The sequence below is a fragment of the Zingiber officinale genome, chromosome 9B (genome assembly GCF_018446385.1).
Source record: "Zingiber officinale cultivar Zhangliang chromosome 9B, Zo_v1.1, whole genome shotgun sequence".
NCBI classification, from domain to species: Eukaryota; Viridiplantae; Streptophyta; class Magnoliopsida; order Zingiberales; family Zingiberaceae; genus Zingiber; species Zingiber officinale.
Window position 1 is genome coordinate 91,493,436 of NC_056003.1, and position 72,089 is coordinate 91,565,524.

General features: G+C 37.2%; 3 protein-coding genes across 5 annotated transcripts; 2 read left to right on the plus strand and 1 right to left on the minus strand.

Annotated features, from left to right (window-relative positions):
- Nucleotides 1–20,427: 20,427 nt before the first annotated feature.
- LOC122024774 (phosphatidylinositol 4-kinase beta 1-like) lies at nt 20,428–36,090 on the plus strand. 3 transcript variants are annotated; one of them, XM_042583470.1, is made up of 17 exons: nt 20,428–20,575; nt 20,809–22,685; nt 23,611–23,802; nt 23,888–23,936; nt 25,733–25,865; nt 26,119–26,605; nt 26,921–27,001; nt 27,078–27,203; nt 28,188–28,257; nt 28,761–28,858; nt 28,953–29,057; nt 32,263–32,316; nt 32,431–32,574; nt 32,683–32,736; nt 32,811–32,885; nt 35,113–35,196; nt 35,280–36,090. In XM_042583470.1, exons 2-17 carry the CDS (start codon nt 20,907–20,909, stop codon nt 35,379–35,381), a joined length of 3,633 nt encoding a protein of 1,210 aa, XP_042439404.1. In that variant the 5' UTR covers nt 20,428–20,575; nt 20,809–20,906; the 3' UTR covers nt 35,382–36,090. The 3 variants fall into 3 exon arrangements, with proteins under 3 accessions (XP_042439404.1, XP_042439403.1, XP_042439405.1); XM_042583469.1 differs by lacking the exon at nt 20,428–20,575 and having other exon boundaries at nt 20,601–22,685; XM_042583471.1 differs by lacking the exon at nt 20,428–20,575 and having other exon boundaries at nt 20,601–22,685; nt 27,081–27,203.
- A 5,346-nt stretch (nt 36,091–41,436) lies between these two features.
- Nucleotides 41,437–43,538, plus strand: LOC122023717 (amino acid permease 4-like). The gene is made up of 6 exons (XM_042581998.1): nt 41,437–41,594; nt 41,678–41,795; nt 41,883–42,116; nt 42,189–42,282; nt 42,361–42,575; nt 42,668–43,538. Exons 2-6 carry the CDS (start codon nt 41,678–41,680, stop codon nt 43,450–43,452), a joined length of 1,446 nt encoding a protein of 481 aa, XP_042437932.1. The 5' UTR covers nt 41,437–41,594; the 3' UTR covers nt 43,453–43,538.
- On the minus strand, nt 43,232–45,799 carry LOC122023150 (beta-fructofuranosidase, insoluble isoenzyme 3-like). Its single transcript, XM_042581237.1, has 4 exons — nt 45,754–45,799; nt 44,536–45,404; nt 44,058–44,458; nt 43,232–43,972 (listed from the first exon to the last, which is right to left on the minus strand). The coding sequence occupies exons 1-4, from the start codon at nt 45,797–45,799 to the stop codon at nt 43,690–43,692; spliced, it is 1,599 nt and encodes a 532-aa protein (XP_042437171.1). The 3' UTR covers nt 43,232–43,689.
- Nucleotides 45,800–72,089: the final 26,290 nt, after the last annotated feature.

The following is a 72,089-nucleotide window of genomic DNA, read 5'->3' on the forward strand; positions in this document are numbered from 1 at the left end:
CTCTCCTTCGGTTGTAAGTCCAAGCAAGCGGTGAGTTGCTTCTCACCTGCAGTAGGAGTCGTTTCGCAACTTGGTTTTGGTTTTGAATTGGGTTTATGCTCGGTGGATTTTTGATTCTCCTCAAGGTTTCTTTGCGAGCTCTCCGATCGTTCTCTGTTTGCAAAAATACCTAGCCGAGTTGTTAGATGAATGTATAAGTTGCGTGCCAGATTCTACAGCCTTATAGTTAACATTGATCTAATCTATGAAGAGGTTTTGCTCTCTTGTTGAATTGTTGTAGGAATTGGTTAGTTAGTCATTCATGAATTAGGATTGGATGTTAGATGAAATTGGGTTATGTTATAAGTTTTTCTGTTGCTGTACACGAAATAGCAGATAAATGCTATAGCCATACCATGCAAAACATCATGTAAAGAGCCTATAGTTGCAAACTCATAGGCCTATGGACACATATTTCCTTCCACACAGTATTCTAGAATCTCAACAAAATTTTCATGCTTTAATCTGGATATCATTTGAGCCATCTTCAGAAGCATCAAGTTTTTCACAGCAACATGCTTTTCATTGTCTAGAATTGCAAAGTACACCCTTCCATATGACCCTATCCCAGCAGGTTTTAGCTTGAGTTGGAGCTTGCTGTGCAGGTTCGGTGGTGTTATTAATCCTTAACATGCTGCTAGACTTAGTGTTATAAATTCTTAACATGCTGCTAGACTTAGTGTTATTAACCCTTATCATGTTGCTAGACTTTGTGTTATTAATTCTTTGACACAGATTTAAATTCCTTCTAAGTGTAGTATTAGTTTCTTGGTTTTCTTGAATAACATGAACAACCTTAGGTTCGGTTTCTATTAGCTGAACACAGTAGCTTCCATTTGCTATTAGATATGCATAAGCAGATTTTCTAGCTTTCACTTGTTATTAGTTGGGCACGAACAGCCCTTAATCCAAGTACTTAGTGTGAGCTTTCTTGATATATATTAAGCGTGATCAAGTCTATTTAATACCATTGCAAACTTAGTTTCTTTGTTATTCTATAAGCATGAGCAATTTTCCATTTGCTATTAATTAAGCATGATCAGTTCCCTTTGCCATTAGATGTGCACGGTGATACTTTTTAGTCTCTTTTGCTATTAGAATATCTTGAGCATGCAGTTATTAGTTTCTTTGCTATTACATAAGCATGAGTTTCTATCTTTAAGAACTATAAGCAAGAAAGACTAAGGTTTAGACTTGATTTCAATTCCAGAATATTGAATATCAAAAGCGCACACAAGGTGTTTGCTTAAATGCCAAGTAAGGGCAAGTATAAAGAAGTTATAGTTAAAAAGAAAGTATTTTACTTTTAAAGGGCATGTACCGGACACAAGGTCTAAGGGATGGGCTCCAAGATGCCCCTAGGCACAAGGCCTAGAAGTATCTTAGTAGTTTCGGGATTAGCTACCTCGATTCTTATTAAGAATGCGCGCTAAGTGGTACAATGCCGGGCCCAAAAGAAGTTTATTATTATTTTGAAGTATTAAAGTATAAGTTTTGAAACAAATGAAACAAGCTTCAAATATGTTTAGAATTAGAAAGTTTAGTTTCTTGTTGTTTGAAGCATTCAGTAGTAGTTTTATTTGTTTCTTGCTATTAGATTATTCAGCATGTTTAGTTTTATTTGCTTTCAGCATGCTGTTATAGTTTTATTCTTATGAGCATGTTTAGTTTTACATGTTTAGTAGTTTTACATGTTTAGTAGCTTTACATGTTTAGTAGCTTTACATGTTTAGTATGCTTCTCTTATTGGTTTATGAGCATATTTAGCTATACAATGACTAGCATTTCAATTAGCATGATTTCCTTTGCTATATATGAGCATGAGTAGTTTTATATGTTAGCATTCAGATTTAGCATGTTTTTATTTATATACATGCATATCGAGTTTTTTGTGAGTAGATAGCGCTCACTAAGCTTTATGCTTATAGACTGCATTTCCTCCTACTGCAGATAAAGGGAAAGAAAAGATACAGTGAAGGAAGGCGACAAGGAGATGCAAGAGGAGTGTGTGATGTGTGGACTATGGAGGTCCTTGGGACTTAGCTAAAGAACTCATTTAGTTTAAGAATTTGTTTAATTTAATTTCTTATTAAGTTGATAAGAAAATTATGTAGTAAGAAGTTATGTTTTCGGTTTTTCATTATCTGCATGATTTGAATTATTAAACTGCGTGGTTGTGGTTAGTTTTCATTTCTTATTAAACTGCGTGGTTGATTGAAATATATTTCCAACCGCCTGTGGCTGAGTATATTATGCTTGTATTATGGAAAATGGTCACCGATACATGGTAGACTCTGCCGGAATTTTTCGGTAGGGTTTTCCTAGAGATTTTTAATAAACCGGTTAAGTAGAGTTAGTAGATAAGTAACGGTCACTTTTAGAGAGTAGTAGTAGTAGTAGTAGTAAGAAGGGTGGTCATTACAGTTGGTATCAGAGCAGTTCCCATTCTCTAGCATCACACACACATCAGCATCATTCTTGCCGTCTTCAAGTAAGAAAGTATTTAAATTCTTTCTTTATTCTGCTTTCCTTATTATTAACTGCAGTATAGAGTATTTGTTTTTGAATGCTTAAGTAAGATAGAAGATTTTGTTTCCCTTTTCTATATTCATATATAAGTATGATTAGAAGGGTTAGAGAAGCTATTTAGTCTTTTTCCTCTACATAATTAGATGTCAAGAAGATGACTTCCCCGTATCGTTTGTACTGAGGATCGAGTTCAGGAGAACGAAGAGCCCAGAACCCCTGGGGCCTATTCTCTCTTAAGTTGTTGCTCAACTTCAGAGACGAGTAGCGAGCAGCAGTAAGTGATTGCCAATCTAATGGCCAATCAGAAGCCAGCTCCTCCCACTCCCCCAACCATTAATGTGTAGACTCTAGTGGTGACTGAAGTTCCATCAGTTGTCCTGGAAGTCGCCACAACATTTAGAAGACAAGAAGCATACCTCATCCAGTGGCTGAAGCTGAAACCAGAAAGCTTCTCAGGCACGACTGAGCCCTGGGATGCCCAAGCTTGGTTCAAGACATTTGAGAGCACAATGGAACTTCTTGACTGACCAGAAGTCGAGAAGGTTGATACCATTAAGTGTGTCTCTTTCTGCCTATCTGGAGATGCTTGTATGTAGTGGGAGCGAGTTAAGAGTAAGAGAGCAGTCAACCAGATGAGCTGGGTTGACTTTGAGATAGAGTTTTACTAAGAGTTCTTCCGCCACCGGATCACCAATAAACATTATGAGCAGTTTATAGAATTTAGACCAGGTGACCTACCAGTAGAAAAAGCGGTTAAAAGATTTAACAGGCTAGCTCACCTTTGCCTAGAGTTAGTAAGTACAGTGAAAGAACGAGTCAGACTGATGCTCCTAATGCTGAGACCAGAAATAACACCTAATGTGAGTAGTGAAACTCACTGACCATAGATTGGTGAAGAGCTGGTCAGCAGGGCATTAGTGAGCACTATCTGAACAGCAATAAGACACAACAAACGCAACACAAGCCAGTCAAGATAGAAGACAAGACAGTGGGGAAACAGAGACCCCAGTCAAGTAATCAGAACTGGAAGGACAAAGATAACAAGAAGGACCCAAGTAGGAAGGTGTTCGGGTAGTCTGTGAGTATCCAAAGGTATTTCCAGAAGGACTACCTGGACTGCTTCCCAATAGAGAAGTGGAGTTGAGATTGAATTGGTTCCTGGTACTAGTCCAATTTCAAAAGCTCCATACCGCATGTCTCCAGCAGAGCTGAAAGAACTACAAGAACAACTTCAGGAGCTGCTTGACAAAGGCTTCATCCGCCCTAGTCATTCACCATAGGGAGCTCCCGTGTTGTTCGTCAAGAAAAAAAGACGGATCTATGCGGATGTGCATAGATTATAGGGCTCTGAATCAAGTGACCATCAAGAACAAGTATCTACTGCCCAGAATCGAAGACTTATTTGATCAGTTGAGAGGGGCAACAGTGTTCTCCAAGATAGACCTGTGCTCTGGGTACCATCAGCTAAAACTGAAGGAAAGAGACATACCCAGAACGGCTTTCAGGACCAGATACGGACACTACGAGTTCGTAGTCATGCTTTTTGGTGTGACTAATGCACCTGTAATTTTCATGGACCTGATGAACAGAGTGTTCAGAGAATACCTTGACAAATTTGTCATTGTGTTCATCGACGACATTCTAATCTATTCAAGGACCCCATAGGAGCATGACACGCACTTGAGAATAGTTCTGCAGACTCTTCAACAAAAGCAGCTCTATGCTAAATTTTCAAAGTTCGAATTCTGGTTGGAGCAGGTGGCGTTTCTAGGTCACATCGTTTCTAGAGAAGGTATTCAAGTGGATCCAGCCAAAGTAGAAGCGGTCAGCAAGTGGAAGAGACCCAAGAATGCTAGGGAGATCAGAAGCTTCCTTGGTTTAGCTGGGTACTACAGGAAATTCGTGGAAGACTTTTTCCAGAATAGCCTCTCCACTTACAGCCCTCACCAGAAAGAACAAGAAGTTTGAATGGTCAGATAAATATGAGCAAAGTTTCCAAAAGCTAAAGAAGAGACTGACTAGTGCTCCCATTCTGACAGTTCCAGAGAGTGACAAGAGTTTTGACATCTACAGTGATGCTTCCAAGATGGGCCTAGGAGCTGTACTCATGCAAGAAGGAAAAGTTATAGCTTATGCTTCCAGGCAACTCAAAGACTACGAGAAGAACTACCCTACTCATGATCTTGAGCTGGCAGCTGTGGTCTTTGCATTGAAACTCTGGCGACATTACCTGTATGGAGTCCAGTGCAGAATCTTCACAGACCATCAGAGTCTTAAGTATTTCTTCACTCAGAAGGACTTAAACATGAGACAGCATAGGTGGCTAGAGTTGGTCAAAGATTATGACTGTGAAATCCTCTACCATCCAGGCAAAGCTAATAAAGTGGCAGATGCACTAAGCAGGAAATCCAGTGCATCCCTGATGTCTTTGTCATCATTAGCCCTACCACTGCAGAAGGAGTTGTCAGATTTTGGTATGGAAATTATTTATGGGCAATTCTTTGCATTGACCTTAGAGTCAACCCTACTTGAGGATATACAGAGAAAGCAAAGTGAAGATCCTGATATCCAAAAGATCAAGCAAGGGATACAGGAAGAAGGAAATTCGGAGTTTCGAGTATCAGACAGTGGAATTCTTTATCAGGGGAGCCGCCTTTGTGTTCCCAATGACAAAGAGCTGAGAAAGAAAATTTTAGAAGAAGCTCATAGTACACCTTATTCCATGCATCCTGGTTCTACCAAGATGTATCAAGACGTGAAACAGAGATTCTAGTGGTCTGGACTCAAAAGAGATGTAGCTAAATATGTCAGTACCTGCTTGACATGTCAGAGGGTCAAAGCAGAACACCAGAGACCAGGAGGAGTTCTTCAGCCTCTTCCAATACCAGAATGGAAATGGGAAGATATATCCATGGACTTCATAATAGGTCTTCCAAGAACCACAAATGGATATGATGCGATATGGGTGATAGTGGACAGATTGACCAAGTCTGCTCATTTTCTAGCCATCAAGGTGTCTCACTCTATAGAGCAGTTGGCACAGCTGTATGTTAAAGAGGTGATCAGACTTCACGGAGTTCCTAAATCTATTGTTTCTGATAGAGATGGGCGCTTCTCCTCTCACTTCTGGGAGTGTGTTCAGACTGCACTAGGCACCAAACTCAAGTTCAGCATAGCCTTCCATCCTCAGACTGATGGACAGACAGAGCGAGTAAATCAGATTCTAGAAGATATGCTCAGAGCTTGTGCACTAGATTTCAAGGGAAGTTGGTGCAAGTACCTGTGCTTAGCTGAATTTGCCTACAACAACAGCTATCAGGTCACCATCAAGATGGCACCTTATGAGGCGTTGTATGGCAGGAAGTGCAGATCACCCATTTGCTGGCAAGAAGCAGGTGAGAGAAAAGAAATGGAAGTAGAACTGGGCATTCAGACAGAGCTGATAGATGAGACTACTCAGGCTATTCAGAAGATTAGACAGAGAATTGAGACTGCCAGAGTAGACAAAAGAGTTATGCTGACACACGCCGTAGGCCACTTGAATTCGAAGTAGGGGATTCAGTCTTTCTTAAGGTCGCTCCTATGAAGGGAGCGATGAGATTTGGCAAGAAGGGCAAATTAAGTCCTCGTTATGTAGGACCTTACCTGATCACAGAAAGGATTGGGAAAGTAGCTTACAAGCTGGATTTACCACAAGACATGTCAGCAATACACAATGTGTTTCATGTCTCCATGTTAAAGAAGTGCCTCCATGACCCTAGTCAAGTGATTGAGCCTCAGTCAGTGCAGATCCAAGAGGATCTTAGTTATGAGAGTAGACCTACACAGATAGTTGACAGAGCAGTCAAGAGACTAAGAAGCAAAGAAGTACCACTAGTGAAGGTCGTCTGGCAGAACCAGAAGCATGAGGAAGTCACTTGGGAGCGGGAGGACAGTATGAGACAGAAATATCCAGAACTATTCTAAGTTCGAGGACGAACTTTTTATAAGGTATGGGGAATTGTAACGACCCAATTTTCCCTATTTCAAGTTCTAAAAGTCCATAAAAATATTTGGAAATACTTTTAAAATATTCTAGAGATTTTTAAGAATTTTTAGAGTATTTTTATGTAATTTTTGGAGGTCGTTTAGTAGGGTTACAAAAAGAAAGAAGTTTAAAAAAAATGTTGAAGGTGAGATTCGAACCCACAACCTCGGGTCGGAGTGACCCAAGCAAAACCGGCCCTACCAACTGTGCTAGCGGGCGTTCCTTATTAAAGGAGGGGAAATATTCTAGTTAAGCAGTAGTTAATGATTAGGGAATAAATAGGAAGAAAAATGGTTGCAACCGAGATTCGAACCCGTGAGCTGCGCCTTAAGCAAAACGCAGCCAACCAACTGTGCCAGCGGCTGTTGTTAATTAAGGAAAGAACGGGTTATATTTAAGGTATAGTATTTAATAAAATAACCCTAGGTTATAAAAAGAGGTTAAGTTGAGAGAGGAAAACCTAAAAATTTTCTCTCGAAATTTCTCTCCTTTTCTCTCCCGACGGCGCGATTCTTCTCTCTCGGGCGAAAAGGGGCGACGGCGCTAGGGCTCGTCTCCGGCGGCCGGCGAGGACTTCTTTCCAGGAGTTGTTCACGGATTCGTGGTCTCCTCGTCAAGGAGAACACGCGGATAGGAAGGGATCGTCGAGACCTTCACCTCATCCGAACCCTAGATCTCCTTCCTCTCCTTCGGTTGTAAGTCCAAGCAAATCCCGGTGAGTTGCTTCTCACCTGCAGTAGGAGTCGTTTCGCAACTTGGTTTTGGTTTTGAATTGGGTTTATGCTTGGTGGATTTTTGATTCTCCTCAAGGTTTCTTTGCGAGCTCTCCGATCGTTCTCTGTTTGCAAAAATACCTAGCCGAGTTGTTAGATGAATGTATAAGTTGCGTGCCAGATTCTACAGCCTTATAGTTAACATTGATCTAATCTATGAAGAGGTTTTGCTCTCTTGTTGAATTGTTGTAGGAATTGGTTAGTTAGTCATTCATGAATTAGGATTGGATGTTAGATGAAATTGGGTTATGTTATAAGTTGTTCTGTTGCTGTACACGAAATAGCAGATAAATGCTATAGCCATACCATGCAAAACATCATGTAAAGAGCCTATAGTTGCAAACTCATAGGCCTATGGACACATATTTCCTTCCACACAGTATTCTAGAATCTCAACAAAATTTTCATGCTTTAATCTGGATATCATTTGAGCCATCTTCAGAAGCATCAAGTTTTTCACAGCAACATGCTTTTCATTGTCTAGAATTGCAAAGTACACCCTTCCATATGACCCTATCCCAGCAGGTTTTAGCTTGAGTTGGAGCTTGCTGTGCAAGTTCGGTGGTGTTATTAATCCTTAACATGCTGCTAGACTTAGTGTTATAAATTCTTAACATGCTGCTAGACTTAGTGTTATTAACCCTTATCATGTTGCTAGACTTTGTGTTATTAATTCTTTGACACAGATTTAAATTCCTTCTAAGTGTAGTATTAGTTTCTTGGTTTTCTTGAATAACATGAACAACCTTAGGTTCGGTTTCTATTAGCTGAACACAATAGCTTCCATTTGCTATTAGATATGCATAAGCAGATTTTCTAGCTTTCACTTGTTATTAGTTGGGCACGAACAGCCCTTAATCCAAGTACTTAGTGTGAGCTTTCTTGATATATATTAAGCGTGATCAAGTCTATTTAATACCATTGCAAACTTAGTTTCTTTGTTATTCTATAAGCATGAGCAATTTTCCATTTGCTATTAATTAAGCATGATCAATTCCCTTTGCCATTAGATGTGCACGGTGATACTTTTTAGTCTCTTTTGCTATTAGAATATCTTGAGCATGCAGTTATTAGTTTCTTTGCTATTACATAAGCATGAGTTTCTATCTTTAAGAACTATAAGCAAGAAAGACTAAGGTTTAGACTTGATTTCAATTCCAGAATATTGAATATCAAAAGCGCACACAAGGTGTTTGCTTAAATGCCAAGTAAGGGCAAGTATAAAGAAGTTATAGTTAAAAAGAAAGTATTTTACTTTTAAAGGGCATGTACCGGACACAAGGTCCAAGGGATGGGCTCCAAGATGCCCCTAGGCACAAGGCCTAGAAGTATCTTAGTAGTTTCGGGATTAGCTACCTCGATTCTTATTAAGAATGTGCGCTAAGTGGTACAATGCCGGGCCCAAAAGAAGTTTATTATTATTTTGAAGTATTAAAGTATAAGTTTTGAAACAAATGAAACAAGCTTCAAATATGTTTAGAATTAGAAAGTTTAGTTTCTTGTTGTTTGAAGCATTCAGTAGTAGTTTTATTTGTTTCTTGCTATTAGATTATTCAGCATGTTTAGTTTTATTTGCTTTCAGCGTGCTGTTATAGTTTTATTCTTATGAGCATGTTTAGCTTTACATGTTTAGTAGTTTTACATGTTTAGTAGCTTTACATGTTTAGTATGCTTCTCTTTTGGTTTATGAGCATATTTAGCTATACAATGACTAGCATTTCAGTTAGCATGATTTCCTTTGCTATATATGAGCATGAGTAGTTTTATATGTTAGCATTCAGATTTAGCATGTTTTTATTTATATACATGCATATTGAGTTTTTTGTGAGTAGATAGCGCTCACTAAGCTTTATGCTTATAGACTGCATTTCCTCCTACTGCAGATAAAGGGAAAGAAAAGATACAGTGAAGGAAGGCGACAAGGAGATGCAAGAGGAGTGTGTGATGTGTGGACTATGGAGGTCCTTGGGACTTAGCTAAAGAACTCATTTAGTTTATGAATTTGTTTAGTTTAATTTCTTATTAAGTTGATAAGAAAATTATGTAGTAAGAAGTTATGTTTTCGGTTTTTCATTATCTGCATGATTTGAATTATTAAACTGCGTGGTTGTGGTTAGTTTTCATTTCTTATTAAACTGCGTGGTTGATTGAAATATATTTCCAGCCGCCTGTGGCTGAGTATATTATGCTTGTATTATGGAAAATGGTCACCGGTACAGGGTAGATTCTGTCGGAATTTTTCGGTAGGGTTTTCCTAGAGATTTTTAATAAACCGGTTAAGTAGAGTTAGTAGATAAGTAACGGTCACTTTTAGAGAGTAATAGTAGTAGTAAGAAGGGTGGTCGTTACACTTTTGATTTAGATCAACCTTTAAGACAAGTAGGAAATTTGATCTTATAATAAATAACGATTCATAAGATTGTGTAAGTTGAGGGGAGTCCTGATTAAAAGATCAAATATAATTTTTAAAATTCTTTCAAAATTAGTTTTGTAAATCTTTAAAATTATGAAAACCTTGAGAATGTACTCTTTAAAAAATCTTTCAAAATTGTTAAAAAATATTTGAAAATTTATCTTTCCAAAACTTTAAAATATTTTTTTTAAAAATTCTTTAATAAATGTTGGTAGAAAATCTTTCAAAATACATTTTATCTAAATGTTTTGTAAAATCTTTAAAAATTCTTTGAAAAATTTTGAATACTTGTGAAAATAATGCATTTTCTTAAGAAATATTCAAGTGCTTAATATTTTTTTAAAAAAAACTTAAAGTATTTAAAATATTTTTGAAAATAATGCTTTACCTCAAATACTTTAAATATTTTTAAAAATTCATATGTACCTTAATTATGTTTTTCTAAAGTTATTGTTGATGCAATACCTAAAAGAGCGTGACCTTACGTTTATGTTTTTTTGTATGTGTGTTAAAGGGGAGAGTGATCTTAAGTTAGAAACTTTTCGAATCTCCCAAATTTTGGTATAAAACCCTTATACCCAAGCCTAACTTAAGAAAATTGTCAAACATCAAAAAGGAAGAAAATTGTTGATGTAATCGATCTCTAGGCTTTTGATATTTGACAATGTACCCAAGTATGGTCAAGTTGATTAAGGGTTAATCCAAACATGTGGCAAAAGATGATTCGATCACGCCCTAGTGCCTCCTCCAACCCGTCCCTATGCTAACAAGAAGGAGGTAAATCACGGGTGACTACTAGTCATTAGTACATTAGTACAGGTAGCCAACATATGGGGGAAGGCATGTTGGACACATCGAGTTTTGATCCCAAGACCTCATGTGACAACACCCCATGTCTTAACCATCACCGCCCTAAGGGGATAGGGGTTAATCCAAACATGATTTGATGTTTAAAAGAGAGAAGTCTAGTTAGAACTAAATTACTAGTAAGGGTAAGTCCTAACCGAAGGTTAGGCAGGTGAGAAGTCTACTAGTGACTAGTTCTAACTGAAAGTTAGACAAGGAGAAGTCCTGGTGAGTGAAGTTAGGCCCTAGTGAGTGAAGCTAGGTGGTTGAAGTCTTGATGAGTGAAGTTATACCCTAGTAAGTGAAGCCAGGTGGTGGAAGTTCTGGTGAGTGAAGTCGGACCCTAGTGAATGAAGCTAGTATTGTGTTGCAATGGTTGGAAACAAAGTCCCACATTGAAAGCACATGAAAAGAATCATGGACCTATAAGGGAAAGATATCTCTATTGGTATGAAGTCTTTTAGTAAAGTCCAAAAATAAAACTATGAGGGCTTAGACTCAAATTCGACAGACAATATCATACCATTGTTGATCTTAATTCTTTTGGTCCTAACAGCTAGGTGGTGGAAGTTTTAGTGAGTGAAGCCAGACCCTAGTGAATAAAGCTAGGTGGTGAAAGTCCTGATGAGTAAAGCTAGGTGGTAGAAGTCCTGGTGAGTAAAACTAGATAATGAAAGTTCTAGTGAATGAAACTAGACAACACTGTGGGAGGTAACCCTAGGTAATGAGAAGTCTTGGAGGAGTAAACTCTAAATATGTGTGACCGATTAATTTTCGGTAGACTGCGTATGGTTGACCGAACCATCAAATTCTTAATACTGCTAACATTATTTACTTTACTATTTTATATCTATTACGCTAACTCAGTGTTGCAGGTAAGTCTTAGTAGATCAAATTAATTAGACACTAAGCATGACCAGAGAAAGTCTAAACAGGTTTGAAGGACAAAATATTTGGTAGGTGAGTGAAGGTAAGCATTGGAGGAGAGTGATCCAATGAGGACGAGCACAATGGGGTTGTAAGTGCTAGTCTAGCTTCGATCCATTTTGGAAGTCTAGGCTGAGATTATGACTATATCCTAGTCTTGGTAAGACATGATCTAATTAATAATTTTATCTTATTGTGCGAACTCTATTTTGTAGGTTAGTTGTTGTTATCTGGACTAACGTGTCTTGTAGGAGTTAGTTTATAAAAAAGAGCTTCGAATGAATAATGTCCAAGTCACCTCGGAGGTGCGTAGAGGTGCCTTAAAACTCAAATGGAGGCACTCGGGATAGGTCGAAGGCACTCTTAAATTAGATAAAGTTTTGTGGCATGGAGGCACCCTCGAGTGCACTGGAGGCGCCCTAGAGTGTGATGGAGGCACCTCAGAGGAGCATTGGAGGCGCCTTAGAGTGCTTGGAGGTGCCTTAGAGCGCTTGGAGGCATCCTTGGATGGATAGAAACTACAAACTTCGAAGCAGATAGAGTCTGATTTCAACGAGATCAAAATTGAGGTTGGAGGTGCCTCAGATGAGGTTGGAGGTGCCTTCAGCACTCTTTAAAAGGTCTGTTAGACTAGAAGTTCATATTGTTGGAACCCCAGGGTTATTTTGATGTGATCAAACAAGTTAAGTTAGGTCCTGTGGTGTTTTAACCCTGTGTCTAAGTGTGCAGGAACTTAGGAGCACAGGAAGTCGAGCGGAAGATGTAGCTAGCGAGAAAGACTGCACGAGAGAGAGTCGACGGGTTTGATGTGTCTGAGGGACGAGGCGCTGTGGAAGAGTACACCGACGGATGAGAAGGAAGTGTGCGGTGTTTTTGAGGGAAGAGAAGTCGGAGCAGAAGATTGCTCGGGAAGCAAGAGACGCGGCTAGCGAGAAGGTCGGCATGGGAGAGAGCCGACGGGCTCAGTGCGTTCAAGGGATGAAGAGTTGCGGATGAGTACGCTGGTGGGCGAGAAGAAAGCACGCGACGATTCCGAGGGACGGGAAGCCAGAGCGGAAGTCTGCTCGAGAAGGCCGGAACTTGAGTTTGGGTGAACCCTATTCCGGATGGCTGAGATCACCCAAGTAAGCAGAGCCGGAGCGGAAGATCCGGACCGAGGCAAGTAGAACCGGAGAAGAGGGTCCGGATCAAAAAAGTCAACATTGTTGACTTTCTTGGTCTGGGAGCCCGGACCTGGATTTTATCCAGATCACAGTCAAACACGATTTATGCGAAAGGGATAATGTTTTATCCCCTTCTAGGCGTCTGGACCGCTTCTAGGCGCCCCACCCAAGAAGTTAATCAGAACAAGCAATTGTAAATTCTACACTTGTGCGCTTCTCTAGTCTAGTTTAGCTTCTCAATTCTTGTACGTTATTGCTGTAAGAGGCTTCTCCGCCTGAAGGAGATACTAGTGCGATTCACTCCTTGGATTAACAACATCCCCGGTTGTAACTAAGTAAAAATTCTTGTGCCTCTACTTTTTAGTTTTTTATTTAATCTTATGCAAGTGTTTATTTAAAAGTTCGAGAAGGGTTGTTTTGTTTTTAATTTTTGTAGGGCAATTCACCCCTCTCCTCTTGTCGGCCTCCAAAGGGACCAACACATATATCATCTTCTGTACGAGCTCAAATGATCCTTCTGTTGGGACCTTGACGCCCGCTAAAGGGGGGAGTTAATAGCCGATCACCCAAATCATCGCTTCCTACAATGGTTAATACACACAACGAAATAAAAAAATAAATACTAACAAGAGAAAGCAAACCTAACATGTTAATTTAACATGGTTCAGAGATAGAGCTCTTATTTCATGACAGTTTGTAAGGTGGACGATCCTGATCCGTTGATGGATGATTCCTCGGAGAACTTCTAGCTAGCTCACATAGCTCCTTGTAGGTGGAGAAACCTCACCACAACTCGCACATGACCACACTAGATCACTTAAGCACATGGAAACTCTAATTAAGGTTAAGCAACACTAATTTCGTCAACCATACCTAAGCACCCCAAGCTTTATTAAATAGAACTCGGGAGGAAAACACCAAGCTGTCACAAGTCGATTGGTTCTAAGTGGAATTTGACTGTTACAGGCCAACGACTCGATACTAGTGATTGCTATAGTGTATCAGTCACCTGCTATAGTGTACCAGTCAACTGCTACAGTAACTGCTACAATAATTGTTGGCTACTACAGTATGGTTGACTGCTACAGTACCAAACGACTATTTTCGCAACCATCGGGCATAGAAACATTTTGTGTCCTACCCCAGTCAACTGGTTAACTACCTCTGAGTACATTCACTCTGCACTCGTCCTCACCTAACCAACCTAGTCCTAGTCTTCTAGCCTCCTCCATCAACCTTGTGTCTCTTGGACACCTCCCCATCCTTCACGTCTTACCTTCTGGAGCTTCCTTCGGCCTTATTCTTATTGTCGGGTCTTTCTTTGCCAAGAGACTTCTCACCTCCAGGACTTCAACCATTGTCAAGTCACACTTGGACTTACATTGCAAGACTACATACTTGGACTTACAACGCCAAGACTCCTCTTGGACTTTTTCCCTTTGCCAATATCACACTTGGACTTTCCTTGTTGTTCCTGTATCCTACACACTCACAATGAATATCAAATACAATAATAAACCTAATTTAAACTTTTGCTCAAACATCAAAACCTAGGGCACGTAGATTACTCAAACACCTTCTACTGTTTCGACAGCGCTACTGCTCTACTATGATACTGCAACATCGACTCCAAGTCTCGACTTCCATTTACTACGAGTCGGTATATTTTAATTGAAGTTACAATTTTCTATTATTTATTATTGAATAGAGGAAGTGTAGGATCGTTACACTTTCTTCGATCATTTGTATTTGGATTACTCTTCCGGTGGTTCCGAAAGAGAATTTAATCGATTATCCATCAATAGATCTGAGAGACCTGGGTCTTGAAGTAGGAGTCACTGAATGCTCCAAACCAAGTAACTGAACGTGCCTTTGTTTTTCTCTAGTTCTTTTATTCTTTCGGCTATGCCCTCGTTTCAAAAATAAAAAAAATAAAAAAACAAGTGATTCACTACCCTCTCACGCAGTGGCGTAGCCAGGATTTTAGATCAGAAGGGGCGATTTTTAAAATTCTAAATATTAGTATAGATCAATTTTCACTCTCTAAAAGTTTAAATTTTGAATTCAATAAGTTAAAAATGAACTCAAATTTGAAAATTTTTTAGCTTAGCCCTTGATTTAGTTAAAACAATGATCTGTCAATCCTCTGACCTTATCTATAACTAAAGTCGAAGAATCATTTAGGTGGAAAAGGCAGAGGAGAAGGATGTAGTAGAGGGGAAGATGACCTATTTGAAATAGGTATATATCATATTTCTTAAAATACCTTGACATTCATATTTCACCTAATTTATCATTAGAATAATATTTTAAACACATAATTACTTAATTTAATGACTATCTTTTTTCCAACCATTCAAAAATAATAATAAATTTGATAGTAAACAAATAACATATTTGACTAGCAAATAAAAATATGAATATGAAAATTTGACACTATATATTTTTTTTAACACTGAAATCTGTAACGAAAAAAATCAAACAAGAAAATTTCACCATAATCAAAACGTGTTTGTTGTGGAGAATTGGTGTAGCGACGATGACGATACTCATAGCAAACAATGGCAGCACTGGCAATAATATCGTGTAGTGACAATAATGTGGGTGGTAGTGGTAGAGGAGAAAACACAAGGAAAAAAATAAAAATACGATATTGAAGACAAATAAAAAAAATGGGAGGGAGAGGGGAAAAAGAAATGAGGAGAGAGAGAAAAAATAAAACATGATTAATTTTTCATTAGATTTTTTTAATATAAAAGTCCATAACATTTTAAAATTTATAATTAAGTCTTTTTATTTTTTTCCCAATGTAAATTTTTTTTCTCAAATTTCAGGGGGTGCGGTCGCACCCCCAAAGCTCCACCTAGCTATGCCCCTGCTCTCACGTGCATCGATCCTACAAGACATACCTCTGGTGTACCAATCATTATGCTCACGATAAATGTTGGGTAGCTAAGTACTGAGTGAATAAGTTAAAAACATCTAAGTAGCAAGTCCACCTCAAGATGAGTATTATCTTATTCCGACTTCTTCAGAATCTGTAACTGGGTCAATGAAACGGGTTGTTTACCCGTTGACCCGATTGTCAGGTGAGGGTCGGGCGAGTTATGATCCAATGGTCCAATTAATCATGACTAGTGGTTCAACTTTTTTTATTATTATTTATAGATGAATACTATTAATAAATTAAAAATAATTTGGGGGATTGAACCGCTCTTAGAAGGTAAAATATCCTAATCAACTAGAGGACATCAAATTGATTTTCATATATATTAGTTAATTATTTAATAACTAACTCTAAGTTTTCTTTTACAAGAGTATGAAAGTAAATAATTTTATTTAATGGTTAAGATTATTTGAATTTTTTTATCAATATTTATAATTTTATATTTATTATTTTATAAATTTTATAAATAAGAAGTTCATTTCATTATTCTCATAACATCTTCATTAACACATTAATAAAGTCACTTAATAAAATAAAATAATAAAAACAGTAGAGAATTATGTCAGACTTAGATTCTCATATTTTCTATGGGATATGTAGAATAAATAAGTATACATTTTTTTTATAAATTTATAATTTTAATTTTTTAAATATAATAATCTTAAACTAGGACGAAGATAAACCGTGTACAAATCATAAACTGTGATAAACCATATCTGTCAAATATTACCATGTGGTATTTAAAGAATAATAATATTGAGAACAACAACTACAGTATTATATTTCAAATATTATGGTATTGATTTTGAAAATACAATATCGTAACAATGTTGATTTTAAGATTTGTACTATACAAAAGTGATGTTGACTTTAGAAGTCATGTAATATCAAAATGGTGTTAATTTTTTAAATGCAACACTAATATTTAAAATACAAGTCTCCTTATACCGGTCTAATGGTTAACGTATGAGATATTATCACAATGAGATTTACAGTTCGAATTTCAGTAACACTGAGATAAATACTTCTCTTATGTGCTAGTCACTATTTCAAAAACTAGTAACCGCTCGTGATTACCTCCTCCGTATTAATCTCGGGACAAATTGACAGGGATACTGGGACAAATATATTTATCTTTTTGCCACAACTAATGTTTAAAATACAACACCATAATAATATTATTTTTTAAAATTTAAAATAGTAGTATTGTTCTTAGAATGATAATAATGAGTGGGAAGCAACACTAATGTTTAAAATACATCACCATAATAATATTATTTTTTGAAATCTAATACTATAGTAATATTGTTCTTAGAATCATAATAATGAGTAGGGAAGCAACACTAATGTTTAAAATACAGCAGCATAATAATATTATTTTTTGAAATCTAATACTATAGTAATATTGTTCTTTGAATGAAGGTAAAATTGGAAATAAATGTGTTTGTTTTGGAAATCTGAAAATTAGATGAGAATTTCGAAACTTTAGTCAATTACCAAAAAAAACCTTTGGAGTGAAAATGATTATCCGGGTAATTTTTTTTTATAAATAAGTGTATTTTTTTATTTATAATTTTAATTTTTTAAATATAATAATATTGAACTATGATAAATAATGATGAATCGTACATGAACCGTGAATCGTCATAAACCGTGCACGAATCGTGAATCATGATAAACTATGTATGAACCATGAACTGTGATGAATCATGCACGAATCATGAATCAATAGTTCTAAACAGTAAATCGTAATCGTCTTAAACGGTTAAGAGTCGATCGCTATGAATTTGACGGTTTTAAACAGTAGAACTGTCCATTTCAAACAAAGTTTGGGTCTACATTAACAATGAAAGGCATATTTTTATTTTTATTTTTATTTTTTTCCATTTTATCACTCAGTCAAATACTGCCATATGGCATTTAAAGAATAACGATATTGAAATATTAAAGAACATTAATATCACTATAGTATTATATTTCAATTATTAATACTATTATGGTACTATTTTCAAAATATAATACCACAATGATCTTGATTCTAAGATATATACCACACCTAAGGCTGCGTTTGGTAACATGTAATCTACCATGTAATGTAATCCAGATTACATTACAAAGTCGATTATTTTGTTTGGTTTGATTTAAAACTTGTAATGTAATGTAATCTGGATTACAAAAGGTAGTGAAGATTTTTAATCTGGATTACAAAGCAAATGCTATGTAATCCGATTACATTACGAGGTCATTGTTTCACCAAAGTTTAAATGTTGAATATACCCTTAGTCTGTTGTCGACCTCTGCCCGCCACCGGTCGCCGACCTTCGTCGTCGGCCGCCGCCGCCGCCGGTCGCCGGCCGCCGCCGCCGCCGGTCGCCGCCGCCGCCGGTCGCCGGCCGCCGCCGCCGATCGCCGGCCGCCGCCGGTCGCCAGCCGCCGCCGCCGCCGGCCGCCGATTGGCGAAGACAGTGGCCTGCTGCGGCGATCGGCGGTGGCGGCGGCAGCTGGTTGCCGATGGCTGCCGCAAACTCTGGCAGAGGTGTGGCGACCGCCGATAGAGGTCACAGGATATTTTTGTCATTTTATAATAATATGAATTACATTCCTTATAAAAAATAATGGACACCAAACAAAAGAATGTAATCACCTTTGTAATCAAAGATTACATACGTTACATTACCAAACGTACTAATGTAATTAAGATTACATTACATTACATTACAAATTTGATTTCATTACAAGCTAGATTACATTACACCCAACCAAACGTAGCCTAAAAGTAATGTTGATTGTAGAATTCATTGTGGTAAAAAGATAAATACATTCATTTTCAGCGCTCTCGTAAATTCGTCATAGGATTAACACAGAGGAGGTAAATCACGGACGACTACTAACTTTTGGAATAGTGACTAACACATAAGGAAGATATTTATTTCGATTTTATCGAAATTCGAACCCCAGATCTCATTATGATAATTTTTTATGTGCTAACTACTAGACCCATCCGAAGGGACTGATTTTAGAATCCATGTGACAAAAAGACGATTCGCTCGCCCTCAGCGCCCCCGTCAATCTATCCCTAAGCCAACACGACTGATTTTAGAATCCATGCAACATCAAAATGATATTAATTTTTATAATGCAGCATTACAATGATATACGGCTGATGTTTAAAATGCACCACTAGAATAAAACTATTTTTGAAATTCAACACTAGAGTAATATTATTCTTTGAATATGGAATCATAATAATTAGCAGAAGGTAAAACAGGAAAATAAATGTATTTTTTTTTTGGAAATCTGAAAATTACATGAGAATTTTGAAACTTTAGTCAATTACCTTAGAAAAAAAAAAATCCTTGGAGTGAAAATAATTACCAAAGTGTCTTTTTTTTTTCTTTATCAAGTGAAAATGACTTAAGTTGAACTATTAAAATTTTCTTTGACAGTCACGGTTCCACTAAAGAAAATAAATGATATAATTTATTTATAAAGCCATAAATTATTTCATGGTGATCATTTTATATAAACATTTATGATCAAATTTGTATTAATTGATCAAAAATTTTCAAATCCTTCGGATAGCAACACATAATTATATATACAACCAAATTTCCAATTATAAGTAAATATATTAAAAATGTAATAAATGTCTTTAAATTTCATATTTTTGTCTGAAAAGACCAAGACTCGCTTTCAGACTTGAAAATTAATTAATATTAACAGAGTGGTCCATAAACCTAATAATTAAATATTTTTTCAGCCTTTAACTTCTATTATGGAAATGCACAGAATAGCTTAAAAAGTCTGAATCAATCCAATTTCTTAGATCAAGCCATTCAAATATTTGTTTATTTAATTAAATTTTTAATATGTATTTTTAAAATGGTCAATTACAACGAATAAACCGGCATTCATTCGAGAAGAAGGAACTAAAATACCTTTTTTCCCAAACGATGTTAAAATATCTTTCAGGGAAAATTTGTTCTTCTTTCAAGTTATCTTCCTTCTGATCGTGTGTCGCTCTTGGTAATTTCCTTCTCGAAGTGAATTAAATATTGACGATCTCAAAGTTTGATACAAGCTTATAAATGATGGAGTGTTTTATTCTATTGTAATAAAAATGTTTAATCAGGCTGGGTAACGTTGAGTCTGAGATGATCGGTTCAGTCCGATGAAAATTTTCTACTGATCATCAGGATAAATTGGGAAGTGCTCGCACTGGACAGTTCAGGAGTCCAGCATCTTTTAATTGTATATTCCATTTGGAAAAAAAATTCATACAAATTCATTATAATTGGGTTCGAATTATGGATATCTGAATGATAATCTAAATATTCTATCATTACATCATAATAATGATCCTTTGCACGATAAAAATCAGACATTCAATTAATTATCTATTAATTTATTAATTAGTTGAAGCTAGACTGACGTGCTGTATTATTATCCGGGGTGATAACACTGTTTCTCTTAAGGGAAGAGGACCATTTGTGTTTTTTTTCCTTGGGTGATACCGAAATGGAATACCACTTGGCTTCAAATTCATCGGGCAGTGCAATGGGGAGAAAAAACCCCACCATGTGTTTCCTTGTAAGGAAAATGTTTTTCCACTCTTTTGCCCACCCCCCATCAACGGCCAGGATCAGAATCTAGTACCATTTTATAATGCTCCATCAAACCGGCATTGCATTGGCGGCTGAATTTCGGTCGGTTTCAGATCCACTGCAGAGTAGTCTTATACAATTGGCGGCCGTTAGCCAATAGAGAAGAGGATCGGGACAGGGAACCGCGTCCACGTGTGATGAAGCGAGGGGAAGTGCAAGGAGGCCTCTTGGTCTGATCTAGCTGAAGATCGGCCAGTAGCCACGCTTGCGCCTCTTCCGCTCGCCGACGACGCCACTGGAGGAAAAGGTAGATATGATTATTAGGGTATAAAATAATGAGGCGAATCAAAATCCAGAAAGAGGGCCGATCTTTTGAATCCTCGAATTTGAATTTCGCTTGCTTCGCTGTCGATGATTCAATTATTATTACTATTTGGATGATTGTTGGCGTTTCTGGATTTCGTGCCTCATTTCTCCGGCTATCGCGATCGATTTCCTGCTGAATTCTGATCGTTTTTTTTTGGAAATTTCGGTTTCTAGGTTTCTCCGCCGTTTGGATCGGGCGAGCGTCTAGGTTTTTGAACCTTTGACCTGATTGGGATCGCTGCTAGGGTTCGGAATCCGATGGTGGATTGAGGATGGTGCGGCTTCTGGGATTGAGGAGTTTTGGCCTTGATCAGTCTCCGAGGGAGATCACCCGCACGGGCCCCGTCGCCGGACAGGGTAGCGGCGTTGCCAGCGGGGAGAACGGGTGGCTGATCCGGTTCTTCGATTCGGCTTTCTTCTGCGAGTGGATCGCGGTGAGCTATCTGTACAAGCACGACCATGACGGCGTCCGAGACTACCTTTGTAACAGGATGTATACTCTCCCTCTTACGGGAATCGAGAGCTACCTTTTCCAGATCTGCTACATGCTCGTCCACAAGCCGAGCCCGTCGCTTGACAGGTTCGTCATTGATACGTGCTCCAAGTCCCTCTGGATCGCCCTTAAGGTGCACTGGTTCCTCATGGCGGAGCTAGAGGACTCTGAAGACAACGAGGGGATCAGCCGGATCCAGGAGAAATGTCAGATTGCCGCCACTTTGATGGGTGAGTGGCCGCCTTTGGTTCTACCTCCACCGCCCCCTCCTACCATTCCATCTAGCCCCAGGAACAACCCTGTACTCAATCGTATATTATCATCTAAGCAGAAGCTATTGTCATTGGCGTCATCACCGACGTTGGGTTCCAATCACTTGTTTGATGAGAGCGGCCGAGTCAACAGCAGTACTGATGGTACTTCAGAGGAAAACAAGCTGTTAAAAAAGCTCATTCCGGGGCCAAAAGTACGGGATGCATTGTTCTTTAGAAAGTCTATAGAGAAGGATGAGGAGCCGGAAAAAGAAGGGTTCTTGAAAAGGCTTCTTAGCAAAGACAAAGAGGAAGACACGGACAAAGATGGATTCTTTAGAAGGCTTCTTAGAGATAGCAAGGATGATGATGGGGAGCTGACCTCTAGCTCAGAGGGTTTTTTGAAGAGATTATTTCGTGATAAAGACGAGAAGCTGGGGGAGGACGACGAGAAGGAGGGTTTTATGCGTAGGATTTTTAAAGACAAGAATGAGGAGAATAAAGATGGTGGAATTACTAGGAATAAAGAGGAAGACAAGGTTAGTGAGAATATTGAGGTTGATGAGAAGGAAAATTTTTTTCGTAGACTTTTCAAAGAAAAACATGAAGAGAAGAAAGATAGTGGGCCTGAGAGGAGTTTGGACAAAGAGAAACATAATGAGATTGTTCAGGAAGAGGAGAAGGAGAATTTTTTCCTTAAGATTCTTAAGGATAAGAATGATGAGGACAGTGGGCATGCTGGAGACGGGCAGAAGGAGAAGGTCCGTAGGAGTTTGGAGAAGGACGATAAAGATAGTTTCTTCCGTAGGCTTTTCAAAGAAAAGAGTGAAGAAAAGAAAGAAGGATGGCCTAATAGGAATGAAGAGGAAGAGAACTCCAAGAAAAGCATTGAGGATGATAGTATCTTTCGTAGACTTTTCAAGGACAAGAGTGAAGAAAAAAGGGTTGTTGGGCATGATAATCATGGCGATGACAAAGTCAGTACAAGTGTGGAGGAAAGAGAAAAGGAGGGTTTCTTTCGCAGGTTTTTCAAGGAGAAGCATGATGACAAGAAAGTTGATGGCCATGACCGAAATGAGGAAGAAAACAAGGATAGCGAGACATTGGAAGAACGAGAGACCTCTGAGATTTTGTCATTTCGTCGGTTGTTCCGGATCCATCCTGATGAAACAAAGGTTTCAAGTACCAGTGATAATGGTTCTTTTGAGAACAGTCCTGGAACAGAAAGTTTCTTCCGGCGGTTGTTCAGGGACCGAGAACGTTCTATAGAAGATTCTGAGTTACTCAGTTCGAAGATCCAGAAGGAGGTAATTGTTGGGTTAATTTTTTCACTAATTTTTATGCTGTTTAACAAGTTATTTGCCTTTCATGAAGTTGAACTATTTGATTTCATACCAAAGTTGGCTTCCTTTCTCAGTAAACTTGCTAAACTTTACTAGCTCGAGCGACACTTATTGCATATAACAACTTGCTATTCAACTAAAATTTTGAGGATTTTAAAAGTGCTAATATACTTACCTGACTATCGCAATTTATAAAAATATGATCAAAACCCAAAGCCTTGTCTCATCAAAAGGCAAAAGCTGTTCATAAGTTAGTGTATGTGACCTTTTATGATCATTCTATATCAATTTATAGTTTTTTTGGCATATCATACATTTCATTTCACATTTTATTTTCTTAGACAGTGAAAGCAGAAATACCAAATGAGCAGATATTTTTAGGTAGGTACCACTGACTTAAGCTTGGTCTATACATCTAATAGTAGGAGGTCTTGATAATTTTTGATCAAGTATTTTGCTACCAAGTATATTTGTGCCTTTTCAGAAGCATTGTTTTTATTTTCTAAAGAAGCCTTTATCCAAAAAATCGTATATTTTAAATTCTACACCAGAAGCAGCTATAGAAGATTTCTTTTTTTTAAGGATATAGTAAACAGGAAACGTTAATTTCACTTTTCCTTGTTTTATACATTTGATTTTTTCCTCTCTCAATCCTCTGTATTAGGTTAGTTGTTCATAAATTGACACTACATGAAGAATGATCAACTAATAAATAATTTGTTAGAAATTTCTGATTTATTTATACACACTTGTGCAAATTGTTATATTTGTATTGCTAAGCAACTTTTATATCTATGCTCTCAATTGATGCCTTAGGTGATTTTGTATCACGTTACTTTTTGTTAGGCTAGCTTGCTGCTTGTTTACTAGTCATATTTATTTATTGCAGAAATGCCCTGGTTCTCCAAGACAGCATAATGAAAAGGGGCATAGAAAACCACCTTTACCTAATAATGTGATATCAGAAAGTCGGAAAGGTTCTTATCATGCTTCACTGGAGTTTGTTCAGTCATTATGTGATACATCTTATGGACTAATTGATATATATCCTAATGAAGATCGAAAAATTGCTCTTCGAGAGGTTAGATTATTTTGCCTTTCATATTTTGTGCCACAACATTTTTGAGATTCTATCTCCTGAGCAATGCTTTTTTATTTGTTCTCAGTCTCTTACTGAGATCAACTCACATGTTGCTGAGGCCCAAAAAAATGGAGGTAAATCACTTAATATCTTTTCTCCTGACCTTTTTATCAAATGAAAGATATCATCATCTCTACATTTCATAGACTATTTTTGAGTCTGTATCAAATTATGACTCAATTTTGAGCTTTTAGCCTGTATACGAAGTTATTATTCACCTCGGATACTATTGTTACTGCTATTTGCCAAAAATATCCTTGATCTAAAAGCTGGTGTTTAAACAATTCTTACTTAATGATTTAACACTTATTCAGTGATTGTTGTCAGTGCTAGAACTTGCTGATTAATCGAGAACTTGCTGATTAATTGAGAGCTACAATGAGCCTATTGGAGTCGAGTTTGCTTGTGTTTAAGGTTGGTTATTAGAAAAAACCAACAAGTTTGGGATTTGCTCGATATGGACCTATTTCAAAGTCGTGTTTAACCATGTTTATTCAAGGTTCTAAAATTCTCTAGGCGCTAGTCGGGCGGCAAATTAGCGCCTAACGCCTAGGCCGCTTAGGCGGGGACTAGGCGCCATGAGGCGGATTCCACGGTATCAACATAAATTACATAATAAATCACATTTTATAAGTCCAACACAATAATATCAAATTTAAAATGAGTTTAAAATTACAGAACTAATAAAATATCACAAATTTATTCTACTCCATAATTTTTAACAACTTATTCTTCATCGAACACAAGCTCAATATCATCATTATGATCCTCCCCTTCTTCTTCTGATGCAAAATCATCCTTGTGAGGTCTCTCACTCTAGCTTCTTCTGGGTTGTATGATGAAATGACGTTTCCAAAGGATGAGCCTTTGGCCAATCTTCAATTTAATCACTTCCAAGTCGCTCAATTGAGGAAATATCAGATAATAAATTTTTCTTCAATTCAATTTCTCCAGCCTTTTAACTCTTTGATTTCTCAGAAATGTGAGCTTTTTCATTTGCTCTAATTTCTCCAGCTCTGGTTTCTTAGTACGATGACGATGAAGTTTGGCGCTAACCGCTAGGGCAACCCAACAAATTTCTTTTTGGACAAAAGTTTAGGGCTTATAAAACTTAAGCCCAATACAAAATAAAAAGTTATATTTCTGTTTTTTTAATCGGGCTTTAAATTTAAACGCCTAAACTAAAAATAATCATGAAAACCTTGCACTATTTCTGCCGTGCCTAGCCGATTCGTCCGTTTAGTCGGCACCAAGGGTTGCCTAATCCCACCTAGGCGCCTAGGCTAGCCGACTAACATGTTTTCGGTGTGGCTGACTAGCGCCTAACGTCTAGGCCAATTTTTAGAACACTGTGTTTATTAAAAAATTTATTAGACATCTAAAAATGTCAAAAATACAATCATAAATATATAATATACAATTGTTATATATATATGTGTGTGTGTGTGTGTGTGAGAGAGAGAGAGAGAGAGAGACCAAAAATGAGCATTAGACATGCTTTTAAACAAGTCTTTGTAACTATTTATGAGCTTTATTAATGAATGCTAACGAGTTTACACATGCTTTTAAACAAGTCTTTGTAACTATTTAGGAGCTTTATCAATGAATGTTAACGAGTGCTGCTCACAAGTGTTCAAAATTTTCTCTCTCTCTCTCTCTATATAGATAGTATGTTTCATGGTGAACAGGTGTAAAGGAACTCTTATATAAACTGAATATTCACACACAAGCGCAATAATTGGCTTGATCACACAATCTTTTACCACTGTGCTCATATATTTTTTATCTGGATTATTTGGTTACCACTAATGCACTCTGGTCTATGCTATTTTCTTGATTCAACTCTTAAGGGTCTGAACTTTTTTCTTAGGCGTGTGCTTTCCCATGGGAAAGGGAATGTTCCGGGTGGTTAATATACCTGAAGACGAAGCTGTTCTCCTAAATTCCAGGGAGAAGGCTCCTTACCTAATATGTGTTGAAGTCTTGAAATGTGAAACACCCAGGTAAATGAACCTTTGAAGTTTTAATGATCAAATTTGAAATGGTTTGCATTCATTGTCATGTGTGATAGTTAAAGCTAGATTTCAGTGTCTTTTCATTCAGAAGTTTAGTTGATGACTTGATTGTTGTACTGACTCTTTTCAGATATACATTTGTATGGGTAATTGCTAAATGACAGATATGAGAGTATAGGTCATGTTTTTGCATTCATCACAGTTATGATAAACATTGTTTTCTCTTTTTTTTTTTCCATAGTCGTACAAAGGCAACTTCTGATGCTCAAAAGCTCTCAAGAGGAGGGATTCCCTTAGCCAACGGTGATGCACAATTGCCAAAACCTCCACCATGGGCATATCCTTTGTGGAGTCAGAGCGATACCTATAATTATAATGGTGATGGGATGTTAAAGTCAACTTCTCAGGCAATTGACCAAGCAATGACTCGATTATGGGAAGCAAAAGTGAAATATGTCCATGTAAGTTTATCTGTGGAGAAAAAGTTGGTAGACCACTTAAAACCTAATCAAGAAATTGGCTTGGGAAGGAAGATTCAACAAGATACAGAAAGCATGGAAGATATAGCTGATAAGTCAGTGTCTGTCACCAATAAAAACCTAGAGTGGATTACTATCAATCTTTCTGCAGTCCCTGGGGTTAACATGGATGATGTAGATGATCAAGTGCCGTCAACTTCAAAAGACCATCGTCGAGTTCCAAGCACAATTGCTATTGAGGAAGTAAAGGTGGGCCTGTAAGTGAAACATATTGCTATAGGAGTAGTTTTGGCTGTTTATTGCTGATCAGAAATATAGGCCAACTATTTTATGGGCCTACTTGTGGCAAACAATTAATTTTCATGATATTTGATATTGTCATGACTTAGTTTTGTTCCATGCCCTTTATTAGCTATGCTATTTCCACTTTATTAAGGAATAAATAGTGCATCATTACTCATAACTATCCTTGTGAGCTTGTGGTTCTACTGGGTTATCTGTAGTCACCATATCGAATTTCAAGCTTGAGAACTTAATGATATATTTTCATTCCATCCTTGGTAGGCTGCAGCAGCTAAGGGACAGGCTCCCCTTGGACTTCCTGTGAAGGGAATTGCTCAGGATCCCCGGGATTTAGAACCAAAGGTAATTACATTTTTGTTGTGTTATTTCAGTTTTTACATGCTGATCATCTTAATGAAGTCTGTATCTGTTTTCACAGCAGTTGGTGAATGGTGGCACTCCAAAACCTAGTGATGCATTGTCTGGTGAACTTTGGGAGGTGAAGAAAGAGAGAATCCGAAGGTCATCAGCATTTGGGATGTTACCGGGTTGGGACTTGCGATCGGTGAATATCCCCTCTTTTTTCATTTTTTTTCATCTGATCACCAGCTCTAATGCAGGTTTTACAATGGAGCTTACAGGCAAAATTTGACTTCGAAGGGCCATTGTTTTACCTCTGTTATAGTGAATCAAGTTTATTACAATTGTGCTTTTTTTAATGCTCAAAGAGGCATTTTTTTGCATTCTTTTTTGGTGGATTACATCTTTACGGCTTAACAATATTGACTGGCTCAACCTCTATTTCAATGGTTTGTTAACAAATTCGATCTTTTGTCTATGTTAATATGAAGTGACACTTATATGTTTGCAGCTTTTTTTATTACTTCGATTTTTAGTTCACATGTTTGGTTTCTATGTACCACAATTTTTTTTGCAATTCTTTGTATGAACAGGTTCATCATGGGCCATTAAGCAAGTATTAATTCAAAACTAATAAGTGGGATGAACCTTAAACTAATGTCCTGATATCTAATAGTTTGGACTCTTTATCTACTCCCCTTGTAACTGAGTTGGATACTATGCTCCAAGTGGACACTTAATACCTTATTGAATAATTTAGACCGTGACAAACACTTGAATTCAGTACCTGAATTGCTAGTATGTTAAGGTTAATTAAGCTTTACTTCCAAAAGATTAAGTTGTTAATCTATAGATTCTTGATTTTAGCCAAAGTGTCTCAACATACTATATTGCCCTTTGAGTGGCTGGTGCATGAAGCTCCCGCCAATGCGGGGTTCCGAGGAAGGGTCTATTGTATCCAATTTTACCTTGCTTTGAGTGGCTGATATACTATATGAATATTTGATAGTTTGCTTAAAAACTACTAGGTTCAAATCAATGATGAATTTTGCAACTTGAAGATTTAACAACGGGTTGAATAGTGTCAATTATTACCTTTGATTGATATATTTATTTTTGGAAAAGTTGATGTTTTACAAGACATTAGATGTTCACCACTCATTCCTAATTCATCACTTCAACAAAACAGATAATTGTGAAGAGCGGAGATGATTGCAGACAAGAGCACTTAGCTGTACAGCTAGTTTCACATTTATATGGTAATTAAAAATGCTTAGTTTTTTTTTCACCATTGGTTACTCTTACATTCAGCACAAAAGTTTCTGGTGGTTTTTTCACCTTCTTTTTAAATTTTCAATTGTTATGTTATTTTCTTTAAGATTGTGCATTTATACACAGTCATTATTAACCTATGGTTAGGCTTTACTAAGTAAGATTCTCATCAATAAATAAGAAACATATTGTTCTTTGTTTACTTTATTTGATTTATTACTGATTGCTTAAGGAACTGTGTAATCTTTTTTTTTCGTGATGATGAGCTTGTGGTCATGTACTTTCTTTGATGATACCTGTTTTATTATTATGGATTGATTGCATTATTAGGTAAGATTTTAAACAAATCATTCTGTGTACCAAATAAGTTTTGTACAAGGATGGCTTTGCTAAGGAGATGATTGCATCATTTTTTTTTTTTTCATATTGTATTTCCTTTTTATAAGATTTTTGATCCTTAACTAGAATGTCCTTGTTTTTATTATGTCAGACATATATCAAGAAGCAGGCCTCCCACTGTGGTTAAGACCTTATGAGGTTCTTGTTACATCTTCTTATACAGCATTAATTGAGACAATCCCAGATACGGTGGTTCTCCTTCTTATTTACTATTTATTATTGCTCCTTTGTTCCTTTCATATGCATTAATTTTTATTTATAATATCGAATCCCCCTTTTACAGGCCTCAATTCATTCAATAAAAAGTAGATTCCCAAATATCTCAAGTTTGCGTGAATTTTTCATAGCCAAATATGAAGAAAATTCGCCAAATTTCAAGCTTGCCCAGGTAATTAGTGTGTCTCGGTTATTTGCTTGGTTCATTATCGAGATTGGAATAATATAACATTCTTAAAATCGTTATATCAACAATCACGTAAGCCAAAGCATGTTATAAGCCACATTTTTTCTCAAGACTCATGACAAATTTTTATTATGCCATTATTCATTTTGAACTTTTTTTATTATCTATTGGAGAAGTCTTAGGGCTACAATGCTACAACTTCAGTTTTGATTTCCAAATAATGGAATCCCATCTTTTATAATTTGTGTTTTGAAATTCCTAACTCAAATGTTAGGTTCTTTGCATTTCCCGGCAAAGTTACCTTGTAATCTACTTGCATATAAAACGATGGCATATGACTTTGGAAAGAAGGAAATAAAAATGATAAAAGGTTTAATATTGAGGGCAACAATCAAAGCCAGTCACATTGTGCTATGTGGATAACTATTGTGGAGGAAATTTTTTTGTCTTTTCTAGATGTGTTCACCTTTTACCCATTCCAAGTTTTGAGCATTTGGCAAGCCTACCTTATGGCAGAGGATGACTGACGTTGTTTTGATTCAACCTAGCTACAATTACAAGTAGTTAGAGAGGCACCTCCACCTAAGCTAAAACACTTCAAACAAGATGGAAGATCGACACTAGCGAACTTCAAACAAATGTAAATTGTATCATAGCCATTAGAACTTAGACTAGTCTCTTTGGATCTCCTTTGTTTGAAGTGTCCTTTTTAAGAGCTATTGTGATCATGGATTAAATTTCAAATTATGTGTTGTAGCACAGACAAAAATTTGTGTTCCACTGAATGGTCAGCATAGAGCAGAGTGACATAAAGTCACTTTATTGTTGATGTCAGAACAATGCTATCCATATAAGTCGAGTCGGGTGATATTCTGCTTTATCTTGGTTGGCACAGATAAAAACCAAACAAATCTGATGAATTTAACACGTGAAGCGAGGAATGATTTTGCAGTTTCAGGAAGGGGGAAGAAGAGGCAAGAAAGACTATAAATTGACTTATATTAAAGAGAAAAGACATACTTTATCTGTTGGAGAAGAATCAAAACTATTGAAGTTTTAGGGGACATTGTTTGACGGATTGGTGGTGGATTCGAGTGACATTGGCAATGCTGGTGGACTCAGGTAAGTTGTTAGAGTGGATTAGTGAGGTCACGGGCTTTTTAGTTTGGTTACAACGAGTTGCGAAAGAGGCTTCAACATAGGACATTTGCAATTCACGGAAACATAATAATTCCTTTTCTGCTTTTCAATATTAATAACTATTAATTGTATAATTAATACAGTACCATCTTATTAATACTTTTCATATTGTCTTATTATTAATCAGGACACTCTATTATTTTAATAATTTGTAATAATTGAATCATTATATTCACAATTTTAAATATGTATGACTAATGGCTATATATATAAAGCTAAGCAGTGAGGCCTATCCTATTAAATATCTTATTTAATTTTTAAAATTTTAAAACAATTTCTATTATTAACTAACAAATTATATTACTTCTAGCCCTTCAAATTCTATTCCAACATTTATTTGCATATTTATTAACATTATTAAATAAATAAAATTAATTTTATACAATAATATTTCAAATAAGCATTTGAGAGGAAGTAGGTGGTGACTTTCAGTGCTCTTTGCATAGAAGATTGATCTCATCTTGGAAATTCTCGAGGAGAAAGACACATCATCATGAGGTCTTCATCTGTGAGCTCAAATTTTGGGACTTGGGACAAAGTCATGAGGTGATAAGTTAATAAGTATATTAATTAATGGTCCCATGTATTATTTGTATATTTAATTATTGTTAATGAATTTGAGGATTAAATAATTTCTAAATATATTAATTACTTTTAATTTTATTAAATTTAAATAATATTTAATTTTAAAAATTAAAATTATTTAATTTAGACCAGTTAAGTTTTATTTACATTTATCTATTTAAATACTTTTATTAATAAAATTAGTTCACTTTATATAACTTTATTAATTAAACTAAATAATAGATTTTTAATTAATGAATTAAATTAATGGATTTCCTTAGCTTGGTTAATGTCAATCAAATTTTAAATTAATTAATGAGAATAAAATAATTAAAATTAAATTAAATAAGTGCTATTTTTTTGTTTATTTAGTAAATATTGTTATTTGTTCTTTCTCTATGTTTTTATTTCTATATTTATTAATTTTTTAATATCAATTTCTATCCCACTGATTTGATACAATCAACACTTCGTTTTTCTGAATTTCTGATATGGATACCAATACGGATACTGCCACTCATGGTCGCAAGCCAATAATCTCAGCTAGTTGAGTAGAGGAAATATTGCTGGTTTACTTCAGTTGTGTCTGAGAGGAAAGTAAGCGGAGAAAAATGTACCAAATGCTTTCACCTAGTGTAGACCTAAACATTAGCAATAATGAGGTAAGGAAAAGTGACTTTCGTTTGCATAGGAAAGAGAGTAGATGGAGAAGATAGTAATCAAGTATAGAGTGGAAGTGAAGATCTTGTATTCGGTTTTACACCATTCTTGTAAAACAAAATATGGAAGGGGGGATCACTTCCATTGGTAAATTTTCCCTGTAATGTGTTTGAGCACGAGAAGATGATGCATGTCTTTTGATAAGGAGAGAGAGGAATCAAAAAGGATAAAAGACTTAATTTGTGGCAACAATCTTGGTGGACCATCAAGAACCTTAATGAAGTAATGCCATGCGTGCACCACAGCTAACATGCTAACAACCAGGCACTAATGTGCGTCTCGGACTATAAAGAAAAGAACTTTTCACCTTTTTTTATAGAGGATCTTGCCTTCTAACTTGCCTTGTTCTCAACTCTGAGCATTTTGTAAGTTCACCTCCAAAAGAGGATGGTTGGCATGGGTCTAGTTTTGATCTTAGGAACACCTTCACTGATCTACCAGCATTTTGACCAAAGATGAAAGGGATCAACTTATGAAAAGCAATTCAGATGAACTTAATCTTCTTCTCTAACCACTCTGGAAAGGGTTCCTAGAGCTTCGAGGACAAAGATCTGGCTATACGATTTATGTACAATCCTTTTTGTTCTATTTGTGGGGCATATATATCACTGTTATTTCTGCCCATAGTTTAATTTATAATTCATTACTGGATTCTCTTTTTAGAAAATAATACTTAATATGCTACTCCTGTTTGATTCTTTGACAGAGAAATTTTGTTGAGAGCATGGCAGGATATTCCATCTTATGCTTCTTGCTTCAGGTACTTTTTTAGTTCAACTTTGTAAAGTTCTTCTGGTTTTATGCTTGTGGTTTTAACTCAACTGTTAGAAGTTTGAAGTTATTTGGATAAACTATTATGACTATGATTGTGTAGGTGAAAGACAGACACAATGGTAATATCTTACTGGATGAAGAAGGGCATATTATTCACATTGATTTTGGTTTCATGCTGTCCAACTCTCCTGGTGGTGTCAATTTTGAGAGCGCACCATTTAAATTAACTCGTGAACTTCTTGAGGTTAGATTAAAGGATTTAGTTATGTCCTCATAGCATTTTTTTGTATGTGGTTAAATTATACTTTGGTGGATGGGTTTATCAAATTGTTGTATGATAATCTGATGCTAGGTGATGGACTCAGATGCCGAAGGAACTCCTAGTGAGTTCTTTGATTATTTTAAGGTAGCAATCCTTTTTCCTTTTCTGGTAGCCTTTACAACTGTAGTTGTTTTTAATTCATTACATGCCCTCTTCAGGTGCTATGCATCCAAGGTTTTCTCACTTGCCGTAAACATGCAGAGCGTATAATTCTTCTTGTGGAGATGATGCAGGTAATATGACCTAGTTCTGATATATATCACAGCTTGATTTGTTATTTTGTTCACATAAATATCAATTTACTTTAAAGTGATTCTTCTTTTTGTTGCTCCTTATTTTCTGCATTTTTTTCTGAAACTTCTGTTCTCCTATCCTCTACTCCATGAAAAAAAATATATATATTTTGTGTTTTTTTAGTTCTCAAGAAAGCATGAGTGGTTCTATTAGATAAGTGTTTTGTAAAATAAGTTTAAACATCCTAAAGCAAGACGTGATTAATTCTAAAAGTTCCTAATGTTTAAATTGGCATTTTATCATGTTGGAATTTTATTGATATGTGGATCATGTTAATTTTCCTGTCAAAGAATTCCTTGATTATTCTTGACAGCGATTTATCTATTCCTTCTCCAACTGCTATTAACATGAATTTGTGGTAACTGAGCTTGGCAACCTTGTGTCATAAATTAAAAAAAAAAAGTTTAAGAAGCTTTTCAATTTATTTTTTTTGGTTCTTAGTCATCTACTTAAAATATATGGATTAAATTCTTAAAAATAGGTTAATTTTTACATGTAGCATTAATCTTGACCGTTTAACAATTCAAGCATAAAGTTCCATAAAAAATTATGCACTTTCAATTTTTACTAAATTTAACACATTTACTAGTCCATGTGTTATGGTTGTTAGATTGTACTTATGAGCTCAGGCGAGATTGAGATATCAGTATCAGATTGATTTTATGATCCAGTCCATATTGAATTGTAGGTGGAATAGCCAAGGAAGGATCCTTCAGACAATTGGACCAGTCAGTCCTAGTACCATTTCTCTTTGTTGACCTATGTTGTGGATAGGAATGTAAGTAGATGATTGCATTCATTAGAGGGAATCATGGACCTCACATGCCAAGTATATTAAAAAGGAATTAGGCATTTTATACCTACTAAGGATGGATTTATAATACTACATCCATAACAGCAAAAATAACCATTCTTGAGTGAATAGTAGGTCATTGTTTTTGTTAGTTCTGGATCAGAGCTGATCCTGCACTTCATTTGATGTTGGACCTCTTTGCTAGTAATGACTATTTTTGTAATAAGTGAGGGAGGCCGTGTTCGTCTAGCAGCTAGTGAGTAAGCGAGGAGAAGAGGTGAACTGTTTTTGCATCTTTTTCATATCTCTTTTGACCAGGCTCTTGTGGTTTTCTTGTGCTGTTTCTTGTTGTCCATAGCCTTGCACATCCACCTTATGGCTTGTTTCCACGAGATGCTCTATTACCTCCTTTCCCTGCACTGACCTGCCCCCTTTCTGTGCCTTCTTCGTAGTTTCCAACTCCAATGAGTCTAAGGAGTAGAGAAAAGTCTTTTTCAAAAATTTCAAGTCAAATTTTCAAAGGCAAAGTTTTGCAAAAACTTAAGGGTGCGTTTGGTTTGCGTGTTTTCTATTTTCATTTTCTAAAAAAACGTACGTTTTCTAGAAAATAGAAAATGACTTTTAGACATTCTCTATTTTTTCAGAAAATGTTATCTATTTTTTTTAGAAAATAGACATGGAAAATATAAACCAAACACCATTTTTCAGAAACGCGCGTTTTTCAAAAGATGAAAATGGAAAACGCACAAACCAAGCGCAGTAAGAAATTCTTTTCAAAGCCAAACATTTAGCAACACAAACTCTTACAACTGATTATTGTGCTATAGTCATTAGTCTGCAGAGATCAAAATGTTGGTGTAATATTGCTTTTTGGCTGCATCAAAGACTAATAACATAATAACTCTTGGGTGGATATCAACCTGTAAGGCTTGTACTATTTTTAAATGAACATCTTTCTACATCTGCAAAAAGGAAAAAAAAAAAAAAAGGGTCCGAGCCTCAATACCTAATAAAGATTTTGGTTATTTCCAGCTATTTTGGAACCTTCTAAAGGATCAGGTAGAAGGATATTGGTAATCATCTACTGAATCTGATAAATCTATCCAAGATAAAAGTTTGAAGCAGACAAGACAATCCTTTATGGTGCAAATTGAATTAAACTTACATTGTTATGTTGTAGGAAATGGATTAACTATTGTAAATTCCTAACATTGACATTAAGAACCAAATCACCTTGAATCGCTCGTATTAGTAATAGTGTACTTCTCAGATTAAATGTTGATAATGACTTTTGATAGATGGTTCTTGAATTTTCACTGCAAGAACATCACCAGTCCACTACAATCCCTAAATCTTGGTTTTTTGTACTGTAGGACTCTGGATTTCCTTGCTTTAGGGGAGGAATTCGAACAATTCAAAATTTGAGGAAGAGGTTTCATCTGAGCCTTACAGAAGAGGTCTAATTTCATAGACTTTGCCCTCTTGATGTTCTTGTTTTAGCAAGTTATTGGTGAATTTTAACTGTGATATGTTTAAACAGCAATGTGTCTCCTTGGTGCTTTCCTTGATTAGTAGCAGCTTAGATGCTTGGAGAACACGGCAATATGATTATTACCAGCGAGTACTAAATGGAATCTTATGAGGTGCTATCTTTTATCACAGTTGATGCCCTTTCCTACTTTATCAACTCCTGCAGTGGAAGTTTGGAAACATGCTGAAGAGAAAGAGATTCTGTATGGTTGGCATGTTTGAGTTTTTGCCTGGTGGACCAATTACTATTACTCATCCAACAGTTTCAAATTGATCAGAGATTTTGATCATCTCGGAAGAGTGTCTTCACTGTTGTTGTCGTGGGAAAATTGTGTTCAGTAGCCATTTTAGCTGGAAATCTAGGACGGCCAATGCCATTTGTAATTCTGTTTGGTTTTAGTCGCAATGATTCGTATCTCCACTTTGTTGTAGATACTGAAAGACAGTGAAGATTGGAATTTTAGATCCTAGTAAGTGTACAGAAGACCTTAACAGGGTCATGAGATAGCAAGTTTATTGCAGTTATTGGATGTGGAGAGAGCAAGATGATAGCTTGAGGTTTAATCAATACAAGATGGATTTTCTTCAATGGATCTACATGGAGCTGTCAATTTGTATCAGTGTTTTCACTGCATTATTGTCATGATTTGTGTTTGTAGTTGCGTTCGATCAGTCTGCAGTTGGTTGCTACCTTCACATTTTGATGCACACACCACGCTTTCTGTAGCTGGCACAAGATGCCATCTTTTAGTTTGTATACTATTTCAATTTTTCTGATTGTTTCTGTAAAGTTGTCAAGCTTTTTTCCTCCTTTTCTCAAATCATGATCAATCATCACATTTTTTTTTTTAATATTGCAGTGCATCCTTTTCTGTTAGTCACGTACACAAATGCCCAACCACACCATCTAATTTAATACATGATGCATGGCTCATCTGTCTTGATTTCTTTCTTAAGCACCAGCTTTCAGTCATAATGGAACATTTGTGCATTTAGTTGGTTTATTAGTCAAGAACGATCAGATCAATATGTTCTATATACAAGAAAAAAACATGTTCTATTTGGCCATTGTCGTCAGTTATTACCACTGCATTGTCGTTCCACGTAAACACTGGTCTCATAATGTTCCTTTCTCCTGTCTTCTTTTTAAGCAACAAGACAACTTTTGCATATTATTTTTTCTGATACTGTTCTAAATTTAGTGGTCATGGTTGAAGCTTGGAGCATGATTCTCATCGCCCATGAACTGAAGAAAATCCATGCTTGGAACCTATAAGTAATGTTCCCACATGGACGAGCAAAGGTGGAGTAATTGTTTCTTTTCTGTTCCAATTTCTTCCAAATTTATTTGTATTCCTGAAAATTAAGAAAGTTTGTTATAATGCTGGCTATCTGGTGCTCCAGACATTCTGTTGAAATTTCTTTGTTTGGAGAAGAACAACATTAATTTTAGATGTTGGAGCTTTTCAAATGTTCACATGTTTTATAGAGATGCATCATGGAGATATTGAAAAGAGCTGACTTCTTTAGGAGAGAGCTCTCCTTTCTTGGGTGATGCAAGCTGCTAAGTGCTGTGTGGTTTTTTTCCCATTTGTGGTAGGATGTGAGGTACTAGACAGACATATCCCACCTGTAGCTTCCTTATTTATTTATTGATAATTTAGATGTTTGAGCTTTGATGGATTAATCTTGGAGGTAGACAAAACTTCCCCTTACATCCATCAGTTTTCTTATAACATAGTAGGAACAGTCTGTACTGCTGAGTTAAGCTCGATACGATTTAGAGTAATTGACCTGGGTATAACCATACATTTTAGCCGAATCATTAGTAGTCCGATGATTGAACGTAACCACTCTCCTCTCGGCTCGATCTCCACTAGGTAGCTTTTCCAACTGAAGTCCGGGCTAAGTTTGATTAATCAGCAAACTTTTGTATTTGTTATAGCAAGATGGTTTTGCATTTAAAGGCATGATAGATGCAAACTCGACTAGCTTAGATATAGAGTTCAGATAGAACTGCATAATCCTTTCGTGTGCGCGATGAGATCAACAGAAATACATTTCAAATCTCTAAATCTTTCGTCCATTTTTGAATGCCACAAACTCTATATTTTTGTTGAAAATTAAATTCAATTACATTTTCTTTTTTGTTTTATTTTACCATATTCTCTTGTACAATTAAATCTATTTCTTCTCTTCTTTGCCTTTCTTTTTACCATTAGAGCTGCAATTAATTAACAAGGAAAAAAGAGTAAAATAAATAAAGGAAGAATGAAGCACATGGAAAGTCGAAAGCTTGGGTGGACCCATACTGCACACTGTAAGACTTGCAGTTGACTTGATCTTGGGAAGACATTTGTTCAGTGGGCACACAATAATTGAAGAAGTTGCAGCAACAGTTAGTTCCATTATAAGAGCAAAAGTTGATGCTACAACCCTCCACTTAGTGAAACAAAACAAACTAGTTTGGCTCGAAGAGATCCTTGCACGATTACATACAGTCGGGGATTAAATCTCATCCGATCACGCGGAACGGCGGAACACACACGACATACATGACCGCTCTTTTGTGGTCCTTAGTTTTCCTTAAACCACTCGTGAATCACAAGTCTCCTTTTGGAGTCAAGAACTGATCATCTTCTTAACTTTTTTCACATCACTCTTTTCTAGTACTTCTCATAGTGATCCACTGCCCGACTTAGCCATTAGTGACTTTCTCCTTTTGTTGCTATATTTGTATCAAGATAAACACGATTATGTAGTATATCCATGGCGTGAGTTTTGTTCATTATGTTTAGATTTGACGATGATAAAATAAGTCCATCCTAACCTTGATTACATAAAATTATACATACAATTTATCTGTAAATCACAATATAAATCACCCTTACAATTTATGAATGACCGAGATTAAATGTGACTTAGTTCTATGACTAAAGATATATAGTGATCTCAATAATCCCTAATTACATACTTTAAACTGTAACATCTTTTTGTGCTGTTTCTTAAGTCACAAATCTGCTTCCCAATCAACCTGTTTTGCCGCTATAACTTTTGCTTGAAAAATTATCAAAACAAGAACTATATTCTCAATGACATAATCAAACATCGAGATGTCAATAACATCTATGAATCCTTATCCTGATATGCCTATAGCTTTTGAAGAGGCATATGCCTAAATTGGATAATACGCTTGCTAATCTAATAGTAATAATTCCTTGCTTGGATTCCATCAACAACTCTTCCTTTCTCATCTAGCCGCTTTATGATTATCGATCGATCGATGCATGTACAACTATTACTTAACTTTAACTTCTTTCCCTTGAACCATGTAACCTTTTTCTTGGCACAAATGCAAAATGATTTAGTCAATTATATTGTTTCTCAAATTAAAACCATAGTTGTACTCGTTGTATATCGAAGTTTGTCACTATCAAGCCCACGATATTGCTAATCCACAAATTGAGTTTATTTGGATGGAAAGTCACAAAGTTCCATCATTCATGTACTGAGTAACATTTCGGCATCACTATCCCTCTTCCTCTCTATTCCCCTCGTCTCACACCAAGTGAACCAACCGTAAAGGATCTTGACCCGAGTTAAACAAATATCTTCGAACACTTTTTTTGTTTCTTACTCTTGGCTGGTATGAAGCCAAGCAACTAGAAGATGATGCCACCTTCTACTTCTCAAGCGTATTTTAGATTACGACAATTGATGTCTCTTTACGAAACACAAAATATATATTCTCATCAAAAAAATTACTCAAAATTATCCAAAACTAGTCCTCTAAACACAATTAATATACATAATCTCCCATACTATTCAATAACTTGTCATTATATATGTATAGACATATACATATGTCAAGAAAATTTGACTAATATAAAATAGGTCAAAGATTTAGAAAACTACCTTTTAAAATGATCAATTTGAAAGAATAAATTGTCGAGAGCAATAGATTTGTCTTCTCTACAGAAGCATTTGCATCTCTTTAGTTGGGTGTTATGTTTAGATGCTGAAACAATTCGATAAAGAATAATTTAAGATAATGATTCTCTAACATAATTTAGAGATATGGATGCTTAGCTTCAATTAAATTCCTATTAAAAAGGAATTGAAAGCTCCACATTTTTTTAAAAAAAAATAAAAATAAAAATAAAAATAAAAAAAAAATGATATGATTTTCATTAAGCATTTTAGAATTTTTATACTTATTATTATTATTATTTTTCTCACACATATGAATAGTTTCTTAAGCAAGTCAAAATTAATTAGTAGTCATGATCGTGCATTAATTTCTTGTGCTTTTCAACTTCCTTTTATTGTTTTTTTTTTCAAAAAAATTATAGCATGCCATTTTAATTGAGACACTAAATTAATTGTAAATTAAGGAAAGATTAAGTGAAGGCTTGATAGTGATTAATCCTCTCATTAATTAAGGTGGATACAACAATTATCCATCTCACCTAGTTGGTAAGTTCGATCCTACCCACGCTGAGCCCAATTAGGCACTATCATGTGGGTAAATTGTTAGTGATTTCGTTGTGGGAGATAAATACAAAATTCAAATTAAATCAGACTTATATATATGAGCTTAGACTCTTGTCTCGACTGGTCCAACATTCAATGCATATAGATTGTTGTCTCTTTTCATGTATTTATTCACATTATATATACATGTGCAATAATATCAATCAACCAATATGTCTTAAAACTCCTAATGTGAGGACTAAAATCTTATTCATAATAGAATCTTTTTTCTCTCTATCCCTTTTTCCATTCACATCTCTAACCCAATTAAGGTTTTTAAGGGTCAATATATGGGCGATGGAGGGGCAATCAATCTCAAATCATGATGGGCCATGGATGGGTCTTCAAGGGTTAAAGAGATAGTAAGTAAAGGACACAAAAGAGAAAAATGTTTGCCTTCAAATATGATCTAGGCCTACCTCCACTTACTTATGTAGGTGTTTGCCTTACTACCTAACCTGACTTGACCTAACCTCTTAATGTTTGCCTTCCTACTTCACCGTACTCGTGTGACTTATTACTTTTATATTATTGTATTTGTGAATAAAAAATCATAATTTTACATAAATATATACAATGATACAAAGTAATAACAAAGAATCAATTCCTAAGAGATCAATGAATGACAAGCCCCTCAAAAAGTTATTCAAACCTAACATATTCCTCATCTAAAATAGATCAAATAGAAATACTAGCATTGTCATTTGCACCACATAGAGCTCCTCATTCTTGGGGAGAAAACAAAGAGTAGTAATTATTGAATCCATTAATTCATATGCACTTGCAAAGAATCTTCCATACCTAACTTGAAGCCATGCCATTTAATTTGGATTTATTTTTTTATATATAAAAGAAAATTGGATATCAAGTGTTTTGGTCCTTGTTCTTCCACTACTCTTTTCTTTTGCTCTCTATCCTCCAAAGTGCTCCAAGGATCCTTGATAAGCCTCTCTTTCACCTTCACCACTCAATTCCAATCATAACCTTCCTTTATTTAATTTGAGAAAACTTTTCATTTTATTCCATATATCAAACTACTTTTTCGATTTGCCTCACTTGGAAAAATAGAAATTTTTAAAAAAATTCTCTATGACCTTAAGAAGCACAAGAGTAATTTGTTTGCAAGCTATCGAGGGGTATATGTATATTCATGAACTCGGAGGGTCGAAATGTCAAAAAAAGAGTAGTACATTCTCTTTCAGTTTTTTTTTTTTAAAAATGGTAAAATATTTAAAAACAGTACTTGAAAAATAGTCAAACTTTGAATTTTCTTAAAAAGGGAAAAAAGGTGTTGACGAGAGCATTAATAATAATATCAGCGTAAGATTCCAGAATATATTAATGGGAGCTCTACAGGCCGATAGTTAATCATTACGATCGATTTCTAACATACTTCAAATGTATCATGGATCATCTAATAGTATGTGAAAAATAAATAAATAAATTTTCGTCGACCGAACAAATACTTTAATAAATAAATAAATAAATGGGATTAATTTATGTTATCATCAAACAATGAATTAAGAACCCTAATTCTCTTCACCAACGTTGGTTCTCCGCCCGTCCACGTGGAATTCCCTGCACACTGAGCTGGAACAAAAGCTAGGCAGCCATTAATGGCGACAGCTCTGCTTCTCTCTGTTTTCTTCCCTATATATCTATATATGTGAAGCTCTGCAGCGCTTATCACTCATCCATTAAGAGTAGAGCAGACAAGGAACAGCTCAAACTCTTCTCTTTCCTCATTAAAGTCGCTTATTCCCACGCCGCTGCACTCGATTCAGTGCAGAAGGTTTGAATATATCAATTCTTGATAGGAATAACAAATCTCCTCGTTGTTCATCTTGTTGTTGTGCTTGTTTTTGTGGCGAAAAGATGGGGGCGGAGAAGTACCACCAGCAGCCTGCTTTCGCTCCCATGGATGTCGTCGCGCTGGAGCACGGCAATGGCGGCAGCGAGTGCCGCGACGACGACGGGCGGCTCAAGAGGACTGGTAAGGAGACGGCCGCGGCGTGCTTTTGCTTGTTCTTGGAGCAAAATTCGAGCTTTTTTTTTTTTTTTTTCTATTTGTTGGCTTCAGGGACGTTGTGGACGGCGAGCGCGCACATCGTGACGGCGGTGATCGGCTCCGGCGTGCTGTCGCTGGCGTGGGCCATCGGGCAGCTGGGCTGGGTCGCCGGCCCCATCGTCATGCTCCTCTTCTCCTTCGTTACCTACTACACCTCCGTTCTCCTCGCCGACTGCTATCGCTCCGGCGATCCCATCACCGGCAAGCGCAACTACAGCTACATGGACGCCGTCCACGCCTACCTCGGTGAGTTCGCCGCCTCCCCCTTCGACCCCCCAGGAGAAAACAAACCTCGCTCATGTCTACCCTTTTCGACAGGCGGAGTGAAGGTGAAGCTCTGCGGGTTCATCCAGTACGCCAACCTCTTCGGCGTCGCCATCGGATACACCATCGCCTCCTCCATTAGCATGATGTGAGTGAGCTTCCCGAAGCGAAAGAGACTAAATATTCCATGGATTTTGTCTCTTCCTCACCAAGATCCATGAAACAGGGCGATCAGAAGGTCGAATTGCTTCCACGAGAAGGGCCACCAGAACCCCTGCCACGCCTCGAGCACTCCATACATGATCATCTTCGGCGTCCTGGAGATCTTCCTGTCTCAAATCCCCGACTTCGATCAGATTTGGTGGCTCTCCATCGTCGCCGCCGTCATGTCCTTCACTTACTCCTCCATCGGCCTCAGCCTCGGCATCGTCCAAGTCGTCGGTTAGCCACCAAAGCCACTCTTAATTCTCGCCGTCCAGTCCTCTCTGCGCGGTATATAACTTGTCTCCTCTCCTCTGTTCTGTTTGATGCAGCGAACGGAGGTTTCAAAGGCAGCCTCACCGGAGTCAGCGTCGGGACCGTCTCTCCGATGAAGAAGGTGTGGCACAGCCTCCAGGCCTTCGGCGACATTGCCTTCGCCTATTCTTTCTCCCTCGTCCTCATAGAAATCCAGGACACCATCAAGGCGCCGCCGCCGTCGGAGGCGAAGGTGATGAAGAAGGCGTCGTTCGTGAGCATCGTCACGACGACTCTGTTCTACATGCTGTGCGGGTGCATGGGCTACGCGGCCTTCGGCGACCAGGCGCCCAGCAACCTCCTCACCGGCTTCGGCTTCTACAACCCCTTCTGGCTCCTCGACGTCGCCAACGCCGCCATCGTCATCCACCTCGTCGGCGCCTACCAGGTCTTCTGCCAGCCCCTGTTCGCCTTCATGGAGAAGTGGGCGTCGTCCGCCTGGCCGGAGTCCGGCTTCGTCACCCGCGAGATATCCCTGCCGCTGGGCTACCGCCTGAGCCTCTTCCGGCTGGCGTGGCGTTCGGCCTTCGTGGTGCTGACGACGGTGATCTCGATGCTGATGCCCTTCTTCAACGACGTGGTGGGGCTGCTGGGGGCGCTGGGCTTCTGGCCGCTCACGGTGTACTTCCCGGTGGAGATGTACATCGCGCAGAAGAAGATCCCGAGGTGGAGCACTCGGTGGGTGTGCCTGCAAATGCTAAGCATGGCGTGCCTGGCCATCACGGTGGCGGCGGCCATCGGCTCCGTCGCCGGAATCATCACCGACCTCCAAATCTACCGTCCCTTTAAGAGTAGCTCTTAATAATTTACCGCTCCGCTTATCATCCGCGCTTTTAATTCAGTGATGTAAATAAATAATAAATAATTTAAAATATTTTTAAAAATTAATTAGACGGAATTTTATTAAACACATTCAACTCCAAATACTCTAAACAGCTCTATCTATATCCAAGAGTCTGTTATCGGCAAAAAAATAAAAATAAAACTAAAAACAAATTTAAAAGGAAAAAAAAAGCATTTTCGTTAGAGATTTATTTGATCAGATTTCCTTGTTCATGAAAGGCGTCCTAATCTCCCATGCATTCAGCTCCGAAACCTTAACATCCACTGCACCATTGTTGAACACGAACAGATGGGCATCTCTTCCGATCGCCAAGCTCGGATAAACTCTGGACGTGATGCATGTTTTTCCTCCTGCTCCAAAGCTCTCCACCACCGAGTGATCGATCAAGCTTCTAAGAGAGATCGTCTTAGACGAATCGATGTCAACGTCGACAAAGCCAGCAAAAGTCGGCTTATATATGTTCTCCCTTTTAGTTGACCTGATCATTCAGACAAAAAAAACAAGGTCAATCAAACCGTTGACTTGGACACGGGGTTTTAAAAGAGTAAGCTTAGCTCGCTCACCTGGTGGGATCATGGCAGAAGAGAACAACGTGCTTCCTCTTGTGCTTGAAGACCTTGAAGAACACTGCGGTTCTTTCTTCGTGAGCGGCATCGGCGAGAACGTAAAGCCCGAACGGGCCGACTCCTCCCTTCACATCGGCAGCGTGCCTGGCGCAGTAAGCTTGGGCATCTCCGACGTACGAAGGGTCGAAATCCTCTGCTTTTTCCAAACTGCCCATCTCGAATGTAACCTCCACATCCGCCTGAACCGCGTCGATGTTGTTTACTCGGAAGAAGCCACCGGGATTCACGACCTGATTCGCCAAAGAAACGTGCTGGCTTCTCAGCCGATCGAACTCCTCCACCGGCCACTGCAACAGCTGCCGGCCGTTCTCGTCCAGCCAAAGTTCTCTAGGAACCAACTGAAAGAAGAGGAGGAGGTTTTGAGAAATAATGAAAGAAAAGGGGGCTAAAATGGAAACAAGGGAAAAAAACTCACGATGATTCCGGACCAGCCTTTGCTGACGTCATCGGCAATGGTATCCGACTCGTTGGCCCAGCCGGTCAAAACCCTCCTCCTCTTTGCCGGATCGAAGAAGGTCTTCGAGGCGTAGAAGTTGCCGTAATCGTACCTCAACCCATCGCTGCCGTCCACCAACGCCTGGTCCGGAAGGTATCGGTCCAGCGCAGGGTAGTACGTTCCCAGAGTGTAGTACTCGAACCTCGTCCGGTCGAGGCTCACCTTCAGCACGTGCTTCACTCCGCGGCCGGTCGCCGACGTGTCCCTTCCTTCCCTCCCGCCGACCGCCACCGGGAAGAAGTCCGGGCACTCCCACATCCCCGTCCCCTTGCTCGAGTGCAGCGGGTGCTTCGCCTTCGTCCAGTTCACGAAATCCTTGCTCCGGTACAAGATCGCCACCCCTCTCTGCCCCACTTCCCTGATGCCCCCGATCGCGATGCTCCAGTGCTTGTTGTCCGGGTGGAGCCACGCCGTGGTCGGATCACGGAACTGGGTGGCGTTGATCGACGGATCGGAGGAGATCACGGGGTTGTAGTCGGGCTTGTCCCACTCACGGAGAAGGGGGTCGGATAAATTGGCCGGGAAGGCGATGTTTTGGACCTGGGTCTTGAAGTTGTCGACGATGCCGGTGTAGAGGATCACCGGCTTGCCGTCGGGGAGGACGGTGGCGGAGCCGGACCAACATCCGTAGATGTCGAAGGGCTTCGACGGGTAGATTGCCGGGTCGAGCGCGTACCAGTTGATCAGATCGGTGGACACCGAGTGGCCCCACACGATGTTACCCCACACGGAGCCATAGGGGTTGTACTGGTAGAAAAGATGGTATATTCCCTTGTAGTAAAATGGCCCTGCACACGTATTTTTTTTTAATAAAAAATATTTAAAATACCCTCAGAGTTTAGAAGTTTAATATTTCCAACGACTTTGAAATTTGACGAAAAAAAAACTTTAACCACGTACCGTTTGGATCTGCTTGCAAAAGTTGTTGATAATTAGTGGAGAAGATTCATAAGCATAAACAAGAACATAAAACAATTAGAAAAAAAAAGAAAGTAAAATACATTTATTTTAGAGAAAAAACTATAAAAATTACCATTAATCCAATTTATGGGAGGACGAAAGTGATATCTAGGTAAAAGAGTTTTGTCGACTAAGGAAGGACGAAAGTTCTTCGTACAATCGATGAGAAGAACTCACTTTTTGCAATGAAACGAGGAGAAATATAGCAACTAATGTTAACCATAACTTTGAAAGTGTATTAGACATTGTTAATGTATGGAGAAGGATGTACAAGAAGAGATTGATGAAAGATGAAAGAGAAGCCTACAATATATAATGGAGAGAATCTCTAGACTAAGTCTTATTTTGTAAATAAATAAATATTTATTATTTGATATCTTTTATGGTGATGGAGGAAATAGTAGTATATAGATGTTATCCTTACCAAATGTGTGGATATTGATTTCAATTCTTATTTGGATAAATATTTGCTGATGCAATAAGTTGAAATATTCAAAAACATTACCATAAAAGATAATTTTTTGGATAGATTTTCGAGATTTGAATTAAAATTTATTTGTATTAGCTGGAATTTGTAAATATAAGGCAAAACCATATCCATATCTTTCGTTTTAATGTACATTTAATTATAAAGTATTTTGTTTTAATTTAATTGTGTTTGAGTATTAGTTGTTATAAAATATAGACATTGTCTAGATTATAATCTTAAAAATTTTAATTGAGTTATTGTTGTTATATAAGATATATATAATTTAAAAGTTAAAAGTGAGCCAAATTCAAAACAATTTACTAAACCTAATTAATTTGTAAATTCAGAAATTTGGTTCGGTGTTTTAGGATTTTTTTAAAATAAGAAATTTTGAATTTTAAAAATTAATCAAATTGATTAAATTTATTTTTTATAAAATAATTAAAAAAGAGTTTTTTTAAATTTTTTATTAGACCGATTAAATTTTAATTAAAAATATTTAGTTTTTTTTTTAAAAAAAATTAATTAATTTGGTTATAAACCAATTTTATATCGATTCAGTTTATTCGATTTTAATTATAAAATTCGGTTAATTTAGTTAGTAAAAAAACTCTAATTAATTCAATTTCGAATAGTTCGGTTTATATTAATTGTTATTTATAGTGAATTGTGAAAACATAATTGTTGTTAAAAACTTTATCATTACTTCAAATTAAAAAAATTCTTATAAACTTTCAAATATAATTTATTAAAAAATAATATATTTATATATTAAATATTTTTAATCAACTAAATAAGGTAAATTTGACTAATATAAAAAAGGCAATGAATAATAACATTAACAATGATAATAACTTGTGGAGGAGCTAGAGCAATAATAACATTATAAAGATAACGAGGAAGAGGATAAAAAAATTTATAGAAAAATAATATTAAATGTGTTTTTACTATTTTTATATAAAAATATTAATTACTAATAAATAGTATTTATTAGATAAACCTAAATTGGACGATGACCAATAAAAAGTTAAAATTATTTATCAAATTTTGTTTAGAAAAATTATATATCAAGAAATCTAAGGTAAAAAAAATTAAATTCACGATGAAATTTAATTCAGTAAAAAATTATAATTAAAAATTATCGAGTAAATAAATCTCAATAAAAATGTATTCTAATCCATAATTTTAAATATTAACTCATATGTTTACAAAATAAATTAATAATTATATTTTTATTTAATAAATATAATATATAAATTTTTTTGAAATGTGATAGTGAAAAATAAGGGCCTAGGCCTTGAGCCGGTTCGTTCGATCCGGGTATTGTCTGAACTAACTGGTCGACATTTGTGTCTTTTTTTTTTATTTTTTTATTTTTTTTGCTTTACATCCATCATTGACGACCGCCCCTTGCCTACAGTAGAAATGGGGTAAAATTTTTCCACGCTATTTCAAACAGTCGCAACCGCCAGATTTCAATGGTTTTAGGATTTAAGACATTTTTCACAGCGAAGATAACATTCACGGTGAAAAACGGAAGATAACAATTCATTGTCACTTGAAGCGCTAGAGGGAGACTACAATCAAGAAGTTGAAAATGGTCAAATTTCAAAAGTATAATATGGAGTCCCTGATTTATCTATGCTAGAAAACATTGAGGTAAAAATTAAAAACTCCATGGAGTAAGTTACAAGTAGATACGATTATGAACCGTGTGAAAGATGCTTATTTATTATATTGTCAATATGCACATCCCAAGGGATTAGTGTGAGAAAAGAAGATCAACAATGTTTTTCTCATACTAATGAACTTCAATCAAAGGAATTTAATTGTTCATGTCAAGGTTTGAAAGACGAAAAAAGTTCTAGTAAAAATATTCCAGTTTATCAAAAACCAGTCTCTAGAACTAACTATAAAGCCAAATTGAAGATTACAAGGGAGAGAGAAGGTAAATGGCGGGTGAGTAAATTTTTTGTGGAGCATAACCATGAGATGTTTACACCTAATCAAACTCATTTGTTAAGATCGGCACTCAATATATCATATGCAAAAAAATCTACTCTAGAAGCTATGGTAAATGCTGGAATACCTATCTCTATGCTATTTCTTTTATGGAAAATGAAGCATGTGGACTCAAAAATTTAAGTTTTATTAGAAAAGATGCATATGACCATTTGAGTCGTGAAAAAACATACCAAAGTTGAGAATGGAGATGCTACTGCACTTATTCAATATTTTATAAATAAGGCGAATAAGGCAAATTACTTTTACTAGAATGTGAATGATAATTATAGGGCGATGAACTTTTCTTTAGGGAGTATAGATGTACGGTTGATTATGAATATTTTGGTGATGTCCTATGAATTGATACAACATATAGAACAAATAAGTATAATTTGATATGTGCTTGAAAAATGGGCTATTGCTTTTAGTAATGGAAGGTTTAGTGCGGGACTTTTGGCTACTTCTACAAATATAATTTTGAAAAAGTCAGGTAATAAGATGAGTTCTTTGTATGAATTTGTGATGAATTATGGAAAGATTCAAGATAATTAGTGACTAGAGGAGAAGGTTGAGGATACTTGTTGTCTTTATGGTAAGGTTGTACAAATTTTGAAAAATCATCCACTATTAATTTATGCTGCTGATGTTTATATATAATTACCGTATACCAGTTATTTGAAATTGAATTGGCTAATTCTTTGAATTGCCAATATGCTGAACCACCATCTTGTTTTGGTAATGATCGGAATTGGACCATGAACAAAATAAAATCTCATGATGAAAATCCAAGGGCACGTGACATTCAACAAGTAGAATCATGGAATAAAGTGCAGTTGTTATAAGTTTGAGGTGATGGGGATTTTGTGTAAGCATGCTTTGATTGTGTTTAATTGTATGGATGTCACTGTTTTACCCAACTGTTATATTTTAAAGAGATGGATGAAAAATGAAAGAAATAGAATTAACTTTGATTTTCAAGAAAGTGGCAGTGGTGATATTGGTGGTCATGTTTCTGAGATGGCGTTTGTCAACCAACTAATGAGATTGATATATGATCTAACTCAATTGAGTAAACCACATGAGGATGTGAGAAAAATATTATGTAGGTTGGTTGACAATGCAAAAGATGAAATCTCCGAACTTATCTCGAAGTTGAGTGTAGATGATGAGAAATCATGTGATGATATTCAAAGTGATGAAGTTTGCATACATAACCTACTTACTGTTGGGACATTGACGTCCGGTAGAGGGGGGTGAATAGCGTCTCACCCAAATCGTCATTTCCTACACTTGTTAGTACGCAACGGAAAATAAAAATGCAAACTAACAAATAGAATGCTAAACCTAGAGGTAATAACCAAGACAATCAAACCTCTAACATGTTTATGTAACGTGGTTTGGAGATCACTTACTCCTACTCCACGACTGTCCGTAAGGTGGACGATCCCGATTCGTCGGTGGATGACTCTCTGGAAAACCTTCGGCTAGCTCAAGCTCATTGTCGGTGGAGAAACCTCACCACAAATACTTGAATACAAGCACACTAACCACAGGAGGGCTTAGGAGACTTTAATAGGCTTTAACCAAGTCTATTTTGTCAACCTTAACCAAGCTCCCAAGGCTTGGTTATATAGGCAACGGGTTGGAAACCCCGCCTACCAGTCGACTGCCAAAACCATCAGTCGATTGACTTCTTGTGGAAATTCGACCGTTACATCCCAACAGCTCGATACCAGTAGACTGGTAAAACCACCAGTTGACTGTCCAGTCGACTACACCAGTCGACTGATGAAACCACCAGTCGACTAGTACAGTACTGTTACAGTAACGCTATAGTACTGCTACAGTAACCCCCTAATCCTAGGATTTAACCCGCGAGTACATTCACTCAGCACTCGTCCTCGCCCGACTAACCTAGACCTAGCCTTCTAGTCTCCTCCATCAGCCTTGTGTCCCTCAGATGCCTCCCCATCTTTCACGTCTTATTTTTTGGAGCTTTCATCGACCTTGTCATTGTTGTTGGGTCTTCCTTTGCCAAGAGGTCGTACCTCCGGGACTTCATCCATTGTCAAGTCACACTTGGACTTACGTTGCTAAGACTACATGCTTGGACTTACACCGCCAAGACTCATCCTTGGACTTTCCTCTGCCAAGATCACCCTTGGACTTTCTTTGTTATACCTGTATCCTGCACACTCACAATGCATATCAAATACAATAATAAACTTAACTTAAACCTTTGCCCAAATATTAAAACATAGGGTACCCAGATTGCTCCAACACTTTCTGCTAAAGAAAAAGGAGTTACAAATGCAAATATTACACAACACTGGGATCCTAAGAGCAAAAAAAGAAAAGGGAAGGGAAAAGCTCAAGTTTCAAGTAAGTTTTCATTTATTCAAAATTTTATTCAAATAATCATTATATGGTTAATCAACCACTAAGTTTGTAATTTTCTTAGACTTGCTAGGTGCAAAAGGAACCAAAAGGAAGGGACAAAATTCACAAGATAGCACCAACACAAGGGAAATGAATTATATACCATCACAACAACACTCAAATTCTACCCTATCGCAATATCGGTCTACATCTTCTCAAGTTCCATCTCTATTTAGGCATAATCATCATTTTTCCAGTATTCAAATCAAATGGTAACTAATTCTTTTTTAATTTTCAATATGGAAGATGAATTTAGACACAATCAATATTTATATCTTAGATTTATTTTTTATTAAAAAATACAGTTTAGAGGTCCTCATTCATCACAATTTTGGAGGTCCTCGTGTCACTTTGGGGGTGCTCATTCTTCACAAGTAAGAAATTTTATCGAAGAAAATTAAATTTATTTACAAATTCGAAGAGGAGACTTGGTGCAACGGTAAAGTTGTTGCTTTGTGACAAAAATGTCACAAATTTGAATCCTGGAAATAGTCTCTTGTAAAAGTAGAGTAAGGCTGCGTACAATGAATCCTTCCCTGGGACCCTGCATGGCGGGAGCTTCGTACACCGGGCTGCCCTTTTCTTTTTACAAATTCATTAAATTTTTACATTGTTAAGGGACGTGGACATGATCATGATAATTGAAGAAGCATGAATTGTTGATAAGGATGCTATCATCGTTGTCATTCATATTGTTGATATTTGAAAAATTATACATTGTATTAATTTTCAAATCTTGCTTAGTAAATTATTATTTTGATGCATCAATAAGCTAGTTTTAATGGAGGAAATGGTGGAGGCCTATCGGTTAAAGAATTGAGAATGTTTGTTGGAGCAAGAACAACGTTTAGGGATTATCGTGCTTGATGTTCTTGCTAGAACCATCATCTTATGCACTTTCCATCAAGCCAGGTTAGGCACTTTAAACTTTAAATGATACATAAAATAAAATAAATATATATAACCTCCTCCAATCCAACATTTGGGATCACCTATAGTTTTCAAACAAACTAAATGACACTAAATTGATCTAGCATTACATTTTCTAACTAACACTGACCATCTTCAGCTTTCCTAGATTTTCTTTGTGAGATTCAACTGGAAGTTGCACATGAACTTTCCTTGGACTAGTCTTGAATGATGTTGTTGAACGTCACTTCTTCACATTTTCCTCAAAAGCTCTTATCGCTTCTGCCCAAGTCGTGAACTTTTGATATAAGGGTTTTATTACTTTCCTAGCCACTTTTGGATTTTTTTTCTAAAACAAATAATGTTCTTTAGGTTGGTTGTGACTAAGATTGCTATAAAAAATCGATATACAACACGCATGAACACATGATCAAAAAAGAAAAAAAACATAAACACAAAGCCAAACAAGATCATTATTTATAAAAAAAAAATCATGTAAGAACACCAAAGAGATTAACATAGTGATGAGTGTTGGACCGTGATCATTCGATAGAGGGGGGGTGAATATCGATTATAAAAATTTCGAAAAGAGTGAGCGCAGCGAAAAAGACAAAGTCAGAACAATGCTAACACAAGAACCAATTTTACTTGGTTCAGAGCCTTTGGCGACTCCTACTCCAAGGCCCGCACACAAGGGTGCTTTCGTTGGGTAATCCACTAGCAATTCGAATATTTGATTATAAACAGTTAAGTACAGGAATGCTAGAAAAATAAATACCGACAATGAAAAGAAATGGAGCAGAGAAAGAGAACTCGTCGGAGATCGCGACGTTGCAGGAGGACAAGAGAGCAGTTCTTCAGTTCTGAGTTGTTTGATTGTTAGAGTTGGTTGATTGTGAGAGTTGGTTGATCGGTCTGGGGACCGATCAGCCTAGGGCCTGATCGGTCCACAGACCGATCAGGAGTCTCCCAGACCGATCAGGTTGGAGCCTGATCGGTCCAGGCCTAGCCGTTGCGACATAACGGCTAGATTTCTGTGTTGCTCTTTGTCTTCTTCACAGGTGCAGCAGGTGCAGAATATATATCGAGGTCGAGGGCCTCTACAGTAACTCTTCTTCTTGTTCCTCACTCTTGCGATCTGAGCTTTGCTGAGCTCTGTGTTTTTGAAGCTTCGTGTGAGCTTCCCTCGGCTGGTTTGCTGATCAGTTGCTGCTGGCATCGTGAAGTTGTTGCTTCATCGAACTCCAGTCGACAAGAAGGCAAGCAAAGTATTGTTACATTCATATTCTTCTTGTTTTCTTGCTCTATCTTGTACTCCTTTATTGCTGTTGCAAAAGAGTTTGTGGCGAGTTTTCTCCACCTAGAAGGAGTTGTTGTTAGCCGGTTTTCCGGGGTCTCATCCACCGACGGATTGATAGGCTTCGTCCACCTTACGGACACGCCGAGGAGTAGGAGTATCATCTCCGAACCTCGTTACATCATCGTGTTTGAGGTTTGATCTTCTCCACTTTCGTTTCTACATTGTATTTTCGCTGCGCTAACTCAAATTGTAGGAAGAAACGATAATTTGAGGTCGGCTATTCACACCCCCCCTCTCTAGCCGCTATCCAAAGGTCCTAACAAGTGGTATCAGAGCAAGGTTGCTCTTCATCGGATTAACACCCGGGGGAGCACAAGCTAGAGAATGGATCTACTTGAAGAAGACATCATGATTCCACCCTTCTACGATCGCGACGACTTCGCGTATTGGAAGGTAAGAATGAAGTATTTTCTTATGACTAACCTAGTGAATTCGAATTGTGTACGAGTAGGTTTTACTCCTCCGGTGGATAAAAAGGAAGAACCTCTTGAGAAGAAGAAGTGGACGAAGGAACAAATCCACCAATCCACAATCAATGACGAGGTAACGAAAATCCTTCAATTTTCATCACCTAATGATATCTTGTGTAAGATAGGTGGATACAACGATGCCAAGGAGTTGTGGAACAACTTGGCTAAGTTCCATGAGGAGAGCTCCAATTCAAGTCATGAAGAGGAGTCAAGTGAGCAAAGTAGCTCACATCATAGAGGTATGGAATTAGAAGTTGAGGGCTACTCAACATCTAAGGAAGAAGAGGAGGAGAGTTCTTCATCAAGATTGGTGCAAGAAGAAGCCTCTACCTCCGGAAGGGATGAAGAAGAGAGTTTATGTTCATCCTCAACCCTAGGTAACTCAAGCAACTTAATTTCAAGTAAATTACATATAATGTGCTTTGAGTGTAGGGAATATGGGCATTACAAGAGTAAATGTCCAAAGAGGATTAGGAAGACTCCACCTGCACCAAAAATCAAGGAAGCTGGAGTCCCGATACGCAAGGGCAAGGAGCACGTGGTGTGCTTCCAATGCAAGCAAAGGGGACATTATAGGAGCCAATGTCCGAGGGGGAGGCAACCTTACAAGGGTAAGAGACCAAGCACATCTATGGGGGGAGCTAAGGCAAACCCTAAGGTATCTTTTAAGGCACATTATTGCAATTCTAATAAGAAACATGCTAGTAGCTTTATTGCAATTGCCAATGATGATAAGCATGATAACCATAGAAACCGATACATGTGCTTAGGTGCCAAACATGTTAGTCTAGGTAAGGATGATACTAGAAATGCCAACCCTAGAATTAACTCATCTAAGGTTAAGGAAAACCTAGATAGGAATCCCAAAACAACAAGACATATGCCTAGGAATACCTCAAAGAAAAATGACAAATTAAAACTTGAGGTATTAGAGAAGGAAAATCAAGTCTTGAGGTCAAGACTTGACACCTTAGAAAAGACTCTTAAGAATTTGGAGAAGTCAACTCTAGGGTCTAAGGGTCAAAAGCAAAAGCCCAAGGACATAAGAGGTTTGAGTCACAAACCTAAGTCTCAAGTGGTCAAGCCCACTTACCATAATGTTCCATTCGATTATGGAACAAGACCTAGGGCTAGGAAGACCATCACCAAGGTCACAAGGGGGGTCACCCCTAGAGTTGATCTTGATGAGTCCCAAATGACCAAGGCTTTAAAGCTTAGGAGGGTCATTAGGAGGGTTGCTAGGGAAGTCATCCCTAGTGAATATTTAGTGAACCAAATGAGCTCAAATAGGTTTTGGGTTCCTAGGAGCGTGATTTCATCACGCTAGATGGTTTAGGGTGTGCCCATCTTATTTGGATAGGTAGTTAACCTAATCATGACAAAAGGTAGCATTTTAGGAAGTTTCAAGGTATAACCAAGCCTTGAAAATGAAATTAAAAATTATTCCTAAGATGATTAGGATGTGCCAACCACATTTGAGGAGTTTTCTAGGATCAATCTAATTGGCACATAGTGATCTAAAAATCTTTAGTATATGATTTTAGGTCTATTACACTTAGGAATATAGAATTTGTGGCAAAATGATCAAAATTATCAAAAATGGCAACTAAGGCTAGAATTAGGTATTTTCTATACCTTTATATGTTATTTGCCGTATATTGTTTGCCATATGCCATGTCATGACATCATATTTATTTTATTATCATTTGAAATGTCATGATAATGCTTAGGTTAGTTATATGTCATGCCTTATTTAAGTTTCATACTTTATGACATGACATCATGACATTGGCACATGTTTTCACTTATAATATTATTTTATGCCATGTCATTATCTCTTGCATTTACGATCAATTAAATTGATTTAAGGATAAAAACTCAATTTGATATGGAAATCAAATTGTTGTCTAGAAAATGCATGAGAACTTAGCTTAAGATGACCTAAACCCATATCTCACATCAAAATTGACTTGGATGTGTTTGATACACCTTAGATGTGTGTGAGATATTAGGATTATGAGTTAGGATCAAGGTGCATAGCTCTTGTACCTAGATGTGCCTAATTCTAAATTGAGGATCATAGGGAAAGCTTGTGTACAAGTCATGTACATTTAGCCCTAAGATTGTGGTCCTAAATTGAATGGTTTAAAATCATTTCAAAATTGATTTGAAAAACCTTGATGAAGCTTTTCTAGTGATAGCATTCATCATTGAGCAAGTTGATACAAAGATGGATTAACCTTGAGCTATTTCAAAGTTTTTCGAACTTTGTATCAAGATTTGAAAATGGAAGTTATTTTCATATAAAACTATTTTTCCATGATAATATATGTTATGAGGAATGTATCTCAAAATTTTACAATTTTTGGAATTTTCTGTGAATTTTTAGGGGTTTCTAAATTTCGGGAGAAAAATCAGAAATTCCTATCAGAGCTTTGTGGACCGATCAGAGGGGATGCTGATCGGTCCAGGGAGGTCTGGATCGGTCACTGGACCGATCCAGGGAAGTGTGGATCGGTCTGGTGACCGATCCAGTAAAGGGCTGAGCGTGCCAAAATGCTGATTTTCGACTGATTGTCTGAAATTTCAGCTGGAAGTTGGTATTTTAGATTTCTAAAGGATTGAAACTCTCCAAGACATTGTTGGTGCAATGGTCAAGGGGGAGTTGACCTTTAGGGGGAGTTTTACCTATTGGTCAAGCAGGAGTTGACTTTTAGGGGGAGTTTTTACTCGTCAAGATGAGTGATATGGGATGGTCACTATGTTGATTGTTGTATTTAGTATCAAGGGGGAAATTAAGGGTTTCAATGAAACTCTTGACCTTGATTCACTCTTTTTGATGTGTGTCAAAAAGGGGAAGAATGTTTAGAAAATGTTCAAGGAAGAACATTGGAGTTTGGGGAGAATGTTCAAGGAAGAACATTGGAGAACTATTGGAAAACCTAAGTTAGGTTATCGGGTTAATCTAACTTGATTATGGTTTTTGTCAAACATCAAAAAGGGGGAGATTGTTGATGCAACCTTAGGTCAAGGTTGACCTATTTGACCCGACTCGAGTTGACCTGACTCGAGGTGTATTTTGATGTTTGACGAGAATAGAAAAGTTGTATCTTGATGTTTGACAAGAATACAAACTTGGGAGATTGTGGGTGCAACCTTTGGTCAAGGTTGACATGGTTGACCCGACTTGAGTTGACCTGACACGGGAAAAGTCCAAGTATGGAGACTTGGCACGGAAAAGTCCAAGCAGGGAGCTTGGCACGGGAAAAGTCCAAAGTATGGAAGCTTGGCATGGGAAGTCAGAGAGGGCTCGGTAGCTCGTTCTCCTGACTAGGTCAGAGAGGGCTCGGGAGCTCGTTCTTTGGACCGGACGAAGTCGGAGAGGGCTCGGTAGCTCGTTCTCCGGACTAGGTCAGAGAGGGCTCGGGAGCTCATTCTCTGGACCGGAGGAAGTCGGAGAGGGCTCGGTAGCTCGTTCTCCGGACTAGGTCGGAGAGGGCTCGGGAGATCGTTCTCTGGACCGGATGAAGTCGGAGAGGGCTCGGTAGCTCATTCTCCGGACTAAGTCAGAGAGGGCTCGGTAGCTCGTTCTCTGGACCGAACGTGGAAGTCGGAGAGGGCTCGGTAGCTCGTTCTCCGGACTAGGTCAGAGAGGGCTCGGTAGCTCGTTCTCTAGACCGGGAAGGCTTTAGGGTTTAGGGCTGGGAAGCTCTAAGGCATTGGATCGGTCTGGTGACCGATCCAGTGATACTCTGATTGTCTGGATCGGTCTGGTGACCGATCAGTAACCAAACAGAATGTTTCTGTGGGTTAACTGATCGGTCTGTAGACCGATCAGGAAGCGATGGACTTCAGAGAGCGATAGGAGGGGATCGGTCTGTGGACCGATCCACCTATAGTCTGATCGGTCCACAGACCGATCAGACTTCGAAGCCAACTCTCTGTGAGAGTTGGTTGATCGGTCTGGGGACCGATCAGCCTAGGGCCTGATCGGTCCACAGACCGATCAGGAGTCTCCCAGACCGATCAGGTTGGAGCCTGATCGGTCCAGGCCTAGCCATTGCGACACAACGGCTAGATTTCTGTGTTGCTCTTTGTCTTCTTCACAGGTGCAGCAGGTGCAGGATATATATCGAGATCGAGGGCCTCTACAGTAACTCTTCTTCTTGTTCCTCACTCTTGCGATCTGAGCTTTGCTGAGCTCTGTGTTTTTGAAGCTTCGTGTGAGCTTCCCTCGGCTGGTTTGCTGATCAGTTGCTGCTGGCATCGTGAAGTTGTTGCTTCATCGAACTCCAGTCGACAAGAAGGCAAGCAAAGTGTTGTTACATTCATATTCTTCTTGTTTTCTTGCTCTATCTTGTACTCCTTTATTGCTGTTGCAAAAGAGTTTGTGGCGAGGTTTCTCCACCCAGAAGGAGTTGTTGTTAGCCGATTTTCCGGGGTCTCATCCACCGACGGATTGATAGGTTTCGTCCACCTTACGGACACGCCGAGGAGTAGGAGTATCATCTCCGAACCTCGTTACATCATCGTGTTTGAGGTTTGATCTTCTCCACTTTCGTTTCTACATTGTATTTCCGCTACGCTAACTCAAATTGTAGGAAGAAACGATAATTTGAGGTCGGCTATTCACACCCCCCCTCTCTAGCCGCAATCCGAAGGTCCTAACAACTGGAAGGGAGTGACTGTGAGGACGCATTCCCAGGAAGGGAACTTAGGCGCCGATCCGACTTAGAACCATTTCGGAACTCTAAGTCAAGATCTTGACTAGATTCTGGTCTCGGAGAGATGGAATCTAATTCATACTCCTTCTGTCTAACTATAAACTGTGCTAACACTTTGTTTTGTAGGATATATATTATTTATTTGCCTCGGACTAACCTTGTCTTGCAGGAGAAGATGTTTTCTGGAGAAAGGTGGTCCGGGCGCCCGGAGGGGATCCGGGCGCCCAGAGGCTAATTCTATCCTCTGACGTGACGTCGACACGTGGAGCACGCTAGTTGGGTCAGCCACATCATGATCGAGGCGCCCTGAACCCTCCTATATAAGGAGGGTCAAGGCTGAAGCTTCAAAAACTGTTGGTGCAGCGGGGACAGACAAAAGGGGGGTGAATTGCCTGCAATAAAAAAATTATACCCTCCTCGGATTTTCAACTCAAAGAGATGCAATAGCTATAAAGTAATAAAGAGGTAAGACTTAACAAAAATGAAAAGGAACTCAGCAGTTAACCTAGTTACAACCAAGTGGGTTGTTAATCCAGGGCAATGAAAGAGCACACTAGAAAGAACTCCTTTGCTGGAGGCGGAGAAGCCTTTTACACTTAGAGAGCACAGAACTATTGCTTAGAGAATGAGAGTACAGAGTTGATAAAAATCGTTCGTATTCGATGATCTTCAATAGCTACCCGAGACCCTCTTTATATAGGGGTTCTAGAGTCTATATGTTAACCTGATCTTCAGGATCAGGTTTGACTAGAGAGGGATCGGTCGACCGATCCCCAGGTTCGGTCGACCGAACCTGCTATACCTGCCCATCTTTCCGTCCAGATGCAGTCTCTGTTGATCGAGCTCTGGTTCGGTCGACCGATCCTTGTGTTCGGTCGACCGATCGGCCAACGATCTTCCTCTGCGCTGGCCCGATGAAAACGCTCGACTCAGTCTCTGGATAATCTTGGGTTCGGTCGACCGATCAAGAGGTTCGATCGACCGATCAGTCCTCTAACGGCTGGCTTGCTGACGTGGCTTCTGACGTGTCACCAGCAGTTGGTCTTCTGAGGATTAGGGTTCGGTCGACCGATCAATAGGTTCGGTCGACCGAACCATTGACAAGTCAACTCCGGTTGACTTGCTCCGGTTCGGCTCCTTAGGTGATTGCGGCCCACCAGAATAGGGCTCACCCGAACCCAATTCCCGACCTTCTCCTCGAGCAAGCTTCCGTCCGGCTTCTCGTCCCTCGAACACCGTGCACGTTCTTCTCGCTCCACCGGAGTACTCTTCCGCAGCTCTCTCGTCCTTCGGACGCACCGAGCCCGTCGGCTCCCTTCCCGTGTCGTCCTTCTCGCTAGCTGCGTCTTCCGCTCGACTTCCTGTGCTCCTAAGTTCCTGCACACTCAGACACAGGGGTTAGACAAAACGCAGGACCTAACCAACTTGGTTGATCACATCAAAACTATCACGGGGTCCAACAAAAACAACTCAAGAACTACTCTCCTATGCTCCTGCGACGCTCTTCTGACGACACACTCTTCTTTTAATTCCTTGTTCTCGTCGGTATACTTTTATTTTAAAGCAATTGTACTTAGTTTGTAATAATTTACGAATTGCTAGTGAATTGTCCATCGAAAGCACCCTTGTGTGCGGGCCTTGGAGTAGGAGTCAACACAGGCTCCAAACCAAGTAAATCAAACTGTGTTAGCGTTGTTCTCTCTTTTTGCTTATACATTTTCCGCTGCGTAATCTCTCGATAAAAGTTTTAAATCGATATTCACCCCCCCCTCTATCGACTTTCACGATCCAACAAGTGGTATCAGAGCAGGTACCGCTTTGATTTGATGTAACCACCAATCAAGCAAAGGGGGGTGTTTTTAAAGAAAAAATTAGATATCGTTGATCTTTAAAAAATTAGGTACGCCTTTCATTTTTTTTCCCTCTAAAATTATTTTTGAAAAATACATCATCATATTTTCACCATGGCTTAGTATTGACAAAATATTACATTTTCAAAAATTTGAAATAATATTTTTTTATTTTTTTTTAAAGTAGTGGAATACTATTTTTTTCAGCTCGGCTAATCCAAAACCAAGTCTTGGGACTTTTTCTCTGTTTCCTTGTGTGTAAGACCAATGTCTCTTCAAGAAGGACAGAACCCCCACGAGACACCACTATACGTTGAAGAAGATTTCAACTACTGGAGGCGAAGAATGGAATGTTTCTTAGGAAGCTTAGATTTCGATAATGTGCTAATATTGAGAAAATCTTCTCAGGACTCAGAATTGAACGAAAATGTAAGTAAACTTATTTGTAATGTTTTACCTAACAATATTTTATGCAGACTAGAAAAGTACAAGAATGCATATGAGCTTTGGACCCAGTTGATCAAGCTTCACGAGACGTCGATGGAACTAGAGGATCAAGTTAAAATCGAATCCGGACTCGAGTCAAATCCAAAGGAGAAGCCCACTGAATTAGGGGTTGCGCTCAAGGTGAGTGATATTTACCAAAATACCCCTGCTAATAGTAGTTTAAAAAATATAAGCATTGATTTGGTTATTTCTGAAAATATATGTGAAAATAATATAGTTGACAATAATTATGAAAATACCCCTAGGATATTATCTGATAAAACAAATCTAATTAATTTAGAAAATTTAAAAAATCTGAAAATAATTAATAAACCTAAAAATTCAAACTTAAACCTAAACAAATCTGAAAACTCAAATGATAGAGATGACAAGGTCAATATTGATCTAGATAAAATTAATAAATTATTTAATAATTTAGACAATATTAATCTAGAAAATCCTATCCAAACCTAAGATACTTTAATTAACAAAAAATTAAATTTTAATGATAAAAATAATCTAATAAATTTCACTAATTATATCAACTTAAAAGACAAAGAAAATATAAAAATAAAATCAAACACTTTGATAAAATCAAAACTAAATTTAATAAAATTAAAATTAAATGTTAAAGATAACAAATTAAACAAAGATAATCTGAAAAATTCAAAATTAACAATTAATAAAAGGTTAAGAGATAAACCTTTAAGGAAATATAATTCAAACACTTTAATTAATTTAAATTTAAAAATTAATAAAAACTTAAACATTAACACTAGTCTATTAAATATAGATAATTCAATTAACTTAATAAAATTAAAAGAAAAATCAAATATTAAATACACTCTCTTAAAGAAAGATAATTTGACCTATTTAATTAATTCAAAATTAAAAACTTAAATCTAAATTACAAATTAAACATTAAATTTTAACCAAAACTAAATTATACAAGAAATCTTAAAAAGGAAAATCAATAATTTAGGGGGAGACTCCAGAATAGCTGACACATCCAAAAATAATCTACCTAGCAGGGTAACCAAAATTAACCTATCCGACATAGTAACCAAACATAAACCTACCCGGCAGGGTAATTAGGATTAGAGTAAAAAGGGACAAGGTTTAACTTGACCTACGGTACTGGTGAAGTTTTGGATGACAGTACGTTAGGGAAGCTTAGTCTATGCATGTCTAAGAAGATATGACTTCGACCTGGTGCATTTGGCTAAGTGGAACTAGCTGAAACTACCCCTTACGGATCATAACCAGTTAGACCAGAGTTTTGTATTAAGTTCCATGGATAGGACTATTTGAAAAACCTCGAAGACTTGGCTACTATAATGATGTCCAGGTGACTCACCATAGCAAAAAAATTTATCCGAAGAATGTCTATTTGTTGAGCCCAAAGCTAAACCTGAATCTAACATAAAGTTAAACCAAATCCTAAAATTGAATCAAATTCATCTCACAAAATTATAAGATTCCCTCATTGAAAACTTAGATCGGGTGAGATGACTAAGGATTAAAATTAAAATTAAATTAACTTAAATTAAATTAACTTAAATTAAATTAAATTAAATTAAAATTAAACTAAACGAAATTAAAAATTATTTTAAAAATCTCTTTAACATAAAACTATTTTAAAAATATTTTAAACTTAAAATTATTTTAAAAATCTTTTTAACTTAAAATTATTTTAAAAATCTTTTTAACTTAAAAATTATCTTAAAAACCATTTTAATTTTAAAATGATCTTAACTTAAAGATCATATTAAAAATTATTTTAACTTAAATATTATTGTAAAAAAAATTAAAATTTTAAAAATTATTTTAAAAAACTTTAAAAATTATTTCAAAAAAAACTATTAAAAATCATTTTAATTTTTTTTTTTAAATTCTTTTAAAAAATCATTTAAAAATTATTTTAAATTTTTTCTAAATTCTTTTAAAAATCATTTTAAAAATTCCTTTAAAAATTATCTTAAATATTATTTTAAAAATCATATTAATTTTTTTTAAAAAATATTCTTTTAAAAATCATATAAAATTATTTTTTTAAAAAATTAAAAAATTTAAATTTTTTTTTAAAATTCTTTTAAAAATCATTTAATTTTTTTTTAAAAAAATATTTTAAAAATTCCATTAAAAATTCTTTTAAAAATCATTTTAAAAATTCTTTAAAAAATCATTTAAAAAAAACTTTACAAATTATTTTAAATTCTTTTAAATTATTTTTAAAACTTTTAAGATTCTTTTAAAAATTTTTTTGAAAACTTTTAAAAATCATTCTAAAAATTATTTTTAAAAACTTTAAAATTCTTTTAAAAATCATTTTAAAAACTTTAAAAATCATTTTAAAAATTCTTTTAAAAAATTCTTTAAAAAATTCCTTTTAAAATTATTTTAAATATTCTTTTAAAATCATTTTAAAATTTTTAAAAAAACATTCTTTTAAATATTATTTTTTGGAATTTTTTTTTTGAAAAATCATTTGAAAAATTCTTTTAAAAAATTATTTAAAAAATCATTTAAATATTATGTTAAATATCATTTTAAAAACTTTAAAAATCATTTAAAAATTATTTTAAAAATTATTTTAAAAATTCTTTAAAAAATCATTTTAAAAAAAAAAACTTTAAAAATTATTTCAAATTCTTTTAAATTATTTTTAAAACTTTAAAGATTCTTTTAAAAATAATTTTGAAAACTTTTAAAAATCATTTTAAAAATTATTTTAAAAATTATTTTAACTTTTAAAAATCATTTTAAACTTTTAAAAAACTATTTTTAAAACTTTTAAAAATCATTTTAAAAATTATTTTAAAAAATCATTTAAAAATTCTTTTAAAAATTATTTTTTGAAAAAAATAAAAAACTTTTAAAAATCATTTTAGAAACTCTTTTTAAAATTATTTTTTAAAAAAAACTTTTAAAAATCATTTAAAAAAAAAACTCTTTTAAAAATTATTTTAAAAAACTTTTTAATCATTTTAAAAATTATTTAAAAAAACTTTTGAAAATCCTTTTATAAATTATTTTAAAAATTATTTTAGTCTCTTTAATTAAATTAAAATCTTATTTAAAGTTAAAATTTTATTTTTAACTTAAAATTACCTTTTAAAAATTAACTTGAAATTTTGTTTTTAGTTTAACTTAAAAACTATCTCAAAAAATTATGTTAAACTAATCAAAACTAAAACTAAAATTAAATTAAGTTGAAATTTTACTAAATTTAGTTAAATTAAACTAATTAAATTATGTTAAACTTAAACTAAACCAAACTTAAAGTTAAATTAAAATTAATTCTTAATCTATGTTACTTAAATGTAATTTAACAACTTGAAATTAACATGTTGTTTAATTTACCTAATTTTAAAAAAATACTATGACAGTTAAGTTAAGTAAAAACTTTAAAATTAAATTTAAAACACAAATTAAAACTTTAAAATTAAAGTTAAAACGTAATGTTAAATTAAATTAAACTTAAATTAAAACTTAACATTAAAATTTTAAAGTAAATAATTGAAGTAAGAACTTCAAAAATTAACTGTAATCTAAATTAAATTTGACCTTACATTAAATAGTTAATTAATACTTAACCTTAATTTTGTTAGGATCGGTTGAGCTAGAGGGGGGAGGGGGGAGGGGGGAGGGGGAGGGGAGGGGGGGGGGTGAATGGCTCACTTCTTTTGCTGACCAACTTTGTTTTGCACAGTGGAAATCTGAAGGCAATGCTAACACCGGTATTTACTTGGTATCCACCTCCTCAAGGAGGTGACTAATCCAAGGATCCACACCACTCACACTCTTTCACTATCGAAAACCCTCCTTCTCGGAATCACACCGAAGGTGGAGAAACCTTAACAGAAATACACCTCTCCCTTTTCTTCAAAATAAATATCACAAACGCTACAAAGAAGAAGTAGAGAAGGATTACAAGATTTAACCAGCTTCTTCTTTGCAGGTGAGATTTCAGTACGTAGTAGAGAGAAGCTTGAACCCTTTGCTTTGAATCTTTATCACTTGAGAGCTTTCAAAAGGCTTGGAGAGCAATGGAACAGTATATGTTTCGTTGTTCTTGTTTTCCAGTTTCTTCCCGTGTTTTATACATTGAGAAAACTAGTCGTTTCTCACGCCGCCGTCGCCGTGGATCGATTGAGGTTATATTCCAATCGATTCACAACTATCCGTTGGAAGCCATCGCGTCAAGATCGACGGTGCAGATTCTTTTATTTGACTTGGATCGATTGGAGGCAGCGTTTGAATCGATTCAGCCGCTTGCTTATGAAATCGCAGCTGCTTGAATCGATCGGCCGATCGATTCAATACATTGAATCGATCGGCTGATCGATTCAGAGTGATTCTGTGCTTCGCACAGAATGTTCACGGATCGATCGACCGATCGATTCAACAACTTGAATCGATCGGCTGATCGATTCAGAATGATTCTGTGCTTCGCACAGAATGTTCACGGATCGATCGACCGATCGATTCAGTACCTTGAATCGATCGGCTGATCGATCCAGACGCATTCTGTGCTGCGCAGAACTTTACCAATCGATCAGCAAATCGATTGCCTTACCTTCAATCGATCGGCTGATCGATTCAGAGGCAATTTGCCGCACAGCCATGTCTGAATCGATTTTCCATTCGATCTCTGACAGTGAGCCTATCACACACATAATCTTGTGACTTGCAGGAGCTTCTCTTGCCAAGAATCCGGTCCCCGACCTTCTTGGACTTCTCTTGCCTTGCATCTGGTCTTCTGACCTGCAAGAACTCTTTTTGCCAAGAATCCAGTCCTCGACCTTCTTGGTCTTCTCTTGCATCTGGTCTTCTGACCTGCAAGAAACTCCTCCTGCAAACTCACAATGCATGTTAGTTCCACCGTATTATCCTAAACTTAAATAATTGTCAACACATTGAAACTTCCAGGGCATGATTGCACCAACAATCTCCCCCTTTTTGATGTTTGACAATCTATTTAAGTTTAGGCTAATTTCCAATACAATGATAAATAATGATTGTAGCTTGCTGAAATAATAATTGCATAATTGCAGTAAGCTTGATTTTAATTTACTAAGATAGTCATAAGCAATAAGCATAAACTTCAACATAGATCTCCCCCTTTGTCAAAAATCAAAAGCAAATAACTCCCCCTCAATAAGTGCACAAAGCAAATACGATAAATCCAAGGAATGCTCCCCCTAAAACACACATATATCAACAGAACAGAACAACACTGAAATGTAGAATCAAAAGGAGAGCGTAGCATAAAAGTATATCATACATTCAAAATAAAAGAGAGTTCATAAAAAGGACCCCAGAACAACCATCCATACAACAAGATAAAAATACATCATATAGGAACATAAAACTCGATAAGCTCGTCTCTAGGAGGGGTGGGATCAGGATCAGCAGCTGGAGCAGACGTAGTAGCCGGAGCAGGAACCGCCGCAGAGTCAGGATCAGGGGCATCCTCAGCAGGAGGAACAGGGGCGGTGGATGGACCAGACTGAGACGGGTGAACCGTCACCCACGAGCCCACTAAGTCCACTAGTGTATCCAGAGTCCGCTGCATCGAAGTCTGCTGCTGGACCGCGGTATCCATCGTGGTACGCAGGCTGGCTACCTCCAGGGTCAGCTCCTCAAGGCGAGTGGAAACCGTCTCCTCAAAACTCGGAGAAGCTGGCCCATGGAACTCCTCCTCAGCCTCATCCTCCGCAGGAGCCAAGGCCTGTGCCTCCCCCCTGTGGCGAGCTCGGGGTCCCTCCCCAAAAGCACGGCCATCGATCCATCTAACTCCAGCTGGACCACCAATCAGACCCGACTTCTTGAAAGAGCGTGAAGAAATCCGAGAATAAGCCACGGTCATGTGCTCCAAACGTCCCCTGGAGACATCAACCTTCTGGGACGCCAGCCAATCTATGATAAGATGCCCGAAAGGCATATGTATCGTCTGCTGTAGGGCTGGGTGAAATGGATGATGCAATGAAAGATATTCAGAGTGATGTTAATGTCAAGGGAATGACGAATGACGTAGAGAGCAAACATATGAGGCGGTCGTAGAGTGGCTAGGGCACGAGAGGCAATGGGGAAAAGACAGTTGATGATCACTTTAAACAAAGCGGCATTTTCAGCCGATAACTCAAGAGAAGAGAATTTGGTGACATGAGCATTTGGCCCATCCGGACGCGGACGACCAAAGAGAAATTGATGCATGGATGCGATGCTAATACGCTCAAAAGGTGGAGGGAGCTCATCGGGAAGAGTGGGATAAAAGACAAAATCATTATCTGAAGGTAGACATTTAAGATAAGATTGAAGAATCTCATAGGAGAAGTCTAGGCTCCGTTTTGCTACACGAGTACGATAATGTACACCATCTGTAGTGTGTAAATTATTATAAAATTCGGAGACTAGACCTATATTGATATCCCTCTCACAAGTCAACAAGGAGTCAAGTTTATAATGTTTGAACCTATTGTAGGTATCAAAACAAGAGGATCTATAATATTGCAAGTTCACTGATCTAGGGGGAATAAGTTTGAAAGCATTTTTGGTGAAAGCTTGTTGCATTGCAGCATTTGGAAACCTAGGATCAGTGGGAGGTTGAGGATGTGAGGAAGGGACAGATGACCCTTCGCCCGATTCACGGACCTTTTGTTTCTTTCTGTGGGATAGAAAACAAATGCACGACATGCCCAGGGTTGACAGTGAACGGGAAGGAATGCAAGTAATGCAAAGATTCAAGGGTAATGCAAGTAATGCAATGCATGAGGGATAATGCAATGCATAAAGACACAAAAAAAATACAGATTAGGGCAAAAATAGGAGCAAAAAGAGCAGACAAGGAGTAGAGCAACGAGTTTTACCTAGGTTTAGGGTTTTGAGTCCGCATTTTGTGTGAGGACGCGGAGAAGAGGAAAGGAGCTGCCCAGTGTGTCGAGAGAGAACTGGAAGAGAAGTGGAATAGCTCCTCTTCACCGGAGAAGAACGCCGGAGTGACGATCGAGACAGGCAGAACCGTCGCCTGTGAAGTCGCCTAGGGCAAAAGCCGCGTCGAGAGAGAGAAAGAGAAAAGAAAAAATTAAGGGATCGATTCGGATCCACGGGTTTAAGACGGGTTTTAGGGCTTCGATCGATCGACCGATCGATTGAGAGTAATTTAATCGATCGGTCGATCGATTCACAATGCTTCTGTGAAAGTCGAACAAAAGGCCGAATCGATCCATGGATCGATTCGGACGCCTTCTGTGGAAAAACGAAGGGGTGTCTCAATCGATCCATTGATCGATTGAGGTTCTCTGAATCGAACCATTGATCGATTCAGATGCCTTTTGTGGAAAACCGACGAGCGTCTCGATCGATCCATTGATCGATCGAGGTACGCTGAATCGATCCATTGATCGATTCAGGCGCCTTCTGTGGCCAAGTGCGAGCCTCCCAATCGATTGACCAATCGATTGGGAAGCCTGATAGTTCTGCATGTCTGAAAAACTTTCAGAACCAAGATTTGGAAAAACACAACTAATTGTACACTACTCCAAAAATCACGAAATTTTGCATAGACACTATATATGTCCCATATTATCAAGGAAAAATAAAGTTTAATAAAAATAAACTCGTCTTAATGAAAACTTACACAAAACCACAAATTATTGAAAACTTCAAAGATATGAGGAAGTTTGTATCTATCTTTTTCATAATAATCCCCATCCAATAACACACTTCAACCAATGTTTCAGAAGTGAGTTGTGACATGATCAATTGGAAATTTTCAATCATAATCGTAGGGCAATGGGCACATGAGTTGTACACTTGCTTTCCCTATGATTGGACAAATGAATGTTTCATGTGAAAATCATTTTTCTTGGCCAACTTAATGCATCATAACAAGCATTATGACCAAGATAAATGTTTCTAACCTCTCACCCCCATCTAAATCACACAAAGAAGATAACCCTATGTGTTTGTGAGAGGCAAAAATTAAGGTGAAGAACCCAAAGGCTCTACCTATAAAGTGACCATGGAGGATTTGATTTAATCAATACAACACATTCCCAATTCTCTTCTAAGAAAGCTAAATTCAACTTCGGGAAGAGGTTTGGTGAAGATATCGGCTAAGTTAGATTTTGATCCAACATAATTTAAAATGATATCACCTCGAGTTACATGATCACGGATAAAATGATGTTTAACCTCTATGTGTTTCGTTCTTGAATGATGAACGAGATTTTTTGTTAAGTTGATTGTACTCACATTATCACAAAGTACTTGAACATTGTTATAGGTAAGTTTATAGTCTTCTAGAGTATGAGTCATCCACAATAATTGCGATACACACTCTCCCATGGCAATATATTCCGCTTCGGTTGTGGAGAGAGCTACACAATGTTGTTTTCTACTTGACCAACTTACTAAAGAGGACCCTAGAAATTGACAACTACCACTAGTGCTTTTGCGATCCAACTTGCATCCGGCATAATCGGAATCGGTATAGCCCACTAGGTCAAAAGTTTCGATTCTAGGATACCAAAGATCAACATTTTGAGTCCCCTTGAGATAACGAAGAATTCGCTTAATGGCACTCAAATGTGACTCCTTGGCACAAGATTGATACCTAGCACATATACCTACGGCGAAAAGTATATCCGGTCTACTAGCCGTGAGATAGAGAAGACTTCCTATAGCACTACAATACACTTTGGAGTCAACTTCTTTCCCCTCAATGTCTTTATCCAACTTAGTATTTGTGGCCATGGGGGTAGATATTTCCTTTGCATTTTCCATTCCAAATTTCTTAAATAGCTCTTTGACATATTTGGATTGATGAATGTAAATGCCCTCTTTTGTTTGCTTAATTTGTAATCCTAGGAAAAATATCAACTCACCAACCAAACTTATTTTGAATTCACTCTCCATGTGATTAATGAATTCATTTAAAAAATCTTTATTTGTGGAACCACAAATAATGTCATCTACATATACTTGGGCCACAAACAAATCATTACCATTATTTTTCAAGAATAAAGTAGGATCAATTTTTCCTCTATGAAACCCTTTTGATACTAGAAATGTTGACAATCGTTCATACCAAGCCTGAGGAGCTTGTTTTAGTCCATATAAGGCCTTTTTAAGTTTATATACATGGGTTGGACACTCCAAATTTTCAAATCCCGGTGGTTGCTCAACATATACTTCTTCCTTTATTACACCATTTAAAAATGCTGATTTTACATCCATTTGGTACAATTTGAAGCCCTTGTGGGCGGCAAAGGCCAACATCATTCTAATTGACTCCAATCTTGCTACGGGTGCATAAGTTTCATCATAGTCCAACCCTTCTACTTGATTGAAACCCCTAGCGACCAATCTAGCTTTGTTTCTCACCACTATCCCTTTATCATCAAGTTTGTTCCTAAAAACTCATTTTGTATCAATAATTGATTTGTTGTTAGGCCTAGGAACTAAATCCCAAACTTGACTTCTCTCAAATTGAGATAATTCATCTTGCATTGCTAAAATCTAATCCGGATCAAACAAGGCATCATCAATGGTTTTTGGTTCTATTTGAGATATTAGGGCAACTTGACTTCCTTCATTTCTAAAGTAAGATCGAGTTCTCACTCCTTGAGTAATGTCTCCTACTACTTGATCTAAGGGATGATTTACATGAGTCCTAATAGGTCTTGAGTCTTGATTTGTTATAATTTCGGGTTCAAGTGGCAAAGGTTCATTTTTCTCACCATCACTTTCTTGATTTTCTTCTCCTTTTTCTTTTCCTTGTGCTTCTTTTTGCTCTTTTCACCTGCAACCAATGCTATACCTTTCTCCTTATGGCTTGTGTTAGCTTGCTCATGCAATTCAAGTTCACAAAATAATTCATCCAATTTCACTATTGACAAATCCCTTGAAACCTTATAAGCATCCACCATGGATGACCATAAAGAGTTTCTTGGGAAAGATTTTAAAGCATACCTTATGAGATCTCGATTCTCCACACTCTCTCCAACTGAATGAAGACCATTTAGGAGTTCCTTGAATCTCCCATGTAGTGAGCTCACCGTTTCTCCATCCTTCATGGTGAAGTTTTGAAGTTGATTTATCAACAAATCCCTCTTTGCAATTCTTGAATCCTTGGTGCCTTCATTTAGTTCAATAAGCTTATCCCACAAATCCTTGGCACTCTTAAAGGGTCCAACTTTGTTGAGTTGTTCCGAGTTTAATCCACATTGAAGAGTCACAATCGCCTTTGCATTTGCTTGAGCCTTCATTTTTTGTTTAACAGTTCACTTGGATGACTCAAGCATTTTTCCATTTTCAGTTGGCGCCATGAATCCCTCCGTGATTGAGAACCACATATCAATTTCGGTCATGAGATAGTGTTCCATGCGGCTCTTCCAATAAGCAAAATTGCTGCCTTCATAGAATGGTGGTCGTGAAGTACTATGTCCCTCCTTCATTGACATCTTGTAGCTCTTTAACTTGTGCTTTCTTGACGATGAATCCTCAAAAGCAAACCAATGCTCTGATACCACTTGTTAGGATCGGTTGAGCTAGAGGGGGGGGGGGGTGAATGACTCACTTCTTTTGCTGACCAACTTTATTTTGCACAGCGAAAATCTGAAGGCAATGCTAACACCGGTATTTACTTGGTATCCACCTCCTCAAGGAGGTGACTAATCCAAGGATCCACACCACTCACACTCTTTCACTATCGAAAACCCTCCTTCTCGGAATCACACCGAAGGTGGAGAAACCTTAACAGAAATACACCTCTCCCTTTTCTTCAAAATAAATATCACAAACGCTACAAAGAAGAAGTAGAGAAGGATTACAAGATTTAACCAGCTTCTTCTTTGCAGGTGAGATTTCAGTACGTAGTAGAGAGGAGCTTGAACCCTTTGCTTTGAATCTTTATCACTTGAGAGCTTTCAAAAGGCTTGGAGAGCAATGGAACAGTATATGTTTCGTTGTTCTTGTTTTCCAGTTTCTTCCTGTGTTTTATACGTTGAGAAAACTAGCCGTTTCTCACGCCGCCGTCGCCGTGGATCGATTGAGGTTATATTCCAATCGATTCACAACTATCCGTTGGAAGCCATCGCGTCAAGATCGACGGTGCAGATTCTTTTATTTGACTTGGATCGATTGGAGGCAGCGTTTGAATCGATTCAGCCGCTTGCTCATGAAATCGCAGTTGCTTGAATCGATCGGCCGATCGATTCAATACATTGAATCGATCGGCTGATCGATTCAGAGTGATTCTGTGCTTTGCACAGAATGTTCACGGATCGATCGACCGATCGATTCAATAACTTGAATCGATCGGCTGATCGATTCAGAATGATTCTGTGCTTCGCACAGAATGTTCACGGATCGATCGACCGATCGATTCAGTACCTTGAATCGATCGGCTGATCGATCCAGACGCATTCTGTGCTGTGCAGAACTTTACCAATCGATCAGCAAATCGATTGCCTTACCTTCAATCGATCGGCTGATCGATTCAGAGGCAATTTGCTGCACAGCCATGTCTGAATCGATTTTTCATTCGATCTCTGACAGTGAGCCTATCACACACATAATCTTGTGACTTGCAGGAGCTTCTCTTGCCAAGAATCCGGTCCCCGACCTTCTTGGACTTCTCTTGCCTTGCATCTGGTCTTCTGACCTGCAAGAACTCTTTTTGCCAAGAATTCAGTCCTCGACCTTCTTGGTCTTCTCTTGCATCTGGTCTTCTGACCTGCAAGAAACTCCTCCTGCAAACTCACAATGCATGTTAGTTCCACCGTATTATCCTAA

Excerpts from the sequence above, each read along its gene's own strand:
- LOC122024774 (XM_042583470.1), top strand. The coding sequence starts at position 20,907 with ATGGTGCGGCTTCTGGGATTGAGGAGTTTTGGCCTTGATCAGTCTCCG. Across the intron at positions 23,803-23,887 it reads GAAAAATTGCTCTTCGAGAG|TCTCTTACTGAGATCAACTC; the intron begins GTTAGATTATTT and ends ATTTGTTCTCAG. Across the intron at positions 32,886-35,112 it reads TTCTTGTGGAGATGATGCAG|GACTCTGGATTTCCTTGCTT; the intron begins GTAATATGACCT and ends TTTGTACTGTAG.
- LOC122023717 (XM_042581998.1), top strand. The coding sequence starts at position 41,678 with ATGGGGGCGGAGAAGTACCACCAGCAGCCTGCTTTCGCTCCCATGGAT. Across the intron at positions 42,283-42,360 it reads GCCTCCTCCATTAGCATGAT|GGCGATCAGAAGGTCGAATT; the intron begins GTGAGTGAGCTT and ends TCCATGAAACAG. Across the intron at positions 42,576-42,667 it reads CGGCATCGTCCAAGTCGTCG|CGAACGGAGGTTTCAAAGGC; the intron begins GTTAGCCACCAA and ends TGTTTGATGCAG.
- LOC122023150 (XM_042581237.1), bottom strand. The coding sequence starts at position 45,799 with ATGGTTAACATTAGTTGCTATATTTCTCCTCGTTTCATTGCAAAAA. Across the intron at positions 45,405-45,753 it reads TCCTCGTTTCATTGCAAAAA|GGCCATTTTACTACAAGGGA; the intron begins GTGAGTTCTTCT and ends ATACGTGTGCAG. Across the intron at positions 44,459-44,535 it reads AAGGCTGGTCCGGAATCATC|TTGGTTCCTAGAGAACTTTG; the intron begins GTGAGTTTTTTT and ends CTCTTCTTTCAG.